Genomic DNA, 72,089 nt, shown 5'->3' on the forward strand with positions numbered 1-72,089 from the left:
CGAGTCAGAACCATAAATGTCATTTATATCACGTTAACTGCAACACCCCCTCTGGCATTGCCATTTCATGGATTTCGATTGGCCAAACGATTGCTTTCCAAGAATCTAGTGTGAGGATGTAGTGTGCTATCGTTATTTTTTGTTTAACTACTATAATGTGCCAGTATTTAGGTTACATTTTAGAAAAACAACTATTGAATTCTAAAATTATTATAAATACATTTAGTATTTGCTTTGATATCTTCAAGTAAGACTGAGGAATTGATGTTAGATATCAGTTAGTCTTAATAAATCGGCAGTGTACTATTATAATCAAAAAGGACATTTTAAAATAATCATAATTTACTAAAGAATATAGGAAATGTATTTTACAAATTATTAAACTTAATATTCCATTAAAACATAGTGCACCACACTTTAAAGAGTAGCGAGATTATCTCAGTTTCTGAAAATACCGAATAACTTATGTAATCAAATTTCCCTTAGGGACGCGCGCACATAGCTTCATAGACACACTAATGGGCTTGTTCGCATTTTGTCCAATAAAGACATATCTCACTCTACTGGAAAGATAAACGTTTGTTTTATGGTTGATCAGAAAAGAGAAGTTGGGATTTCTCGGGATAGCTATATTAAGCCTTCCATAATCATATCTTCCTATACTGTATTACAGAATAAGCCATCAGTTATACAAAGGTTGTAACAACTTCAAACCTATATTCAATTATGTTCTTTGCTTATTCATGGGTTAAGTTCATAAAAAATGAGATTTCTCAGGACATTAGCCTCCTATTCCAAGACTGTTATATGTAATGTATAAAGGCAATTAATTTCTTTCTTTGTGGAATCCCACCTAAGTGAATTGTTTTGTTGTGTCAATGTAATTATTATTTAGTTGTAAATCGTTTAAATCGTAATTAATCAAAATAAGCCACGCACAGTGTAGAATTAAATCTTAAAATCGGATGTTTCTGTTAGGTTGGGTGATTAATGTATATATGTTTATGAATTTTGACTTCAAGAAATGACAAGTTTTTAAACCAAATATTAATTGAAGAATCCTAATTTATTTATATATTACAAATCAGTTATTCTATGCAGCCATCTTTCATATAGTGTAGCCTGCATATAACCAAAGTATAACGTTATTGTCTTCAGCCATTTTTGTGGGCCGGGGTTCAAGATCCACCCAAACTACATTGACATGTTCAATGCGGCCCATTGTCTGGACGTGGAGCGAGCCTCGCTAAAACCGCGTGCCACTGAACAGACAATGTGTAACAAAAGTAAATAACAGGATTTAGTTTTTTCGTCTGGTATTTAACTTGTAATTAATTCTTATGCCCTTTCTTACCATGTTTCCAGTTGTCACTGTCCTTGATGTTTCTAGGCGTGTCTAATGAAGCAAACCTCACACTGTAACTTTTATATAAATAACCCTTTCTTGTAATTATTGTCTGAATCGAAACTAAGTAAAATCCATTGTTCACAAACAGCTTTAGAAAATGAAAAGCGTATAATCTATGACCCTGTTTTTTCTTCAAAGGTTGAGTAATTAAACAGCTGTTATGAAACGTGATTGTTTACCAATAATCACGTCTAGCGGATCGAGGTGAGCCAGACCGTTCCGGAACTGGAACCGTTCTGACCTTAACGTTCCAGGCTCGGAACTAGTTCCGCGAAATAGTTCCAGTTCCACGCGTTCCGTTCCGACACTACTTTAAGTTTCTGGCCGATTTCGCTCCGGCACAATAATACTTACGTTCCAATATTTGAATATTAGAAACAAAGTCTATCTGCTCACCTGTTGTTTTCGTGCATTATAGATACATAGTTCTATACAAATTAAACCTTTTGAATGTGAATTCCTAAATATCAATTTAAATTCTAAATTCACTCATAACTAAATCTACCTACAATGTCAGTATAGGTGATCAAAGTGAACTAAACAATTTTATTCAAACAACAACAAACACAATAAGAAATATTTCTGAAATAAAATGAGATTCACATATTGTAAAATAATGATATAAAATGCAATGAATGGAATTGAAATATATATGCTTAGAAGGTTATCTTGAAAACTTCAATAAATATATCTGTTAAAAGAAATTCCATTATTTCAATACTAAAACTTTGCTACTCAATTACTATTGTTGCTCCCAAATTAAAACAGTTTGAAATTAAAGATATATATATATATATATATATATATATATATATATATATATATATATATATATATATATATATATATATATATATATATATATATATATATATATATATTTATATATATATATATTTATTTATTTATATTTATATATATAAATGCAATATTGCTAGAGAGAAAAACTAGAGCTTTGCGAAAATGTAATGTGGTAATGTTCATTCGTTAATTTTACGGACACTAAAAGTTATAAATGAATTATTAGTTGTAAAATTATAAATTAACAATGATTTGAATATATCAATAAAAATAATCAAGTACAGGTTGCCACATGAAATTATTGTGGAATCCAGAGCGGAACTAGAACATTTACCATCCTAATCGTTCTGCTTAACATTGTATTGTGTTATTCAAATATTATTAATTATTATTGTAAAAATGGTGGATACCGTTGATGAATAAATAAATAAATAACAGATCCAGAACGCCCGGAACTTCTAGGGGGTCCGTTCCGGTTCCGGAACGTTCCGATGGAACTGTTCTAGTTCTTTTGGCACATCTCTACAGCGGATAATGTAAATTTTGAACAGGTTCTATTAACAGTTTTGATAGATTAACATAATGAGTATATCAAGCAATTCTATTATTTCAGAAGCAGATGCTAAGCGAGCTGAATCAGTAAAGGAGGAAGCTAACGTTTATTTCAAAAGTAAGTATACTTTGAAATAGTAAATTTGGGTTCATTTAGGTTATATTGGCTACGAACGCCTACATGTGATTTGCAGTTAAGCCTATTGTGCTATTTTTTATTTTTTCGTTGATGACAATATTTTTAAAGCTTTTAGTTTAATTGTGAATTAAAATTGCTTATGGTTAATGATGTTGGCAATATTTTTGAAAGTGCAGTAAAATTAAATTAAATGAATAAATAAATAGGACTCACATTTCTCATAAAAAAAACCATAGACTAGGCCTCTATATATATATATATATATATATATATATATATATATATATATATATATATATATCCTTGGTTGTAATTACTTTACCTTGGTGGCTGCAGTATAATAAGTGCCCACCACGACAATGGAATCATCAATATTCATTAGTATCGAATCCTCGATATTCATGGTTATCTAAAACTACTGTAACCAAAATGTTGAGCCAAATTACATTATGGGTATTTCAAATTTCAGCATAGTTCAGCTGTTAATATTTTAAAAATTAATAATTTATTGATGAACAAATATCTATCTAGGCTAGCCTATGTATTTTTTTATAAAATGTAACAAACAAAATGGTATAATACAGGGGCCACTAAGATATCCCTGTCTACTACTTGTTATTACGTAATATAAGACGGTAAGTGACAGTTTGTACATACATAGATATTATAAATATAAAAATTGAAAGTTAACCTTTATTAGTGTTTACGTGATGTGAGCTTGATTTAGGTATTATCTCGAGGGATATTTTTCTTATTCTACTGGAAAAGGGGGGGGAAGCACGCACTGAATGGCCAGGGCATTTCTATTGGTACTTTTCCAACATTAGATCACGTTGGACTATCTGGCGCGTGGTCTAAGGTCAGGAAAATACCGATTGGAAATGCCCCTAACCTTTAGTGGCTTCTTCGGCACATCCCCACACTTAATAAAGAAAAACATCCCATGAGGATAACTTTTAACTTTGGTATTTGGTAATGTAAATTATTTTATTTTGTTTTAAATAGTGTAATTTTAGATAATATTGTTATTCCGTAAAATATAAACAGTTTTCAATTATTTATTTTGAATATCTATAGCCTAGGTCAAATGTTTTTACATTTGATAGATTATATATTTTTAATTGATAGTTGATTCAATTGTCGTGGTGGTCGCTTATTATACTACAGCTACATTGGTTATGTAATATTTAAGCTGTATAAGCATAGGTCTTATTATACAGTTACAGTTTGATAAACACTTAGGAGTTAAATAGACAATAGACAAACTTCTTTATTTACATTTTTTTTAGAACAAAAGTGTTTATCAAAAGTTGGAATTAGAGTTGAACTATGAATAGTTGGAATTAGAGTTGAACTATGAATGTAGTACTATATTGAATACTATTTAATTAAAGTATTAAAATTTAAGAAATTAATAGGCCAACTGGTATAGTAATGTTAAATCTAACAGAAGAGTAACCATTAACTTAACTTAACTTAATTTAACTTAATTTAACTATTAAGTTTGTGCATGGAGTTCCAACAATTGTACAGAAAAATAAAAAAAAAACTAGGAACCTTTCAACGGTCAGAGGCCTCTTTGTATGTTGTATCAGAATGTGAATGGTCTTAGATATAAACTGTCAAGTCTTAAAGTTTTAGCTCCTTTGTGGGCTTACGATGTACTTGTTTTTTTGTTGAAAACTAATCTTAATGAAGACATCAGGAACGAGGAATTGGGTCTGAACAATTATAATATTTATCGAAAGGATAGGAATGAAGAAACCAGCTCCAAGCTGAGCGGTGGGGGTGTTTTTTGGTGGCAGTGTGCAAGGAGTTGAAATCATGGTCAGTCCATACCTCCGCACCTGAAATTGAATCTTTGTTTGTAGCAGTCGGTTGTTTGAATTTTTGCGTTGTGGTGGGTGGGGTTTATATTCCACCAAATCATCCCCCCGGTGCCTATGCTGCCTATTGTGAGTCAGTTGAAGAAGCTTTTACTGAGCGTTCGAAGTATAGTGACATTATCATAGTGGGGGACTTCAATCTTCCAATGATCGACTGGCGCAATATTGAAGATGGGTAACAATTTTAATTTAAGTGCCCAATACATTTTTTGACATGGCCACAACATTAGATCTTCAACAATATAACAGTACTCTGAACGAGAGGGGAGTCATCTTGGACTTGATCTTAGCCTCAATGAAGTGTACCTCGGTGAGCCCTGCCGTTGACCACAGTATTGCAGCAGGACAGACATCATCCTGCCCTGGAAATTAACTTCGGAGTTTCTTCCTCTATACAACGGGATCCTAAGCGATTTCAAAAGGACTTAAATAGGTGCAATATGGATAACGTCTTCTCATGGATTCAGGATACTCCCTACCCTGTTCATTGTGATGATGTGGAGACTGCGTTCATGGGCTTTTGCCAACATAACTGGGACAAGTCATCGTTGAAAATTCCCCCATAAGATATATTGGAAGTAAAACGTTTCCACGCTGGTTTCTCGAAGGAGAATTGGTGAGTTTTGGTTACCAGGAAGAAGATTGCTCATAAGACTTTTAAATCCACTCTTAGAGATGAGGACTACTGGCGTTTTTGGTGGATTGAGAAGGTCATGCAGTGTTCTCGCTAGGGTGTGTTACGATTCATATATTCAGAGGTTGAATTCGGCAATCCGGAAAACGTCAAGGCTTTTTGGGCGCATGTGAACTGTCAAAGAAAAAACCTGGGGATACCATCAAGATTGATTTACAATGACGTTAGTACGCAAGATCCTTCAATAATGTGTGACTTTTTTTCCAGATTCTTTGCATCTGTGTACCGGTTGCCAAGAAGTAATCCCTCTACATACCCTCCTCAGTCAAATGCAAGTTGTCATCGTGCTTTGTTGATTGTACGATATGGAAAAAAGGCTTGAAGCTCTGGACCCCTACAAGGGTTCTGGCCCTGACTGTATACCACCCAGAGTCATAAAATATTGCTCTAGTGCAATTGCCCCCCACCTCACTATTTTTTTTTAATCTTTTGATGAGTAAAGGAGTTTTTCCCCCCAGAATCTTAAGTCTGGTTATGTTACTCCAATTCACAAATCTGGTGACTTGGGGAATGTTCAAAACTACAGACCTGTAGTTATACAGTCGTGCCTGGCCAAGATATTGAAAGCATCGTTTTGGATTTCATTTCTTTTTCTTTGAGGAGCTTTATTTGTCCCCGAACAGCATGGGTTCTTTGCGGGTCGCTCCAACGTCAACTAATTTGGCTGTTTTTCATAACACTGTAATCCGGTCCTTCTCTAGGGACACTCAGATCGACACAGTCTACCTGGATTTCTCTAAGGCTTTTGATCGCATTAGCCACGTCCACCTGATCAAAAAACTTGAGGCCTTTGGGATCCATGGTGTTTTGCTTGACTGGTTTGAGTCCTACCTTAATAATAGACATCTACAAGTGCGGTTTGGGGAGCAGTTTCTGAACCGATACCCGTTCTGTCAGGCGTACCTCAGGGCTCACTCCTGGGACCCATTTTGTTCAGCCTGTTTATTAATGATGTGGGCGACAGGCTTTCAACTAATTTCTTGTTGTTTGCAGATGATGCTAAGGTCTTTGTTTGAGATAACTGGTCCTGATGATTGCCGTAGATTGCAAAGTAACTTGGATGGTCTTGTAGAATGGTTGGTGTGTGTTGAATGACATGGACTTGAATCCGGACAAATGTTTTGTGATGACATTTGCACGTTCTCGGTCAGCTCTTGAGTATGGTTATACTATTGGAGGTGCCCATCTGAAGCGAGTGGAGAGTGCAAAGGACCTTGGAATAATAATGGTACCTAATCTTGACCCTCGGGAGCACTTGCAACATATTTCTAAAAAAGCCAACGCTTCCCTTGGATTTGTCATAAGAGCCTCACGTGATGGTCTTTCTGTTCCCTCATTGAGACATCTCTTCATCTCGCTGGTCAGACCACATCTGGAGTATGCGTCCGTGGTGTGGGCTCCTTTCCAGAAAAACCATTGTGACCTACTGGAAAGAATTCAGATAAGATTTTTGAAGACAGTTGGAGTCCGGCTGGGATTTAACTATAGGGAGGTTCCGGTGACAACGCTAAGGGATGCTCTTGGACTGCCCCTGCTGGAGTCAAGAAGAAAGGTATCTGGACCTGATGTTCCTGCACAGACTGCTAAATGGTAGTATCGACTGCCCCGATCTCCTCGGCATGGTAGATCTGCGTGTTCCAGTCGGAGGCAACCAGGTCGAGAGACCTCTTTGGAAAGACACATCAGCTAACCAGCTACGGCTACCACAGTATCATCCCTCGTTTACTGAGACATGGGAACTCTGTTTCAGCACGGGCCGACTTTCTTTGGCTCTTCACCCACTACCTTCAGGGAAAACATATTGCACTCGTGATTATTCAGGAAATTTTATACTTATTCTTTTTCTAGTCTTATCTTCTTTTTGTTCTTAGGCATAGCATTTTAAAATGTATTTGAATCAAATTGCTAGTTGGTCCCATTGTAGTTAATAGCATTTTATATACCTACATATCAGTATTGTTCTTGGGTTGGTTGAAGTCAATTGTTGTTAGAGAGTATTTATTGATTGTTTGCTTAGTTTATACTCTTTGTTGTTACTATTTGTGTATTTAAAATAATTATTTGTTGGAAATTATTTATATACATCTTGAAGCTATCTAGTAAATATTGTTGTTAACTTATGTTGTAATTTGTACTTTTGTATGTACTAGTTGCTTGTTTGTACATTTGTGTAAATGGCACTGACCGTTGATAAATAAATAAATAAATAAAACCAAAAATGAACATAAAAACTCTTTACTAGTCTCAGTAATACTTTCATCGACAACTAAACGCTGTGCTGGAACTCAGGTAGTAAGTAGACAAAAGGGCTACAGTTCCGTATTGGACCACCAAAACAATTAAAGTAAGGAAACTACCAATAATCAGTATTAAACTTAAATTGTTTTTATATGTTTGTATCAACAATGATTAATAACAATATCAATGTATTGTTAAATTATTATAGGTTAATGTTAATTATACTGAACAAAACATCCAAATATGAATTAAACAAATTAAAATTCCTTTTTTGTTTCCCTTTCAAAAAAATTTTTTTTGTTAATTGTAAATATTTCTTTTAGCTTAAATGAATAAAAAACCGTGGGTTTATGCGATAACATTCTTTACAGACATTCAACAACTACTTAGTCTGAAAGTTAGATGTTATCCACTGTTTAGAGTCTGGGGATTCTGTTTTCTTATATTTAAATAGCACCTTGTTTTCATTTTTTATTCTTAACTGTATCCTCCTTCCATACATCACATTTTTGTACTTTGGACCCAAAGCTTGTAGTTTCAATATCTTTTAAAATAAGTTAATAAATATAACAATATATATATATCAAATTTTTACCATTGTATTACATATTTAGTGGCATTCATAACTTATTTGAAAATATGTACATCAAATTTTAAAATAGAGTACCTATCTGCTAATAAATATGCAATCATGCTAATTTTGTCTATAAGTCTAATTGTTTTAGTTTAAAAAGGTGTGTTAGGTACTTGATAAAGGACAGACTATTACAAATCAAATTTTTGAACCAAACTTAAATAACATACCAAAATTTTCCGTTTGACAACCACAGAGCTCTGAGACATCTGGGCTCTTAGGATTTGCCCGCTTTGGGCTCCTTACAATATTGTGTGAGAAGTGCCAGAAACCCAATATGGACTTTATGTGGCTTTTATTTATTACAGAAAGTTTAGAATTATCAGGTCATTACAACAATGTTTTACATGTTTTTTTATGGATAGTGATAGTGTATGAATTTTGTAAATGAAGATACATATTTTTTTATTTTGTGTTTAATACTAAGTATTTAATTTTTCAGAGGGAGACTTCAATAAAGCAATAGAACTGTATTCTGCTGCCATAGAAGTTAATCCCAATGTTGCTGTGTATTATGGCAACCGAAGCATAGCTTACCTGAAAACTGAGTGCTACGGCTATGCGTTAAGTGATGCAACCAAAGCTATAGACATTGACAAGAATTACATTAAGGGTTATTATAGGAGAGCAGCGGCACATATGTGTCTCGGAAAATTCAAACAGGCCCTAAGAGATTTCGAAGCTGTAAGTATAGAATTATGTAATTTAGTTTACTAAAACTTCAACATACTACAGTTAGTAATTTTGTATGTGTTTTGCATATTTCTCTGCAGAATAATTGATATCTTACAAAATACACAGAAATCAGAAAACTCTGTAACATATTCCAAATCTAATTCGGCTTAAATGAAAACTTTCTATTGAAAAATATAATAACTGTCTGAAGTGTTTTTCAAAATACATAAATGAGAATTTTATTTTCATAATTTATTGCTTGTGGTGTACAGTACAGTAATGCTAACTATTGGCTGGTTTGTATTTGGGCTGGAACCTAGGTACATACTGTTCCTTTATTCATTTTTGATCATTAATGCTGTACATTAATGATCAAAAATGATCATTGTATGTACATCTATTTCAAAAGTTTTTTATTGTTACGTTTTCAAAAAACTAACGTTAACAGTATCATAACAAATTATGCTTGTTGATTGATGGAATGTTAGTTCTGTTACTCAACTAGGACATCGTTTTATAATGTTCTAAGTTCATCGAAAAAAAGTTTAAGCGTTGGGGGCATATACGGATTCAGACCCCATTAACAATAATTGATAATCGTTGTAAGTTGGTAATTGTGTAATTAAAGAGTTGTTTTTACGTTCTATCATGTTTGTTTCTATAAATTTATATTTTTGTGTTCTTCATACTGGTGTGGTCAGTATAGGCCTAATCCCAAAGTACCATTTTTGCTAACCCTCTGACCGATAATAAGAAACTCCCAGAATGATACATTGGTTTTTGTCTTTACACAGCATATTTTTCAAACATAAAAAAATATATGCTAAGTAATAAGTATTTTATATATATAATTTTTTGAGAAACCAGAGAGAAATGTGAAATAATAAAAATAGCAATTACTTGTGGGGTCATTCCATTTTCAATTCAACCAGGTCATTTCACCAAATACCTCAGATTTTTTATGAAACTTGGTACATTTGTTCTATATATAGAGATTAATAACACCACCAAATTTTAAATTTTTATCTCACATACTTTTTTAGTTATGGCACTTTAAAGTTTGGTCGTTTCTCAGTTTCCGAGCATTGGATAGTGCCAGTAAAACGTGTTATTAGGATAGAAAAAAAAATTCTCATTCACTTATTTGGCACCCAATCTTGGTGAAATTTTTAAGGTAGGTTTATATAAGTATAAGGAAGTTAAAAAAATATATAACATAACCCTAAGCTAAGCATAAAATATTATAAAAAAAATATTTTTTGAACTTTTTACAATTTAAAAAACGGGAACATGGCTCAGCGTAAAATTAAATATCTCAAAAAGGGAATGAGATAATCAAGAATTTTTTCCCCCCTAAATTATCTATATGAATATGGGCTTTAATTTAATAAAATAAAAGTTTTGTGTATTTTCTTCCTTCTATTTATTGATACCATTGAAAGTGACATTATATTACTTACGAGCAATGTGAAGTTCGCCCTGGTTTCAATAAATGGGTATAGCTTGTTAAACAAGGAAAATTACATTTTTATGTTTGGAAATCATAATTCAACCCTTTCACTGTACTTATTTTTTAAGGCTTTGAAAGTTAATGAAACCATTAGCTTTTCAATTAATTTTATGCACTCTGGTGAGAATTGATTATGTTCTTCCAGTCGAGGTGTGTGGAGGCTCAACCACTGCAAGGATGTGTGGAATCGGCACATCACATATATCATCTCGTTTTGGCCAGTAAAATGAGGGGGATGGTCCTCTGCTGGATGAAGAAATTTTACTGTAGCGTCTCCATCTTCCTTGGCAACATTTGTTATTATCCCAAAGAACCAAAGATTGTCGTATTTACAAGCAATGTAGCGTGAGGGGTACAAATCTTCTTCTCTTACATTTAAGGCCAACCCTCTCCTTAAATTGTACGTTAGGCTAGGATGTTTCATCAGTACTAATTCGCCTTGCTTCTAATGTTCCTGAAGAGTCCAAGGGTCTAAAGTTAGTGAAAACTTCTGGTACCTGGAAGAGTATTAAGGTTTTCCAAAACGTGGTTTCAAGCTGTCGGCGAACATCATCTGCTGATTCTTTTGAAATGAAATGGAAAATTTATTTTGGATATGTTTGATTTACAAAACTCGTTAAAAGGTAGCTGCTGTTAGTATTTGATCTTGAAGAGGCCTTTGAAGACTTGCTTTTCTCGCCAACCTTTTAACAGTTTCCCCAATACCGTCACATTCAGTTTTGCCGTGCTTGTAGCAAAGAAAGACCATTGGCCTTTAATTTTGAAGTCTTGTTCATGAAGTGAAAGGTTCATGAAGTTGTATTTGTTCTTGTACTGTCCGGCGCAACCGTCACTGTAATAGTGAAACATCCGTGACATTGGGATAATTTTTCCTTGACATACTCTAACAGGGTTTCTTGTATTTTATAAACCATACAAACATCATGATTTAAGTCATCGGAGATTACACAATGTGATGAGACTATTTTTTTTCCTCGTCAACACACATGTTAATAATTACTGGATGAACAGTACAGGAGTCTGAGGTCCAATGATAACCCTGCACCTCATCTTGAATCACAAATGAGAAAATTCTCACTAAAAGTCCATTGATATAATGGCTTCGTTTGGCGCACAGTTATCCTTTAAGCTTTTAAAATAGCTGGACTGGCTTTTTGCAATATAAGAATGAGGGATCAGTTTTTCTATTTTTGTTGCCAACTCGTCAACAAATTCATCAATAGTTGAAGTTTTGTGTTATCATCTGTGTCCTGTCTGTAGCTACCCACTGTTTGAATTCTATTCTATCATCTTCTTCATAGTTTTCAAACTTTGCTTGTAAAGAATGTTGTCAGATTGTCTTTTGAGGGACATGTTTCACATCGCCTTAACATGCAGTTTTGAGTTGGATTTTCACATAAAAGAAGATTTTGTAGATCTTTGTGACTCTCTTCCAGTTGTGCTGCATGTATTAAGAGCAACACATTTTGATGAATAGTACACACACAAACAGAGAGTGTGTTCCACTAGCACCAGCCAGAACACACCATTTGGGACGAAGAGTACAAAACTTGGAGAACCCTATTTTTATGTCAGGATGTTCCCTTTTGAAGTTTGCAAATATTTCATTGAGGTTACTTAAAAATTAATCTTTTCTTCTCATATTTTTTCTTTCCCAGGCTTACTACATCTTTTCATACCTGGCAAAACTCTTGATTGCTCGTCGCTTTGATAAAAATTTGTGACCAACTCCACAACTTCAGGACTGAGTTTCTTTCCTCTTCTTGGTTCAGGTTCAGCCAAAAGTCCTTTTTCTTTGTACAATTTTTTGTGCCTGTCTAGCAGAATAATCAGACACTTCAAAGGCATCTTTGATTTTTGTTCTCGACCAATTCAGTGATGCTGGAATCGTTAATAGTTGTATTTTCTTTTTTGATGAAAGTTTTATTTACTTCACTTTTTATATTCTCAACAAGCAGGTCCATTTCATCTGCTTTTTGTTCAGCTGTTTTTTGCAATTTAGGTATTTTTGGTGGCAACTGAACATCTAAAACTGTTTCAATTTTCTTTTTTTACATTTTGATGCAGTTTTTCTAATTTATTTTGTGCATAACCAATTTTGGAGTTTTCATTCAACGCATGTAATTTAAGAGGTGAACAACCAATATCCGTTAAAGAGGAATTTAGAGAATCAATAGCCTCTTCTTTTTGTAACTGAGTTTCAGTTCAGTTTCAGTCGGCAGTGTAAAAAGATCATCATCATGTGATTCTTCTTCACAGTCATTTGGAGTAGAGAATATATTTTTTAGAGCAATTGGTGCACAACTTTTCCCCTGGTTTTACCTTAAAACCTTTTGTGATACAGGCCTGACTTTGCTGAATACTTACAAACTCTTAAGCCATTTTTAATGGGTTTCTTATGTTTTTTAAAAGGATCACAACAGACTTTTTGGAGGAATTCCGTACATTGGTCAAAAATAAACTCTTATGATGCAAACAAATGTTAATTATTTCCTTATCATCTAATTCACTTCTTATTTTAATCAAGTTGAGATTTTCTTCAGACAAATCACTAACATTTTTCTAGCCCTTTTTTTGTAACATAAGTTAATTTGTGGCATTCTGTCAGTTTTAATAGCCCTATACTAACACTTATTGTCCATTTCTAATTGATTTAAAAGCAGGTTAAATTTCTCTTCTTTACAAATGCATCATAAAACAACGAAAATTTCAAAAATTAAGTTCAAAAATTTGATCTATACAAGTATATGGAATATCATTAATCTTTGTATTAATATTAGGTTTTTTAAAGATTGGCAACCTTAGTTAAAACTCAATTCAACACTCAGACACACACACTAACACAATATCATAAATCCAAAGAAAGGTAAACACCACTTTTATAACCACCACAGCTTATAACACTGTTACCTCTTGGGACACTAGTAACAGGCTGGCTCATAACTGTCAGATACACTGCCTAGAAAAGCAGCCTGTCATGACATGAAAAAACCTCGTGTTGCAACTTGCCCAGATTAGGAGGTAGAATATCTGCCTGTTTATTTCTGTAGTCTAATCTATTTAAACATGAATGTTGACATTGAACTTAGGTACAGTACTGTGTTAAACTAAGCTTCTATATAAATATTATAATAATTATAATGTTTATATAGAACATTATAAATTATTAAAATGTTAAATTTAAAATTATTAAAAATTTTATTTAATTTTCATTAACAATCTGTAGCCATTGAGACTGGTACAAACCTCGCTTTGATTGTAATTAATATATTGTAACTTGCAATGGCCTTAGTTAATAGAAGGAAGAAAATACACAAAACTTTTATTTTTTTAAATTAAAGCCCACTTCATAAAGATAATTTAGGGGGGGAAAAAATTCTTGATTATCTCATTCCCTTTTTGAGATATTTAATTTTACGCTGAGCATGTTCCCGTTTTTTAAATTGTAAAAAGTTCAAAAAAATATTTTTTTATAATATTTATGCTTAGCTTAGGGTTATGTTATATATTTTTTTAAACTTTCCTTATACTTATATAAAACCTACCTTGAAAATTTCACCAAGATTGGGTGCCAAAATAAGTGAATGAGAATTTTTTTTCTATCCTAATACACACGTTTTACTGGGCACTATCCAATGCTCGGAAACTGAGAAACGACCAAACTTTAAAGTGTCATAACTAAAAATGTATGTGAGATAAAAAATTTAAAATTTGGTGGTGTTATTAATCTCTATATATAGAACAAATGTACCAAGTTTCATAAAAATCTGAGGTGTTTGGTGAAAAAATTATTTTTTTTCTGGTTGAATTGATGTGGAATGACCCTGTGGTTTTTTATTTGTATATAAATTGAAAAATGCATATTATAAATATTTTGTTTCCTAAGTTTCACTTCATGTAACTTTCACGTGACTTGAGTTAGTAAGTTACTTTAAATGTACAAAGTATGCACAGTTTTGTAGTGAACAAGAAGATTATAACATATATACCTTTATTTACCAATGTAAAAATGTACAGTATGTACTACTTTTTTTGGTAGTGTGTGTAACCATATTGTTGTTTGATGAATTCTTTGGGCAAGAGGAATATCAGATAATGATGAATTGTTGTCACTGTCACTATCAAATCGTTCACAACCCTACTCACATTCCACTGATTCATAATCATCCAGACCACCCGACAACAAATCTAACAAAGAAATATTATCATGCACTTCATTTGTCAATATATCACTTTTATCATCAGAACTATTATTTTCATCATCCAATAGTTCATGTAATATATCATTTGAACAACAAGGATCGCCCATTGCACTTCACAACAATCAATCATAAACAACTAGGCTACATAATAACCCAGCAACAAAGAAAGTCAAGGCCTTGCAACGCGTGACTAGCTGCATAGTCCGCCAGCTGTATACCGTGAGGCATTTCTATCGATATCATCTGACAACAAGTTATATTACAAATATAAATTATATAAAATAAATTGGTATTTATGAGTAGATGATTTGAATGTTGCAAGTTATGTCTTTATAACTTACATGGTTTCCGCGTAATAATAGCAGAAAGTTGATGAATGTCTATGCTGTCGGTCATCAGCCGGAGGGTTGAACGATAGTTGATTTGAACTTCATCATCTTGTCTGAAGAACCCAAAAACAGCCCTCAAAAAAATATCAACAATTGAAAACAGAATCCATTACAACAGATTGCTCTGTCGCTTCTTACCTGCCACTTCAAAACTTTCAAACTCCACTTACATGTTCCTAAAGTGTAAAGCATCAGATAGCCATATTGATTATGAAGTTTATTATGTCTACTTCCTGAAGACACTAACTCCAGATATTATGAAGATGCCTGACTAAAACTGTACAGTAAATCCTGTGAGATCAGAAGTCAAATCCTAGAATGGGTTCAGATGTTTAATAATAAAAAAAGTAACGCTAACCCTGGTATGTAATAAAAGTCATGAATTATGTTGAATAAAAGACTGTAACAGATGCTAGAAATGCATACACTAGGGATAATGAATTCAATTCCAGAAACGGAGAAGAGAATGGTCTTAATGGTGAAAGCTTCCTTACAGTTCACTGGAGGAAAGACATACCACATTTATATATTACACCCATGAACTTGCTGGAACAGGTGTTTGGCCTTTAAATGGGCCCCAGTATTTACAAGAGGAATTTTCATGTTCCTGATCATCCAAAAATCACATTTCTCATAGTTCTGTTCATATCACTTTCATAACAAGCATGTTTCTCATAGTTTTGCTCATACCACTTTCATAATAACCATGTTTCTCATAGCTCTGCTCATACCACTTTCATAACAACCATGTTTGTCATAGCTCTGCTCATACCACTTTCATAACAACCATGATTCTAATAGCTCTGCTCATACCACTTTCATAACAACCATGTTTCTAATAGCTCTGCCATAGCTCTCACTTTCATAACAAGAATGTTTGTCATAGCTCTGCTCATACCACTTTCTTAACAAGAATGTTTTTCATAGCTCTGCTCATACACTTTTATAACAACCATGTTTTCATAGCTGTGCTCATACCATTTCCATGTACTTATAAGTATGCATAGTAGAAGTCCAATTATTTGAGCCGTCTGGTAAACCAAGGCTGTTTTTAAAAATTATCATCAATAATCTTTTTTAATAACACAATTAACTTGAAGATATCAGGTCTGTTTTTCATATGTGGGTTTACTGAACACTGAGGCACTATGTTTTCATGGCTCTACTGGCTCTTGTTCAAACATTAACAGAGTTTTAGGTTAAACATAGAGTATGTGTGTGCCAATTAAAGGTCTGGTAATTGTAGTGGTAGTCAATAAGCTCTTTGTCAATGAAAGGAAGGCGGAGATTATTGTGTTACCACACACTGGTGCTGAACACTCAAAATGTAAACCGGGGGAATTTATTCTAAGTTATTTTGTATAATACATAAAAGTACCAATACATTTGTAATGGCATTAATTAACGTTTTATTTGTTTAATGATATGATATTAATAATGATGCATCTAGTATGTTTCAGGTTGTAAAGGCAAGGCCACAGGACACTGATGCTAGGTTAAAGTTTCAAGAATGCAGAAAAATAGTCAAAAAATTGGCTTTTGAAAAAGCAATTGCTGTTGATGATACAAAAAAAATCAATAGCAGACTCCATAGACTTTGAAAGCATGGGTAAGTTTGTTAATATGATAGTTTTGGTTTATGGTACTCGTTTAAAAGGTTTAGCATGTTTTTTATTCTAATAGTCATTTTTATATGTGCACTCTTTTTCCATTTATTATTGTACAATTATGTTAATTTCTCTCGATGGTTTTGGTAACAGTGGAAAATGAAATCCTAAGCAAGAGTTATCTATACACAAATTCTAATCTGTCTTTGTAATGTCAAGAGACTCAGTATCGGTTTTAAATATGTGTCATCCATTTTGAGAAGAGCCCGCCAAGTCCTTCTTAAAATTTTGTCGTTTGTCTCTCCGTTCATCCGTGTGATAATTCTAGATACATATAAAAAATCCTAGACACGAAACTTGGGTGCATAGATTTTTTTTATCCAAGGAAGACCTCAAATGGTAAGGTGAATACTTGTTACTTTCTGTCAGGTCCTTCAACATTTGTATTTGTTTATTTTATTTTATTAATTTATTAATGGCAGTGCTATTTTCACAAATAAAACTAACTAAGACGCTGATGCCAAGTCCTGGAAAAGTGCATTATCCACCTCAATATGTAATGTATAGAATGGGTGAAAGTGCCCTGTCTAGTCTGTCAGTATACAATATCAACTGATCCTAAATATAATCATTAACAGTCCAATAATAAAGAAAAGTATGAAGGGACCAAGAGTTTATCGTACATTCTAAACAACATAGCAAATGTGTAGTAATTCATATATCTGATATAAGTGAATTAATATCAACTTTTTTATTTCTATTACATTGTGCACTCTTAATATTTTCTCCTAATTGTTAGGATATGATTATGCAAGTGACAATGACTTGCCGTCTATTTTTTCTATATTTAGTGCCTTTTTGTATTTTTGTTCACAACTTGTGATGGACTTTACATAAACAAAATGTCTATAAAGTGCATAAGATTTTCAAAATTGGCTAAAAATAGTATTTAGTAGTATAAATTTTATTTTATTAAACATTTGTTTAAAATTAAATAGCACTTACTTGGTACTCAGGTATACCTACAGAAAAATATATCATTGTTTTTATAGTTAGAATTACACATCCTACGTTTGTTATCATCAAATATAATTTCTTTCATGTTTTATTATTAACCAATTCAATTAATATCCCAAATGTATGGTTTTGCTGAGCTTCTCATACGTCGGATGACATCTCATAAAGTAATGAGATCAATTAAAGTTTATTTTTTATGTTTCTGAATGGTGCTGTTGTCAGTGTCTCATGAACTAGTAATTAACTGCTGTGCAACAATGTTCATCCTGTGTATTGTTTGGTACTCTGCTGTGTATTCAGACTATTATTTATTTGTTTTCAATACTAGAGAATTATTTGGATAATAATGAATCTAGCAATGAAAAACTACACAACAAGTCATAGTGAATGTGTACTACCAAAATTAAAATTATCAGTGAAACATGTAGGTCCAGGCCTAACTGCAAACATTGATCCTCATTCTGTTTTTAGAGATATGCCATTTTAAAATACAACACTTTTAAACTATTTAACTTATACCTTAACCCTCTTAGCAGTCACTAAATTTTCTATTTAAGAAAGGAAAATATAAAATTTATTTATGAAATATGTATGTTAAAGTTATTGTGATTAATCAATATATAGTGTCTGGTTAATATGCATAATAACCAAATTCATTAGTCAAAGTAATGAATTAATCACTTTAACCAGTCATTATAAAGTAATAGATAAAGCATGATTAATCACTTTGACCCACTTCTGTCGGATAATATGTATTATGGCTTAATAAAGTGACAAAAGAAGAATAATATTTGTCACTTTCTTCAATCCACTAGCCATTATATATACCAACTGGAGATATATTTGTATTAGCTTATTTATGAATTTTGCTGGAGAAAAAACTAAAATCTTTTTACAGAAATTGCAACACAATTTACTACTTAAGAAGCATGGATCTAAGTGTTGCAAAAATTGTAAGTTATGGACCACAAATATACTGAGAATATATTACATTTTATATACCACTAAGTATAAGAGAATGTGTTAAACTCAATCGAAATTGAAGTAGACTAGCAAAAATAAATACTTTTACCGGTTTTACAACAATCAATCAGGTCTCAATTGATTCACCTGAATTAATTGATTCTCTTTTAATTAGTTAGCACAATTAGCCTTAACAAAGGTGACCTTGGGATCAAATTGTTGGTGTTTGAATTTCTTTGGTCTCCAATCCAAGACTACACAGAACATCAGTGGCCTAAGCATATTTTAATGCTTTAGGGCTTTTAAACACTTGAAAAAGAGGATGGATTCCAATCGTCAAAACTATTTCTGTTCTATTTCTAAACTAGTTATAATTCCGTTAACAATGACTGATGTCTGAAAGCCATGTAACCTTTTTGACGTTTAGTGCTTCAATAAAACTATCATTGTAAAGATAAACAAATGTTTTTATTTGAATTTTGTTTTCAGCTATCGAAGATGAGTACAACGGACCTGCTTTAGAAGATGGAAAAGTAACGTTAAAATTTATGACTGATCTATTAGAAACATACAAAAATCAAGGAAAACTACATAGGAAATATGCCTACAAGGTAAAGTGTAATGTCAGAATTTATTTTGTTACTTTTTAGGGTGATTCACTAAAAAGCATTAAAAAATCTTGTTATTAAAATATGTTTTCATAAGGACAGATAAACCTTTAAAATTTTGATTTAGAGCTATAGTTGTAATTTACAGTTTTCATATCAAGTAAAGTTAAAAAAGTTTCATTTAAAAATATTTGTTGAGTATAATCATGTATCATTCGTATAATTTCGTTACATTTACAATATTGGCTGGATTTACGTATTGGTCTAATATTGTTTAAAAATATTTACAAATAAGTCAGAAGAAGTAAAATTTTCAGCTGATAAAGGACCATCATGTACAGAACCCCCACCCTATGGAGTAAATTAGGACTATTACTTATTATCACATATTTGTATCTGTGCTTCTTGAAATCTTTGTCCAAGATGAGATCAAATCTGGGATTATTTCCACCCACAAGGTGGGTACTCTGCACCACTGGTTGAGAGTTTGAGAGTACACTAGTAGCTAGGTAAAACTCTCTGAATCCAGATTATTGGGGTTGGCTCAGAAAGTCACGATTCTTGTGAAGCTTATAAAAAAACAAGACACCCATAACTCATGGCAGTATCTGTTCAACATTCTGGTTGAGGTGAAGTTTATGGGTGTTGCAAAAAAAGTGCTACTGGACAACTATTGGGTTGTTCAAAAATAAGTGAAACCCTTAGCTTAGGTTTTACTATACAGGTATAAACCAGATATAAAATGCACTCTTTTGGGATACCATAATTTTTAACCTGTTCAATATTTTCCAAAGTACTTTGTGATTTTCCACCCCATTCCATTCTAAAAGTGAACTGTTTTTGCCATAGATCCTGCTGGATGTGAAACAGCTGTTCATGAGTCTGCCGTCATTGGTGGAGGTGGTAATCGGCGATAATGACAAATTCACGGTCTGCGGTGACATTCATGGACAGTTCTACGATTTGATGAATATTTTTGATACTCAACGGTCTGCCGTCAGAAACAAACCCCTATGTATCCTTTCTCAAGCTTAATATTTTTATTGTGGCTGTGAAGTATAACTTGGTTTAGTATCCACACCACCTTTAACCTTTAGCTAAGATTTGTTATATCTATTCAACTACAAGGGTCATTTTAAAACTAAGAACTGTTCGCGATGCATGATGATATTCATGCATGGTTAGTCACTTTAGGCTAGTTCCCCATTTGGGAGTGCAGATGGCCGAGCGGCCTGACATTGGACTTTTGAGTCTTAGTTAGAGATAGCTACAAGGATCATGTTAAAACTAAGAACTGTTCGCATGCATGATGATATTCATGCAAGGTTAGCCACTTTAGGAGCTAGTTCCCATTTTGGGAGTGCGGATGGCCGAGTGGCCTAAGACGTTGGACTTTTGAGTCTGAGTTAGAGATAGCGCAGGTTCAAATCCTGTCTATGACTGTAGCACTTATCAGTACCATAGATTCCTCGCACAGGCCAGTGGTCCATGAAAACTGGCATAATAAGGCTCAAAAGGGGATTGGCCTCTTCTTAAAAAAAAACTCCCATCATTACATTTCATATCTCTGCTGGTGTTAGTTGTGTGCTTATACTGCTTTGTTTGTCCTAGTGGCAATCAATAATTCTGCCATGTGTGAGGTGTGCTCTGATATTACAGTTTTTAATACCAAAACAATTTTGTTCTGCTAAATTTCACCTGGCATTTGTTAAAATTGTAATGAGTGATGGAAATGTGTGTAAATGATGTAGATTTTTTTAGTGATGAAGAACAAATTTTCATGATGAAGACAGATCTTACTGGGCTACTGACATTGCCCAACTATATTGTTGCAAGACCCAGATACAACATGGCAACTTTTATTGAGAATTACTTAATCTTCCACCACACACAGCCGTGACTCGGTGCCATTAGACTTACATTTTTTTCACAAACTTAATAAATTTCTTGGTGGAAAGCAATTTAAAAAGCGATGACATTTTGAAAGATAGTTATTAACTAGGTGGTAGAGTTATTTGATGAAGGGTTCCAAAGTTGATACGAGTTAAGAAATGTTTAACCTCTGACACAGTTGTTTTTAAAGAGTGTACAGTGGCCCTACAGCATGTTGTTTTAAAACATAGAGGTTTAAGTATTTTACCTAATTTTAAATAGTCGTAACAAATCCCACAATATATTTATAAATATATAATTATTTTGTTAATTATAAGTATTGATTACTGTCCGACAACAATGAAACATATTCCATCCAGCGATTGATTTTGCTGTTCTAAGCTGTCATTTTTACAACATATTACAGCTTTGAGAAAACACATCACAACCTCAAACACAGTTTTTATAGAACATTGAATACCCACAAAGACATCCCAGTAAACAAGTCTTGCTGCTTTGTTTATTCACACAGCTATAACCGCAATCAGCTGACTTTTTGAGTATTATCAATATTCAGCAAATTAAAACAATTAGAACAAAATACAATACAAAAATGTGTTTCTTGTTTTTTCTACAGTGTTCTCTAATGTCACTTGGTTGCAATTTCAAGAATTAGTCACAATTTAAAAATACATGACATGCTGATAACACATAATATTATACAAATATCTAACCGCATAATGCGGTCATAGATCACCCCCATCCATATAACAACAAACTGTAATTATGGGTTAATAGTGACCAAGTTGAAAATTAAAAAACGTAATTATATATTTGTTTCTGATCCTTTTTTATTTTTATAAATAATGTTTATTTTACTTCGTTATAACAACTTTTTAAATTACTCTCATATATGCAGCCAGCTTATCAATGTAAATGGATATAAACATATAGTGAATAAAAATATTTATCAAGATAAAGTTTTACCATTATATGTAAAGAGAATTCTGTATTGAAGTTGTCAGGGAAATTAAAGAACTTTACCACTTTATATATATGTATGTATAAAACTTAACAGATCTGCAGCTTTTTAATGGAGACTTCGTTGACAGAGGTTCTTTTTCTGTGGAATGTATCTTTGTTCTGTTCGGATTCAAGCTTTTGTATCCAGATACATTTTATATGGCAAGAGGTGAGTAAAATATGGCTCTTAAGATTTTTATTTTAAGTTTTTGTTTAGTTGTCATGTAACAATTAGAATTTTTCATCTAATTTTAACCCCTTTGAGTGCCGCGGCGCTTTGCTATATGGTATGCATAAAATGCCGAGTAAAAAATGCCTGATTCTGCAAGGGTCTGTTTAAAAATTCATAACAAAATTATTTATTGGTATAATGTCCTGGTTTTTTGTTGTTGTTTAAATAAATATATTTTTTTATAAATATAATACACTTATCTCTTATTTAACGTTTTGATGCCAATAAAAAAAAAACATTATGAGCAAAAACTTTTTATTTTGACACAACTTTGTGTTATTGAAATATTTTATTTTTTCACTTGTAGTTATTCTATCTTATACTCCATTTACTTCTCTACAAAAAGACATATAAAATCTTTTTTTTTATATTTATAAATAAAGTTTGGAAAATAAATATGAAAATATGAACCACTACAAAACTAGAAATGTTCTAACCTAACCTAACACTCTGTGTATTATTATCTACACTGCTAATGCTTAAATCTAATGCCTGCAATACTAGATCTTCATTATCAGCAATGTTTTTATGACTCATTGTTAACCCATTAGCCTTGTATCACGGAACGGTTCCGTGACAAGTACAGCGCCATCTAAATAATTTTTTTTAACCCTTTTTTCAACCAAATGTTAGTATAAATTAGACTAATATTGTTATAACACATAAGAAAACTGCAATACTACAATTAATTGAAATTTAAATGAATAATAAGTTACTATAAGAATATAAGTGTACTACAAGAGAAAAAATCAATATTCTTGGAATTTTCAGTATTAAGAAAAAACATTTTATTCTGACAAACTATGCATATATATATATATATATATATATATATATATATATATATATATATATATATATATATATATATATATACACACACACACATATTCTAGTATTGCTAGGTAGATAAATACATTTCAAATACAACAAAAGCAACAAATGGGGTATTTTATTTTATATTATTTGAGTAAAAAAACTTTTTTCATTTAAAAAATTCCAAAACTTTTAGTTTAAAACAGCATTATTATTTTTAAAATATGACCAAATATATCACTATCTATTTATTATTAAAGCCCATTTCATGTTAATCCAAAAAGATATAAAATATAACCAAATAACTTGAAAAATAAATTTTTTATAAACATATAAAAAAAACTCGTTTTTAGCATTTTTAATAGGATAACTCCAGTTGAGCTGATAGTAAAAATATGTATAAGCCAATGGGTTAATAAATATCACTGAACAAACACAAAAACTATACAAATATATTTAGTAAAGTACTAGCTGCTTATGATCACCGTAACTCACGGCCAAGTCATTGTTCTACTTACACACAGACTAGAACAACATACATAAACGAAATAATTTGAAGATAACACTACAAACTCATTTACACTTAAAAACTTTCAATATTTACAATCATTTGTGAAATAAAACACCAGCACAAACAAAACATGTGATCCTCGTCTGCATAGCAGTAGATTCTAAACTCGACTGACACCCTCACTTTACAACCGCCATAAATATCAGTATCTAACCAGAATGCAACAAAACCTACATCAAAAGTTACATTGAAGCCTTAGGAATGCGTATGTATAGTCATTGAGCCAATTTTATATAAATACTATGTAAAATATAAGCGTTACTGCAGAAGTCGCAAATAGCAATTCTGGCATTTCTTGCATATAATGCAGGATCACAAATAGCGATGCTCCGGCACTCAAAGGGTTAATCTAATATGATAAACAAAAATCAGTCACAATTTTGTAAACATTTTGAAACAAAACTTAATGTAACTCAAAATAACCTGTAAATGACAATCTTAAATTAAATACTGTTTTTGTGTGGGAACAGGAAACCATGAAAGTCAGACAATGAACCAGATGTATGGGTTTGAAGGCGAAGTGAAAGCCAAGTACACCTCGCAGATGGCTGAATTGTTCACAGAGGTGTACAACTGGTTGCCCCTCACACACTGTCTCAACAACAGGGTTCTGGTGAGTTCTCGTGTAATGGAAGTTGTGCTGTTCTGTAGGTTGAGTTTTTAGCAACTGTATCCATTATGTCTTTTAATCCTAGAACTGGCCATTTATTGTTTTCAGTGCAGACATCTATTTTGGCTGATTTTTATTTGTACTCTTTCTAGATACGTTGATGTTACCCAAAAGTTTACTTGCCAGTTTACAAATAATTGTTTCACATTTCAACTATTACAATTGAACAATTTATCACTGTTTCTTCTTCCTCTTTTAACGGCTCCCTCGCTGTGTGGAACACTCCACTACTAAACTGTTCACTCACAGTGTGAGCCCTCCTGGGGATTATATAACCGTAGTGTAACAATTAATTAAATGTTGATCTGTGATATAAAAATTAATAATGTAACGTTAAATTGTACAAGTGTTACTACGTGCACCACTGCTGCTTATGTATGTGCATAAAAGACAACGTTACAAACATTTTTACATTTTCTTGTGGGAATCTGTTGTAGCAGAGTTGTAAAACTAAAGAATTGTGATATAAATCAGGCAATTTAAATTTCCAGGAGACTACTACTAGACATGATAAAGAGAAAGGGTCAATAAACGCATTGCAATAAATGGTGTTGAGTAGACGGTAAAATACCTGTTAGCTGGACTCCAGTTCCACTTGCCACAGTCACCCGCCCAAATAACATGTCAACAACTGGCAAACTTATAAATAAATCTTTAGACTCATTGTTTTTTAATATTGCCAAATAATCCCCTTCCTAATACCAAAAGTGTGGTTTATGCTGTAATAGTAAATATAAATGAATAATACTGTAGTAGTGTAAAACATCACCTCTGAATGTAAAAGTTCATTTTTCTACAATTTTATTTTATCTAATCTATTTTATCTTCTTATTCCAGGTAATGCATGGTGGCCTATTCTCTAAAGACGGAGTAACACTGGATGATCTTCGTAAAATTGACAGGAACAGGCAACCTCCTGAAGAAGGTCAGTATTAGTATACCCCTTGTATTTATTTTAAGAATATTTTTTGTGAAAAATATATTGTTAGCAAACCAGTGGTTATACATGTGTATACAGTAATATAATATTATGACAGTTTAGTATATTTTTTATTTATTGTTTCAAGTATAGAAAAATGATACTTAACACTAATAACTTATGTATTTTACCAGGGTTTGATACCTTTCAAATCATTCTGCAGGACGAAGACCAGAACTTTTTGAACAGATTTTTCAATCAGTAAAATGTTTCCCTAACAACTCGTATATTGGACCACGTAAGGGAAAGTTTTTACTAATGCCAAAACTTGCTTCAAAAAATTCTGGTCTTCATTCTGCAAAATGTTGGATATTTTGCTGTTCCATCTGTATGTTGGACGGCTTCCCAGATTGTAAGTACTTTACTTTTACTTCATTCTTAGCCGGTCTACGGTGTTTCTTATTGGTCCTGTGATCGCACCATTCTTAGAAACTAATACATTACAGCTGCAGACGGATTATTGTCTGCTGGTTTTTGTTGTTGTCCGTTTCCTAGCCTATTTTCAGATGCGTTCACATCAAACACCTAATATATTGATAACCGAATTTTTTCTTACCGATTTATAAGTTACAGCTGAATTAGAGAATGACAATGATTTTAATACCGACAAAAATATACAAAGTTATGTTGTCCAACACTAGAAAAATGTAACAGACAATGACAGTGATGATAGCCTAAACTTAGGCTTAGGCTCAACAGCAAATGGTGGTGATGAATTGCACAACAGTTGGCTTGTTTATGAAGGACCTCATTTTCTTTACACATTGTTAGGTAGGAAATTACCTATTACATGTGAACGCATTAATTATTAGTTCCTTTGAATCCTGTGCGATCACAGCATAAACCGAAAACATCACAGATCAGCTGAAAATTATGTGACATTATTGCAAAGTTGGATGCTGTCTGACATATGAGTGGTAGCTGTAAAATCGCAATGGGGGGACATCTGACATACGTGATGTGTGGGTTAATTGAATTGAAAAGAGTACTTTTTCTTCCAAGGGTTGGTAGACAAAAATAAAACTCTGTGCTCATTGTAAATTTATAACTGGAAGCACTTTCATTTGCAATTTGTGAAAACGTGTACTGGATATCACGTCCCTAAAAACCCAATTGATACATCTAGTTTTAAAGCCAATAACACTAAGGGACCCCCCACCCTCCCTAGTCACATGATCCTCCACAGAGAATTGAACCTATAGTCTTAAGTTGTCCGGTTTATCACTATCTCTCAACATATGAGGTTAGTAAGATCTTTGGCTGTCCAGATATAAGCAACAATATTAGTCATGCATACAGTGTATTGGCAAGTATAAATCGATAAAAAAGAAACTCCGTGTAGGATAATGGGTAAAGAATAAAGATTGATGTTAAAGAATTGTAATTTTTGCATCAGTGTCTATTTTATTTGTTAATAACTGTAGACTAACAACGAATAAAGATGTTTTCTGGTTTAAAATTGAAAGCTGTCCAATAGAAATAAAAACTGTATTTGTTGTTGATGACTACAGAGTTTTATGAGACCTCATTTTGAAGAATATAACATATCTTAAGACATCTATTGATATAGCTCAATATATAGGACATGTTTTTATACTATAACAATATTAAAATTAGTTGTATGAATAATTTCCATATGATTTATAGAGTCGTAGTGAAAATGCCTTTAAGCATCTTTTAAATGTTAAGCTTTATCTCACGGTCTAGTACTCATTTAAAATCTGAACTTTCATAAAACAGTGTTAGAAAAATTATGCGTAAATGAGCTTGTCAACAAAGGTTTCAACAGTGTTGACAATAAACAACAAACAGGTGATAATGAACAAAGTCAGCAGTGACAGAGTGCCTATTACATAATCTTATGGTAGTACGTCAAACAATATTTTACATTGCTGTGATTATTATTTTATTCTGCAATCCAATAAGCTTAAACATTAAATTGAATTCTTATAAGTTACTTTGATATTAAAAATATACAATTTCTAAATTTTTACAGATATTTTGTTAATTTTCAAATATTTATGTTAAAAATTTGTAAGTAAAAATATAGGAAGCTGAATAGAGAGGAATTTGGAAATGAAATTCAGTAGATGTTTTCTTTTAAATTACATATAGAATCTGAAATTTTCATCTACTGTGTCATCCTATGTATTAATTACTATAGTCACATTTGTTTTCTATACTTATGCACCAAGAATTTGACTATTGTCTAAGTTTTCCAGTTCACACTATGTTTAAAAAAACTCCTAACACAATTAAAATCTTGAGATATATCTAATTTACTGTGGAGATCTATTTTATGTTAACAGATGTTTAACCGTAATTGATGGTGCTCAAAGATCTGTACTTGTCTCCTAATTTTTACTCTAAATTAATTGTGAAAGCATCCTCAGAGGGTTCACTTTCTGGCTGATTTATACCTTCTAGTTGAACCCACACTGTGTACAGCAAAAACTGATGTATCACTTAAATCTGGGCATTCTTATGGATGTCCAGGAGCGGCAAATTACTAACTGCAAATGTTGAGATTCTGGGGCGCAAGGGAAATTTGATATGTGTAGTCTACTGCGGGAGATGACTGCTGGAGTTGGTAGGGCTTGTTCTCTAAGAGTCAAAGTTCTTGCCAACCTAGACATAAGCGTGTGCCACCCCACTGCCTGCTTTGACTGGAGAGGCTGGTTCATAGCTGGCTTTCCCTTCACATGAGGAGGCACTAGAGATTAGTGCCCTAAATTTTTCCTCATGAATCTCAACAGGAAGCAACCCCTACCCCCAACCTTACCCATCCAGAATATCCTGTCACTCTGGAAGCAGCACAAAGGTCTTAATAGGACTAGGTGGAATTTTCTAATCTTCTTGTCCTAAGAGAACCAAAAAAATTGTGAAAGCACAGCAATATAAAATAACAATGAAACTTAAGACTTCTATTTCAGAAAAAAATACGCAACAATGGCTTTTACTGTGTTTTTAAACAACATTTCCACACTATCTTTTATCAACCTTGGTTTTATTATCAACAGTAAGGTAAGTACAGTCATCATGTTTTCTACCAAATCAAATCAAATTATTCTTTTATTTTCAAGTATACAATAATTACAATTTCAAGTTTACTATTATGAAAATACCCGCCACATGGGCCAAGGAACCACAGGCAACCCTTGGAGGTGACTGTACTCACTGCATTTTTGTAAAAATTTCTGTTGTTATTTATTACTGACACTAACATTAGTATGATGTTGCAGGGACTGATGTGTGAGTTGCTGTGGTCGGATCCGCAGCCTACGTATGGACGTGCTACCAGCAAAAGAGGGGTGGGTTGTTCAGTTTCGGTTCCTGATGTCACAAGTAACTTCCTCAAGACCAACAAACTTGACTACATCATACGCAGTCATGAAGTCCAAGAACGATGGTTTACGAGGTCGCTCATGATGGAAAGTGCATCACTGTTTTCTCAGCTCCTAACTACTGGTAAGCCCCCTTACTAAGCTCGTATTGTTATCTGTCCCAATCTTTTAATAGAAAGGCCAAGGTTCACGGAAGAACTTTACTGATTTTTTGGCCGAAATGTCAAGGAACAGCAAGGTTGTTTTTACAGTTAGTTTGTTAAAGACTTTATTGCGTTCTGTCTAGTCCATATTCCGTTGTATCAGCTTATTGTTCTATACAAATGTAAGGTATGTATATTTGTGTTGGCTCAGGTATAACTTACTGTAATGTTACTTCTTTGTAATTTTTCAGTGATTCCATGGGCAACAAGGGAGCATTTATCACATTGAAAGGCAAGGATATGAAGCCGCAATTCACAACTTTTGAAGCCGTGGTAAGTACTTATTTATCTCTCTTTAATCTCTGTTATTATAACATAATACTCAGAACCTTTGTTTATTTTAATCTATTCTGTTTTTATGTTGTTAACCTTTTCAACTTTAAATTTCAGATGTCAACCAACATTAATTTTCTGCATTTTAATGTTTATTTCTAGCAGTATCATTTTTCAGCAAATAGTTTTTTTTGTTGATATAGATGTTGAATAGCAACATATATTTTGTCTATATTGTTTTAATCCATTTATAACAATTTTTTGTAATTAATGTAGCAGTTGAGACACCATGTTGTAAACATACAAGAATGGTCTGAAAAGTTTCCGACCTCAACATCAAGATGGCAGCACTCGTAAATAAAAGCTACTGGATATTGTTGATCCTTCTATTGACAGTTTTCATCAAATTTTCAGCCATTTTTGATGCACAGTTTTTATTTAACAGTCGTTTGAGTGAGTTGTAAGGTTTTTGTGTGAAAATGGACAAAATCGAGTATTGAGCTGTCATTAAATAATTGTTTTTGAAAGGCAATACACCTTTACAAAAATTCAAAGAAGAGTTGAATTCTGCATGTGGGGACTACATACCACCACCATAATTTTACCACTGTGAACTATTGGGCTGCTGAATTTAAACGTGGCTGTAAGAGCTTGGGAGATGAACGTTCAGGACGTCCAATTACTGCAACTACCAACAAAAAATATTGCCAAATTTAAAAAAATAGTGCTAGACAACCGCCGAATTAAAGTGGGAAAGTTATCAGAGGCTATGAACATGTCCAAACAACGTGTTTGTCACATATTAGATCAACATTTAGGCATGAGAAAGCTGTCCATGGTGTGCGTTGGGGTGCCGTGTTTGCTCACGTTAGACCAAAGAAGTGTTCGAATGAACATTTCCAACACTGTTTTTGGCGCAGTTTAGGCAAAATAAATCCAAGTTTTTGCCCTGTTTAATTACTGTAGATGGAACTTGGATACACCGTTATATGCCCAAAACAACAAATTCAGTCCAAACAGTGGACTGCAGTGTGAGAACCGCAGAAAAAGTAAAAGCTGTTTTTTTCAGCTTGGAAAGTGATGGTAACTTTTTTTTGGGATAGTCATGGAATTATTTTTATACATTATCTTTAAAAAGGAAAAACATTACAGGAGCATACTATGCATCATTACTTGACAAGCTGAAGGCAGAACTTACGGAAAAAACAGCCACATTTGCGGAAACAGAAAATCCTGTTTCATCAAAACAATGCACCATCTCACTCAGCGTCGGGTTGCCGTGGCGAAAATCCACAAATTACGGTTTGAAGTCTTGTCCATCCCACTTTACTCACCAGATCTAGTCCCAAGTTACTTTTTTTTGTCCCCTCATCTAAATATTGCGCTCGGACAACAAAGATTTTTGTCAAATAAATCATCTTTGTTTTTCTGCAGAGAAAAATGCAGAGTACTATTTGGATGGTTTACAGAGATGGGAGCAATGCTGGGAAAAGTCTGTAGAGTTACAAGGAGACTATGTAAAAATATAAAAGAATTTCAGACAAAATTTCTTGTATCTTTGTTAGGTCGGAAACTTTTCAGGCCATCCTTGCATTTGTATTGTTGTACTAGTGTTTTTTACATTACTATTATTATTTGAAAGTTTTTATTTAATTTTAGTGATAGATAAATAATTGATAGATGCTATATAAATATTGTATCTACAACTTATTGAACTTAATACTCAGTAATAAAAGTAATTGTTGTAGGAATGTTTATAAAGTAAATGTTCTATAAAGGTTGAATAGAAGGAACTACAAATAGTTTTAATATTGCTTTATGCTACAACCTAAATACTAGTATATTGTTTTATTAATATTATAATATTCTTGGTAGTACAAAATTCTAACACTATTTTCTCTCTGTTTCAGCCTCATCCTAATGTAAAGCCCATGGCGTACGCTAACGCATTACTTAATCTACCATTCTTAATGTGATAGTGGTACATGAACTTGTACATTGTTGTTACCAATAGTTCAATTTTCAGTGACAGTTTTAGTTTTCATCATATTTTGTTCATATGTTCAACACAGGTGGTTAAAAACTAAATTAGATTGAGTAATCTTCCAATTGTTTCTTTATTTTTATTTTTGTACTGAGTACAAACAAGTTTCTTGTTAAGTTAATGGTGTAAAAAGACTAATATACGTTCAGTATAAAAGTCTTGAAAAATACATAAATTGGCAATTGTTCACCTTTTGTATCGTCTTTAATCGGAATGCCAGCTTGTTATTTTATCATAATATATTAGTCTATTAAATTTTATATAAAAACAAAATAAAATTGTAAAAAACATTGTAGCAGTAAATCACAGCTAGAAACAAATGTTTTGTACACTTAAAAGTGAAGTTTTAATTACAGAAAACGAATAAAGAGCATACTGTTTTAGTCCTATATTTATTCCTCAAAATATTATATATAAACCCCTTCAATGTGGGGATTTCCAAGACCTCTAGTTTGTTTATGTGAGTTTTATTTGCTAATGAGCGTATAATGACATGTTTATGCTATATTTAAATTAAGTATAAATAGTGCAGAAATGTTGAAAAGTCAGAAATAATGAAACCCCAAACATTTTTTCACATTATGCAAAAAACAACTAACTTTCACAGATAGACCTAGGCCCTACAACACTCACAAACATACACCCACTAAATCAATTTTGTTTATTTTTTGCACTTACTGGACATTAGTATAGTATTTAGACCAAAACTAAATAACCTGTACTTTTGTCAGAAATCAGAAATTTATTGTCATGTAACATTACACAATTATTGTAGTAGATAAAATCTACAATGAACAGGTGACTCGTCAATATAAATTTAAAATATACTTATCCTTTAAAATAATGTATAAACATAATTAATCATTCATTCATGAATAATCGTTATTTAATCACACAAACAGTGATCCAGTATGTTTATTAGATATATATATATATATATATATATATATATAATATATATATATATATACATTAAAAAGTTTTTAAAATGTTGGAGAATAATTATTCAATGAAGGTTGCATCAATTAGAAAATCATTTTCCTGAATAATATTCTTTCTCTATTAAAGATATTTTGTAATTTTATAGAGAACTTTCCTAGAGCCAAAAGGATAGAGATATTGGAATTTTTGTTGTAAAATTTTAGTCCTTTGTAATAAGGGGCATTTCAAATAATTTAGTTCTATGGATTGGGTATGTAAGTTTGTCTCTCTGTCTTGTAGTGTAATCATGATCTTTTGTGGTGATATTATTAGGTAAGTTTTTTATGGGTATACATTAAGACCTCATATATATAAAGTGATGGAACGGTCAACAAATTTAGAGTTTTTAACTGTAAACCTACATGATGATCTAAAATTCAATTTTTCTATATTCTCAAAGCGCTCTTTTTTGCAATTTAAAAATATAAAATTGCTTTGGAGGAAGAACTCCATGCCCAATATGCCATATATTTCATGTGAGGAAAGAAATAACCATAATAAACTGTCATCATCAACTTGAAAACTAACAATATTTTGTAAAACTTAAGGCAAAACACGCAGAACTCGGCTTACTTTCTAATTTTTCTATGATGTTTTCATCAATGTATAATCCTAAAAACTTTACTGTATTAGAAACACCTACCGAATGCTCTTTATCGTCAGCATACAATATTAAACCTTCCTCTGTTACTCCCTGTAGGGTCATTTATATAAATTTAGAAATAATGTTGGACCTAAAATGGATCCCTGAGGCAACCCCCTTACTTACAGACTTCCATTCAGATTCATATTTTATGCTTCCAATTTTAATCAAGGGTTTTTTTTGTTTCCTAGATTGGAAATAAGACTTAAACCAGTTTTAATTCTTTTACACCATAAAATTACAATTCTTTAATAAGAATGTTATGCATAACACAATCAAAAGCGTTAGATAAAATCGCAGAATACACTGGTAGTGGGCCCGTGACTCATCCAGGGCTTGAGAAAACCTCATTTACCAAATGAGCCAGGGCCCCTTCAGTGCCATGACCTCTCCTAAAGGCCAAATTGGTTCTTATGAAATAAGTCATATTGTTCCAAATATCCAGTCATCTTTGTTACTGACTAGAAACTTATTACAAAACAATTATTATTTTACAACTCGTGAAACACATTGTAAAACACAAACTGATCTGTAATAAACAAAAGTGCAGAGCAGACGTCATGTTGCAAACACAGCCAAATTGAGCCATCTGTTTGGTTTCTATAAACAGCTGATAAAGAAGAAAACAATTTTTTGTGAAGAGACGAAAATACAGAATGCAATGTCCTGTTTGTAACAATGCAAAATATTGCTGGAAGTAGTTCCAAACTGATGCCGCTAGATCACATATGTTTATGGTCTGCACTAAACCTTCACATTCACGTGATACCATTGCAGTCGGCCTCGTTCATCGGCCATAAACTGTCCTCGTTAAACCATGTTGAAGGGCTAAAGAGATCAAACGTTCTTATTAGGGGATGTGAGCTGTACTTCTTTTTAAGGGCTGTGAGCTTTTTAAGTGAAATTGTGCCTTGGGGATATTATTCTGATAATTTATGTTGCCTTTTATGTATTTTTATTTCTTTTGTTTATATGTCAAATATGAGGTAAATTTATAAGTGAAGTTGGTCTAATACAGTTCTGTCTATATCTATCTCATATTGACTGATATTTAGTAATAATCACTAAAAATGAAGTAAATATCAATTAAAGGAAACCATCAAGACTCAACAACTGGAGAGTCACCGATAAAATAAATATTACCCAAAGTAGTAATAAATAATGTGTAAAAATACAGGTATTTTAATATCACTGCCGAAAATCAGTAATTAAAAATTAAACCATAAATAGAATTATTTTGTTGTGGAATAGTTTAAGGTAAACGTTATTTATTTTATTATTCCAATAGTACTAAGAAAAAGTTATTTGCAATGCAGAAAAAGATCTGGGCAAAAATAAAGGAATCTAGCAGTATTTGGCTGTGAACGTTAGAGAAGCTTATCACTCAGAAGGCTTGTATAATTTCTCTTGTGTCTATCTGTCCGCACAATATATTGATGATGAATTGATATATAGATTTCATATTTTTCTATGAAGCTTCACTTCCATAAAGAACATCAAGTCCAATGATGGTGCATGTCTATCCATGGAATTTGGCTGAGTGTTAGCAAAACATAACGTTTGGCAGGACATCTAAACGAATTGAGCTATCAACTTAAAATTTTGTATATATCGAGATATTATTAAGAGGGTTATCACCATTCCTCTTCTGTCTTGTCTGTCTTTTTTCCAAAGAATATCTCAAGAATTAATAACTTGTAACTTTAACTAAGCAACATCGAGTTTGTCTGAACAACGTGAGTGTAAGGGTAGTCTAACTGCTCACAGAATATCTCGAGAACGATGTGACCCATAGTCTTTAAATTTTATATATGAAACTTAATTTCTTCATAAAAAATATCAATGTGCTATGAAAGAATGAGTATATCTTAAGAACTAATTAAAGTTATGGACTTTGCATGTATCTTCATTTCTACTTACATAACATAGAGTTTGGTGATGGTGCAGGTCCCTCAATGGGTTTTGGTAAATTTGCGTATCTGCAGTATATATCCTGAGAACGAGTTCATCTGCACATTTTATATTTTGCGTGAAAGTCTTTATAGACAGGATTGAGTTCAATGATGGTGCTTGTCCCTCCGTGAATTTTGGCAGTACATCTCAAGAATAATTTCATCTGTAGATTGTAAATTTTGCATGAAACTTATTCTTTATAGACAGGATTGAGTTTCAATGATGGTGCATGTCCCAATGAGGGGATTTGGCTGAGTGTTATAAAAATCTATTTTTGATACCTATGGTGTACTCGTACCTTGTAAGGGATGTTAACAGTTTTACAAAGTTAATTGATTTTTTGCATATATTTGTCAAAAGTTGTCTCAACAATAACTATTGTTTCAGATTAGTAGCGAGTCTTACCAAATCTAATTTACACTTACAATTACTATTCATCCATTTACAGATTTTTTTATTGTTAGTTGAGGAAAAGAAAATTATCTTAATTTTTTGTACTAAACAGGGCAGTTATATCAAAAAGTTATAAAAATCTGGTCTTATAAAATTACGAAATGTCATATATATGTATATATTATATAATATTTATATATATATATATATATAACATATTTATACATGATACACATATTATGTACTTGTTTTCATGAAATCCATAGTTGCCCTCACTTCCAATTGTCTTTGTGGAAACTTTTGGGACAGTTTGTTTCATGCTGTTGTCTATAATCTATATTTTGAAGTATTCATGTGAAATAGACAAGCTATATTTGCATATGCACTAACTGTAAGTGCATCTACATTCTAAAAAACTATTTTATATATTTTTTGCTTTGTTACTCTAAAGATTCTATACTAGAAACAAGAAGCAAACTAGAAATTTATTTTAGAAACTATGGAACAAAATCTATTATTCTTTTTTTTAACTTACAATTTTTTTGTAAATTTAAAATGATATATTTGTCTCTCTCTCTATTAATATTAAGAATTATACAATTCAATTCATATAGGATAGTTTCATTAAACATTCCCACAAAAATTTCAGTGTTTGGGGTTTGATTCAGCCTTTAAGGGTTATTCCAAAAGTTTTGAGGTATGACTAGAGCTTTAGTGGAAAATTATCTTCTATAATATAAACAATTTTTTTTTTTTAATTAACACATTTTTAATGCTCACGCTAATGTGTTTCCATATAATTCAAAGTGACAAAAAAATTGTTTTTCTAAATTTTCATTGTTTAAGTTTCATTGATTTTTCTTGAAAAATATGTTTTTTTTCCATGCGTATTGAGGTGTTCATCACGTTTTTGGTATGCACATGACAGTCTTACATTCTTTGTTTTACTGTAACATTTAATGTTTTGTTCACATTGCCAGCAACAATGGATGGAATCAGAAGAGGAAGTATGATGTTCATCTTTAAGTGCATTTCTTATTCTAAGGGGTGGCCTACCACCAAGTACTGAGACCTCAAGGGTCCTGTTGTGTATGGATTGTGCAATCATGATGTGTACTATGAAAACTAACAATTTACAATTTTAGCAATCCTACAAAAAATTAAAACAACCGATCAGGTCTTCCTGGAAAATTTAATGTTACACTTACTAAATATATTTACAAATTTATATATTTACCAGTGACCTACTCCAGCTAGTAGTTTTAGGATTGGCAGGAGCCTTTCCAAAGCACCCCTACTGCAACCTGATCCACAGTCTCGTGGGTTCAAATTTTAGTATTCAACAATTTTATTTTAATATTTAAAATTACTTTCTACTTTTGTAAGTCTGATAGACAATAAAATTAAGCAAATATTTGTTTCTCATGCTATAATTATGCATATCCTGCCTAAAAGTGTAATTCTGCAGCTCCTCCTCTTTTATATTTACTAATCATAAACAAACAAGGATGGGTCATAATTTGAAGCCTCTTAAATAGTGGTAAACAGGTTTGTCTTTTATGAGGTATTTAAGAAAATGTTTAAGTAAGCGCTCATCTTTTACATTTTAGTATTGGTTTTCTGAATTGACTTGCAGTCCAGCATTTTGGAATTGTAGATTGGTCCAGTAAGTACTTGACATTGTGCAGCAATCTGCAACTCTGTTAGTTATCTCATTTCATTTTCTCAAGTATCACTGCATCAGACAACACAGATTCTTTTAACCAATTGAGATACGAGAGCCAATCTACTCTTGAAACGTGAGATCAATTTTTGTATTACTGGGAATTTTTATATATGGAGGAAATTTTTAATGCATTTATAAAAAGTACCTCAATCTGTTAAACTGTTTATTCTTCACTACTATACAGTACAATTACCATCTGGCGAAATGACGAAACAATCATCGTTGTGATTCATGCTATCATTGTGACAAATGATAGCGTTATAAGGGGCAACAAAGAGACAGATTTCAATATTTGACAAGCCTAAAGCGGATGGCAGTAAGTACACAAAATCCTGCCGCAGAACTTCTGTCAAATTGTGTTTAAAGATATACATCATGTCTATTTTTGTTTTGAATGTATTTTTATATCCAGTATATTTTTTTTTTTTAAAGGGTTCTGTCTAGGCTAGTGGGTATTTTTAATAAGTTGTACTGGACATATTTAAAAGAAAACTGTACAAATCCATTTAAAAATTTGTACCCTTTATAGGTCAGAGATCTGTAAACAATTCCTCTTCGCTATAAGAAAGGTCAAATAATACTATTACAACATTTGTTAATTCTGGTATTTCACATATATCATCATTTTCAAAACTACTTGTTAAAAACATACTTTGTGCAAAATCTTACACTAAAGATATAAATACAGTTATCAATTGCATGCCTGTACTTAACTCTTGTCCCAGTTTGGAAAAGTTAAAACTACCAAGACAGGTACATTCACCTTGGGACAAGGCTTGTTATTTACCAGATGATAATGTTAGTGGTTGACATAGGTACGTTATTATTTTAGGATAACATCCCAAACTTAGTGTTTTTAATGTGTAATTCAGTAACCCCTGTTTCTAGAACGAATCAAGATAGGTATAAAAAACAGCTGAGCGTATGTTAGCAATTCTTGCGATTGCAATCTTTTGAAATGTTTGTGATTTGTTTCGAAGTTGTATTGAATAATTGTCATTACCAATTGATATTCTGGTTTTAAAGTCTTATTGTAGACGTTTCTAGAAAATCCTCAAAAAAAAGCTTTAGTACTGCTGCAAAAACTCACATTAATGAGCATGCCAGCCCTTGTAAGCAGCAAAGTTTGATTTTGAATTTTGCCTTGTTCTGCGTTTGTCCACCAGACTAAAGGAGTTTTAGATTATTTTTGGGTACGGTATAATAGCTAAAGGCCGTGTGTTTTATTTTTGCCTCAGTTTATGCCAAGAAAGCATCTGTATGTCATGTACCACGAAGCAGATAATTTAGATTACACCAAATAAAACAGCACATTTCAAGGTCTGTAATCTTATTTCTTTCTCAGATGAATAATGAACCTAACACATCTATAACTGATGTTAAACATAACCAAAGCATTGAGAGACAATGTCAGAAAATGCAACAAACGTTTTTTTTACTGCATGCATACTTAAAAAATATGCACATAAACACCTAAATTATAATAAAACTGAATTAAATACTGTAGTACAGGTCCACAATACCATCTGCTCTTTTGCAAATCTGTACTGACTAAAGCCAGAGAGGAGACATATATTCCACTCTGATATAGCATGGAAAAGTATAGAAACCATTTTGAATAGCCCACGCATGACATGTTTGTTTGGCTGTTCATGTATTTCCACACAATCCAGTCGGAAACATTCAGCATTGCATGTTAAAAGTTGTGCATTCTTTGTAAAAATCAATTTATTAAATAACTTGCCTAAAGATTAGGTGAATATTTGCCTGGTATTTCCAATACATAAAGCACATTGATTTGCACTTCTTCAACAATAACTTATTTTGTTCGTATTTGGATTATATTAACTCTTCATGTAACATCAGGACTAATAAAAACCATAAACATATTTTGTATAAAACTACATAATAATTAAATTACAGACTTAAATTTTGTATTTGTTTTATACACACAATTAATTTTTTTTTAAATTCTTTTTAACTTATTGCCAATTTGTAGTGAGTAAAATAATTATTACAAAATAATACCACTTTTTTATTTAAAGTAGAAATCTCACAGAAGCAACTTTAGTGCTGACGGTCAGCTCTAATATTACCAATATCTAGATAGAAGTACTATAGCAAACTTCATCTACTAGTCTCTTTAGTTTAACAGCCTTGGTGGGATTGTAGAGATAAATTCAGTCATAAATTTATAAAAGTCTTTTAAGATTCATTTGTAAAGCGTAATAAAGAAATATTTTTTTAAATGACTCATTAGAAACTTTATTATTATTTCTATTTAAATTGTAGGTTTGTATTAATTTTTTATTACAATTATGGAAGAAAAAACAGTAAAAATTAGTTGTTTATTGATGAGGTGGAGAAACAGCTACTTGTTTTTCCTTAAGCCGACATAGGGAACTCTGTCACCACAAATTTCTTGATTCTATTTTTGTTACGTGACATATAGAGACAACATAGTAATTTTTTTACACTAGATCAAGTTCATATAAATTTTAAACCGCAGCAGCAGTGCCTAAAACAAACTTCTAATTCCTAATTTTTTGTTCTAATATTGCCCTAGATGTTTTTTCTGTCAGCTATCAATAAACTGATGAATTTTTGTTGGAAAGGTCACTCATTTAGTTGCTTTATATCACAGGGTAGATGTTGTATTGTGATATTTAGTGTAATATAATTTAATTTTAGTTTATAGACAGAATAATGGATCAATTGTTTGGGAGCAGTGAAGTCGATACTTTTTATATGCTTCCTCAGAATCGATAAACCAATACAATGGTAGTATCGAAGGACCCAACAGAACATAACGAAAGTCTTACTAATAAAGTAACTTCAATACATGTGTCAATTGGTAAAATGTCAAATTTAATATGATTATAATCAGTTGGTTTATTTTGTGATTTTCTCGTTGCCATCATGGTTTACCCATGGGACAAATGCAAATTTTATTTTTAATCTTTAAATTTTCACAATAGATTATTTCTTAGGGTCAAGAGGAATATATGTTTTCCCAACGTTTTAAGTCTCTAGTACATTTCTATCAGACATTTTCGCATGGACAGACAATGACTCAATTTTTTAGAACGTCCTGGTGTCATTGTGGTTTAAAAAGATTTTTAACTCTTATAAGCTATTATTACGGTCATAATTGAACCGTAAAAACAATCGTGACAAACCGTGTTTTTTTTTTTCGTGTGTGTGGGTATGTGGTGGTGTTTTTATAAAATGCTTCGTAAAACATAAAAATGACAAAAAGCAAGAGGTTTTGTTTTAATAGTTTAAAGACAAAAAGCAAAACTGTAGGGTCTGGTACACTTATATAAGAAATACTCTGATTCCGTCAACTTCTAAGCCAATCACTGATAATTTAAGGTGGACCCTCCCACCAGCTTTACCACAGACCAATGAGTCATAAATGTATACTAGACCACAAAAAGGACGTGGAAAATTAAACATGCTAACTCCCGCATTTACCGACCACCATTAGACCACACACCCATCCTGGACTTGATGTCTTGAAAATATGCAGATCATAGAATAGCTCACAATATATGACATAAGAGTTGTAATAAAAACGCTTATTTAAATGTTATTTTTTGTGTCTAGGTTAGGGCCATAAAATCAGAATTGTTAAGGATTTAAGTCTCCCAGTTTGTTTTAATTAATTATATTTACTTAATTTTTATTTTTAAATAAATTTTATTAAATTGATTCTCATAGAGGCCCACCACAATGTATTTTGTTAAGAGTAAAAGAAAAACCATTGAATTTCAAAAGCTAGTATATTCTAAAATGATTCCTTCCAAATTGGAGTACAACTGTTCTGCTACCAGAAAAGAATAAAAATGTTTACCACAAAACAGCAAGTTAAAAAATATTCTGTTTGAAGAGGAACTTTATTGTATGTCAGACTTTAAAAAACACAAACTTATGGATAAATATTGACAACCCAAAACCAATTTTCAGACTTTAATAATCAACTAATTATTTCAAAGTGTATTGACGATTGTACTGCCTTTGGCTTATTCAATGAAAAACTATTCTATTCTATTCCTAAGTTGTGGGCTTAAAAGTGATTTTTTATTGTTACTTGACTTCCGCTTAAATTACCTGTCTCTTATCAAGCTATAATTAATTTATTTTTATTATTACAGTACTAATATATCAGTGGAATGGCTCAGGTTTGTCAAGCTACTCCCTATTTTAGTATTAACTTAAATTATTATTATTGAAAAAATGGTCCTCAATTATCAGGTATATTTAGCAAATACTCGTAAATTTCGTTTTATTATATAAAGTATTTAATTTTTATTTAGATATTAAAAGCTACTTCTAAATGTAACTCTGGTGAATTACTATGAAAAAGCCTTTTTGAGGTCCTCCTGTATCTAATTATATTTGTAGTATTATTTAGTTTTATACAGTGATATCTACATTAATATACTATTCACGAAGAGTGCCCTGTTATAGTATTTTACACCAAATTTAAATGTAAGGTTTAAATCTCACGTTTTTGTAAAATAACAACTGTTTTTATAGTAAACTCATTTAATTTATTGCCCTTTAAGTTGATAATATGTTAACAAGAAAACATGTATACTTTGCTCACATAAAAGTTTATAAATAAACAATTTTTAAAGCCTTACGTAGTTTTTTAATGTACATGCTATTTGATAGAAATTTAAGTATAAGTTAGATTTTCTGTATAGGCACCATGTTCTTGGATCAACCAATAAGCTGTGTTCTACAAAGCATAGCTATGGTGGGAAGGGTTGATCCAGTGTTAATGTTTTAGTTTCCGGTTTTACCTTCCTCTTAATAGAGCGTCCTTGAATCTGACGCTGTCTCAGAACTTGACTCCTTTTTGAACTTCTTCGTCACCATGCCTGTGAAAGTTGGCACATAATTGTTTAGGTTGTTTTCTATTCTTTAAATTATTTGAAAGTCTTAATTTTGTGGGTTACTTTACAAGTAGCCCACCCACCATTTAACTTTGAGAAAAATTGCATGCCTGTCAATAGTTTTTCATTAGTTTACGTTGGTTTTTTGTCATTCCCCGACATTTGTTTAGGACGTTTTTCTACTTTTTAAAATTACTATTTGAAGTCATGATATCTGTGAAGTTAAGCCTCTCAAAATAGCCCACCTACTTAGAATTCATTAGAATCGTTTAATTTTTGTTAGTTTTAAATTATTTTTTTTCATTCTCGACATTTGTTTAGATTGTATTCTATTTTTTTTGTTTTTTTTTTTTTTTTTTTTTTTTTTTTTGAAGGTCTTGATCTTCTGGTGGGTTGGCACTAACTTCCACAAAATTAAGACTTTCAAATAATTAAAATAAAATAGAAAAACATTCTAAACGTTTGAGTTTGACAAAACTAACAATTCCCACCAGTATTAAGTTGGTGGACTTTGGTAGCCCACTCATGAAATGAATGACTTTCAAATAATTTTAAAGATTAGAAAAACAACCTAAACAAATGTTCTTGAATGACAAAACTGAAGGTAATCTAATGAAAAACTAATCATTTCAACCTGTTTTTAAATGGGTGAGCCAACTTCAGGCAACCCTCCCACAAAATGAAGACTTTCAAACTTGTATTGCTAAAGAATCCAAATTTTGTTTTAGGACGTTTTCTACTTTTTAAAAATTTACTATTTGAAGTCATGATATCTGTGAAGTTAAGCCTCTCAAAATAGCCCACCTACTTAGAATTCATTAGAATCGTTAATTTTTTGTTAGTTTTAAATTATTTTTTTTCATTCTCGACATTTGTTTAGATTGTATTCTATTTTTTTTGTTTTTTTTTTTTTTTTTTTTTGAAGGTCTTGATCTTCTGGTGGGTTGGCACTTCCACAAAATTAAGACTTTCAAATAATTAAAATAAAATAGAAAACATTCTAAACGTTGAGTTTGACAAAACTAACAATTCCCACCAGTATTAAGTTGGTGGACTTTGGTAGCCCACTCATGAAATGATGACTTTCAAATAATTTTAAAGATTAGAAAACAACCTAAACAAATGTCTTGAATGACAAAACTGAGGTAATCTAATGAAAAAACTAATCATTTCAACCTGTTTTTTAAATGGGTGAGCCAACTTCAGGCAACCCTCCCACAAAATGAAGACTTTTCAACTTGTATTGCTAAAGAATCCAAATTATTTGTGTCAGCCAACTTCACAATAGTCCACCTAAAAAGTGAAGACTCAAATAATTTTTTTAAAATTAGAAAACAATCTAAATAAACATTGGGAAGGAAAAATCTAAAAAAATACTAATGATTCCAACCAGTTATAAAGTGGGTGGGCTATTTTGGATGAGCCAACTTCCACAGCCATGTGAAATGAAGACTTTCAAATAATTTATAAAACAAGCATAAAACAAATGTTGGGAATGACAAAACTAATATAAACTTATGAAAAGCTTTCAACTTGTATGAATTTTGTCTCGAAGATACATGGAGTGGGTGGGATAATGTGAAGTTGGCCCACCCATATTGTTATAATCAAAAACTAATGGAAAGAGATCAAAACAAACCATTAAAAATGTCTAAAAAAAAAAAGTAAACTAACGATTACAACCAGTTTCAAGTCGGTGGGGGCCAACTTTACAGATGTTTCTTCATTGACAACTTTTTCGGATCTCTTCAGATGAACATGACTCCAGAGTCCAGGAGTCCTAAATTTGATGAAGCATCAGATTCCAGATGCTATCCAACATTCAAATTGAATCAACCCCCCTCCACATAGCTATGTTACATGTAAAAAAAACTTGGTTTACTCCATTGCGCTTAAAAAGCCGTGTCTGTAATATCATAGTGTACTTAATTGTGCACCTAATGAGATGATGAGAATACCTCTTCACCTAGATTACACTATATGTTGTAGTCCAGATGTCTCTTGATGTCTAAATGATTATAGAGTTCATTTTGAAGCTTCTTTGTCAACAAGTTTTTTAGATCTCTTCAGACAAGCAATGACTCCAGAATTTCAGGGGTCAGATTGGAGACAGCATTACATTCCAGATGCTAACAGTGAGGGGAAGATAAACTGGAGCTAAACTTAACATTCACAAGCATCTTTGTTGTTACAGATGTTCCCTAGCTTTGACTGTGCCCTGGCCAATACCATGGCGTATAAGTACCAAAAAAGAGGATTACATTTGGGCAATGCTTTGATGTCTATTTGAAAGCAGTGAACAATTGCTACTTTTTATGCCTGTTTGAATACCATATGTCAATAAGTCTCTTTGTTAAGTATGCACATCAGGTAAGAAGAAATCTCTGGTTTAATTCACGAAATCAGAAACATTCTTAAAATGTTTTAACATGTATCATAATAAAGGGTTTATATTATGCAATTTTAACAACCAATTTTTGTATTGTTTTATAAATGAACTGCATCATTTTGGATTAATTTATGGTAATAGAACTGGTTTACTTTTATACTGTACAGTACACGTTTCCAGATTAATTGGAACTGGAACGTGATCCGAATAAACTGGGAATATAATAAAACCTACAATAGATTACATAAAATAGGTGATTTTATGTTATTACATATAACAGTAAAAGAGGGCCAATTTATTATTTTGTCTTACAGAGATTATTTGTTATAGATGAAAATAAAATAAATAAAAAGAATTATTGTTTTACTAGTTTGTAAAAAACTCAGTCCAAGTCTCTTTTGTTTTACTATGGCACGCTACTTCTAGAAGTACAATCACACATACATCTAAGCCATCATTTCTGCTAAGTATCAGACTGTCTATAAAAGAACCATTTCGGTGGTTCTGCACTGTCACATAAGTCATTGATACCTTCCAGTTTTTCACTTCCAGATGTATTTTAACTAACTCTCTGTTATCGTGTGAGAACATGTACCAAATTTACAGCAATTATCAATCCCTCAAAGGCTTAAATTAGCAATCGTTAATTTGTTTACTATTATACTGAACACTGAACATGTGTTAATAAAAATACAGATTAAACTGAACATATGTTATTCATTAAAAAGTTTTACACACTCCACTGAGTAAAACCAATCCAGATAACATGGAGATCTGGGTAAATGAGGTTTGAATAAAAAGGGCTGTACTGTATCTATAATGAATGAACTGAGCATGATATTGTTTACTTCTTAATACAGTGCTTTTTTGACCCTGGATTTGCCTGTTGAAATTCCAGGAAATTGTTAGACACTATTTTGCTAGTTTTACACATCATCATTCAAACCTATGCCATAAAGTTTATTATTGAAGTAAAGTATATACTATTGTATATTTTCTTTTTCAGTACATTGTAAGGATCATTTATCTACAGTTTTGATCTATTTTTTATATTTTAATTTAGGATTTTGTTGGCAATACAAATGTATAAAAGGAAAGTAAGCGAAAAATTCAAAAGTACAACCTTATAAAAATATAACACTTTTTTGTATTTTTCTCAAAATACATAAAATGTCCCTCAAAAGGTTTTTTATACAACACATAAAAGAAATTCAACTTGCTATAAACTATGTAATTTTTTTTTAGAAAATAGTAAAATTTTGCATTATTACAAATCACATATTTACATTAAAACATTTCTATACGTTTTCAAAATGGTTATTAATTTCAAAAACTTTCGCTATAATATACCATTTGATTCAATCACAAATTTATAATAAAATGAAAATAACTAAATATTAGCGATTAGTCAAATCTAGTAGCTTGTCATTATAGAAAGTGCCGCTACTTGTGTTTGCAATGGATGTCTTTCTTTGAACCAAACAGTAATAAACAGATGTTTGAAAATGATGCTCATGTCCAAGAAGAAATTCTGAACACAATGATGTAACCAACCTTTTCTCTGAACAAAACTTTCCACATCAAAAGTAGAAGAAAAATCCCGTTATTTTACATTTTATTGAAGTGGGCAAGCAGAAATGGCAAACCAATGTTTTTTATTGCAACTGTATAATTTTGGTGGATACTTGGTATGGATTACTACTCAATAAATAATGCATCAAATTAAACTGTGAAACATCCCAAATATTCTGATATACAACTTGTTCTAGATACTTAAATCTGATTTTCAATAACAAGTTTTGGTTAAAAAGATTACTGCAATTCTAAAGATGAGTTTAAGAGACTACTTGTTTGACAGATCTAGAGTTAAGTAAATTATATGTTATTTTTATTTTCAGTTGGAAGTTTGAAAAAGTGTTTGAAGTGGATAAACCAAGGCAAAAGGTTTCCTGGTGAAACATACAATTCTGAAAATTTTAATAAGGAAGAGGATATTTCATTATTAGTACAAAAAGTGGTCTTTACCTGTACAATCTTGTTTTCTGTGCGAGATAACAGCTGAGCGTAAAATAATAATAATGAAACAAGTATAAATTTTATTTATAAACATTATGTAATTGAAACACTATAACAATGTAGGTAATTTAACAACAAATTAATGACAACAATAATGTTTATTGTTTCTATTTTTGTACTGCTAAATAAATTAGTAGAAACAGCTTACATTACCAATCCAATAACACCAAGAAATGGATTCATATCAAAGCTTAAGTTGTTTTTCATTGTAGAAGTCTCTCGGAAACTCAGCCAAGGTATACACTGAATTGTCCAAAAGATATTTTTTGGTAGTTTTTTCCTTGAGGATTTTTCTGTCAAACCTTAGATTAAGTGGTGTTCTTCAGATCACGCTCGATATACAAGGGAGTTTTCTTGGAGGGGGTGTTGGAGGAGAATGTATCTTGTATTGCAATTCTATTCTAAGTGTGAACATCCTGTGAACCTGATCGATGTAGAGGCTAGTAACTGTCAAAATGACAAGTGTTTTGAACGTCTGTTTACAACTACAAGTATTTCAAATACTACTGGTAACCGGCAACAAATTACTAAATAATTCTGGTGTTATAATACATAACTACTGAGACAACGGAAGAATCTCCATCTCTTCCCTATTTAAGCTGAGAAAATGATGGTACTCACAACTGATATAAAAAGAAAATTACTCAAGATTGTTAACAATCTTTACGTGTTTGATGATACTGGTTTCGATTTGTATTCAATCATCTTTAACATGGGGGCATAAAGGAAGACATGTTATTTATCACCTAATTTAAGATTGTTGGTTATTTAAAGTCAAAATCAGATCATCTTTATTTTACATAAACTTCAAGTTTAGTAATTGCATCATAAAATACAATACTTAAACCTTTCATCTTAGTTGTCTTGTGTCTTCCATTTATAAAATGCTTTCAGTGAGTAGAATCTTTGGTTCTGTACCCCAATTTTAGAGACAGTTTCCAAAATGGCTCTTGACCAAAGTGGTCAAATACATTTAAAAAAAAACATGTAAACATCTACAAACTTTAGAAAAACAAAAAATTACTAAATTTACTAATAATAATAAATACTAAATTTAAACTAGTATCATCTTATTTTATAGTATTATATCTGGTAGATTTCCAGAAAATTTTTAAGTTTCAAAAAACAAGACTAATGCTTACAAATTAAAAACGGGAATGAAAATACAGTAAATATTAAGAATTACATATCAAAGCTCTTTTACTTACAGAATCATTAATTCATAAGAATATGCATATATTCAACTCACTCAATAATTAGAAATTAATAATATCCTGAATAACAGCCAACAGGAAAGTCAGTCTCAACTGTTACAATTGATTTTATTGAATAGAATTATTACTTTATTAGGTCTTATGAAAACATTTGATTCCATTTGGCATAATTTACTATTGTCAAAATTATATAAATCAGGAATAGACAATTTACCCATAAAACTGATCAGATCCTATCTATTCAAAGTTTGTTGAAGTGTGAAACAATGTTGGCGTCACCACTGTTTCTGTTCATGCAACGCAAAATCAACTGTTTCTTTTTCTTCTACTACTTATTGTTTAGTATCCTAATTTCAAATCAAAATGAGGCTTGTATTATAGACCTAATAAAAAGATCCATTGAAGTATTATAAGTTGAAAATGGATAGTGAAGTTAGTGGCAAACAAAGAAAAATTAAAGAAAATTATATTTTTTATATGGCTTAACAATTTATAACATGATTGTTTACGAAAGTAAGAAAAAGATTTATTCATGTGCATGCATACACCATCTAACAATATGTAATATAAGCCTTTATTTAATCTAATAATCTATCATTGGATAATTGTGCATATTCCTGAGACTTCTTTTACTTTTCATTAGAAGAGCAAATAACAGAAGTTTTTGTTCAACATCACATTGTCATAATTTAGGTTACTCTATGAGTGATGTGACCAGTGATGGAGAATAATTTTGCTGCAGTAACTAGTGACGTTACTATAACTCCTCTAGTTACATCACACTTTACCCTCAGTTAATAGTAGCCTAATACTCATGTTAAATAAAATTTATATAAGTACCTTGTGGTCTGTCAGCAGTAAGAAAAATGCAAAAATTTTCCTTGATCTTAAAGCTTTAAAATGTATTCATTTTGCATATAACCACTCTATTATAGCATTTAGTATCTATCTCTTTATATAGTGCCACTTCAAATTCTGTTTTAAGTGCTCAAAAAAGCCACCAGAAAAATATTAAAACTTGAACCACAAAACCGCGGTTAAGGATCGACCACTTTATACAGTATAATTATGAAGGAAACAGGATTTTTCCGGACATTTGCCATCGTTCAGTGAAACAAGAAATCAGTAACACTACGTTTTCGAGATCTGCAATCTGATCTCTTCTTCAGGTAAAGAACTAACCTAGTACATAATTACAAACTAGGTTAAAATAAACAAATCTTACCAAATCGTTGTGGGCACGCCTAGGTCAGGAATCACAACCACCATGTTGTTTGTCAACTTTATAACCATGCAACTTAATAAAAAACTATACAAAACACTAATCATTATAACTGAACTGAACTACGGAATACAGGTCACAATACGTCTTCATTCGTCTACTGACCACCTACGACTGACCAGAGGGCGCTAGCCAATGGTAATCGTCACGGCAGACCAAAACAAGATGGCGGAAATAAAAGGAAGGGGGACAGGAATGGGCCCTTTCGTTATTGGTTCATGCCAGATGAACTTCTTAAAACCATATTGTGACTCCACAATGATTTATTACAAATATCTGGTCCGTTTGATACTTTTGGTTTTCTCTTTAGTTCATTTTTTATAATTGGCAACCAAAGCGGCCTAATCTCAACTGATGGTTGACTGATTGGTTGGTCTGCCAATTAATTGTATGTTGCCTCAATTACTTTCCTTCTGAAGAAATGTGGTTCCCGATGTATTATGTTGGCTTCATCCCAATTAATATGATGGTCTTTGGACCAACAATGGAGTGCAATTTTTGACTTTTCTGTGAGACCCTTTCTCGTGTTTTCTTTGTGCTCTTTGATCCTTACGTTTAATGGTCTTTTTGTCTCGCCTATGTATTCACTATTGCAACTACGTTTTATACTGTAAACACAGTTTTTGGAATCCTGTGTGCCATTTTTTGGTTTTGTTTTTACAAGACTTTGTCTAAGAGTGTTGTGTGTGTTTTAAACGCGGTTCTAATGTTGTACTTTCTACCTACTCTTTCTAATTTTCCCCCGATAATCCCGGGCACATAAGGGATTGACATAAACGCAAATTTATCACAATTCTGTTTTTCTGACTCAGGAATGATTCTTCTGGTTCGTTTGCACTTATTTATTATTAATTGAGGGTATCCATTGCTTCTGAGATCCGATTCAACTTTCTTAAATTCCTCTTTTAATCCATCTTTATCTGAGCACAAGTTCTTTGCTCTATTAAACAACGAGCAGGCTACTCCTTCTTTGACAGATTTGTTATGGTTGGAGTGATAATTTTAAATATTTTCCTGTGTGTATCTTTCGAAAAACAGTTGTCTTAAGGACATCCCTATCTCTTAATACACACACATCCAAAAAAGGAAGCTTGTTTTTGGACTTCCACTTCCATTGTGAGGCGGATGGAAGGAGAAATACTATTAATGTGATTCAAAAAATTATTTAATTCAATGTCTCCATGAGAAAAATAATAAAGGTATCATCCACATACCTCCACCAAATCTTCGGTTTGAACTGAGCTGAAGCCAAAGCTTTTCGCTCAAATTCCTCCATAAAGATATTGGCGAAAATAGGAGACAGTGGAGAGCCCATTGCCATCCCCTCATAAAAACTTACCAGTTTGTCAGTTTCCTTCACAACCCTTCCATCGTCAAAAATAACCTTCAAACAGTATAATTAGGTATACTAACTATTTATGGAATGTATATATTCATGTACATACATATAGTTTTCATATAACTATAGTAAATGTCAAGCAAAATTTCAACAATCTAAAATTATTAGGAGATTTCCATAATTATAACACCACATGTCACAGTGAGGTGGCTTTCCCTGCCTACAATCAGTAAATTTATTCAACAAACCAAAATACTCCGGATCTAAATGTTGTATATTTCTATCACAAAATATTAAAGCAGACCAAGACATAAATACTTTTATAAGGATACTCAAGGAATATCTAGTTAATAAAATCTTGTATTCTTTGTTTATCTATAGCAAACAGTCTTAAATAAGAAAAAATATATATAAAAGTTATAATAACATTTAATGTGTAATCTATATTTAGTACTATGACACAATTCATTGAACTGAATCAAACACCACAAATAAGGATTGTAAAGGCAGTAATCATTTATTTATTATTAACAAATCAGTCCAGAGGCTTTCATTATACATAATTTGAAGTACTATGAAAAATATATACTTTGATATAGTGTGATTTAAAAAGATATTCCTTAAAAAAATGAAATTATTCTGATTTCTTAGACTGTCTGGTTACAACAGGCAAACTAGGCAGTCGCCTAAGGCGGCAGAGCTTTATGGGGAGACAAAAAGATGAATTATTTATATACATTACTGTTCTTTCACTGAGCAAAATATGGTTATACGAAATGTGCTTAATATGGAAGCTAGAAATGTTCTGTTTTTTGTTGTAGCGTTTCTGTATGAAGGATCTGGAAAACGGAAAAGTGCTGTTTTTGTTTAGTGTTTCTGTGTGAGGGGGGAAGAAGGGAGCGATCTAGTTGCTGGAGTAGGTAGCAAAAAGGTATACTGTCTAGGTCACAGAATAGCTTGTGCCGGCCTTGGGTAACAACGTCACACTACATTCTGGAATGCTGATGTATATAGACTTTTAATTAAATTTTAAATTAGTGAGGTGTTAAGCAATTATGCTTAAATTCCTTAAATTATATCTTATACACTGGTAATATTATTCTATACCAAGCATTATTTAGATGCTGCACCATAATGCGTGCTTCTTAATGTCTAGGATGATTAATAAATCAGCACTGAAGTTGTGAAAATTAATTATAATATTGTAAAGAAAGCTGTTTTCAATTATATAAGTTTCAACGTCAGCTGGCCATTTGATTTTAAGCACCTAATAACAATACTAAAAACTCATATACTGTTACACCCTATTTTACATCCTACAATTACGGAAGATGTCTCACTTCAAAGATATTTATGTACCCAAACACTTTTTAGTTCTTTTTTTATTTATTATTCAGAAAAACATTCAAACCATCATTTGAATATTCAAAAAGTGAACAAGAAAAACTAAAAAGTGATTGGATGTGTATAATGTGTTTAAAATGAAACATTTTCCATAATTCTATGAACACGAATAAGGCCATAAAATTGTATTTAAGTTTAAAATTGTACTCATGGGCTCTTAAAGTTAGTACAGTTACTTCTGTGGTATAAAGAAATATTTACAATGTTTACTGAAAAAAATTTATTAATAATTAAATCACTTTACAAAATTCTCATGATGTGGAATTATCCATTAATTGCATCAACAATCATTTTAGTTAACTGAGGGTTCCAGAGTATCTCGGTTGTTTTCCATTGACCTAAAAATACACAAACTTTTTAAATAATATTTTCACATTAAATGAACTAAAAAAAACACTTACACTGTATCAATACTGTATAAAAGTGAAAATAAAAAATTACGAGGGTCATCTAGAAAGTAAGGTCCATTTCACAGTAACTATTCGAGTGATAAGCGAACAGCGCAATGCACATACACGTCATCTCCCAGCAAACTTTGTGTATGAAATGATACCATTTGCAGTGAAATTTGTAGAATGCTGTTTACTGTGCGAATTTAAGATGTTTCAAAACAATTTATCAACCCGCCGATAATACGATCAGTTATCCAGTTTTTGACAGTCAGGAATGTTCCAGCAGCCGATATTCATAGACAGGTAGTGAAATGTACGGCCATAATGCGATGAATGACAGTAAAGTGCAGAAGTGTGAGAGAGCTTTCAAAGATAGGCAGGAACATGTCCATGATGAACCACAATCTTGCCAACCATCAGTGATCACGGTTGGTCAATGTGGTTGATGTAAAGATTCGTGAAGGTTGGCGATTTACAATTTCATTATTAGCCGTAAGTAAAACGATATTGCACAAAACTGTCTCTGAACATTTTCAAATTTTGAAAATTGTGCCAAGGTTAAGTTCCCAGGCTACTTACTGAGGAACTAAGAAAAATGGGTTGTGCTCTAGAGTTTTTTATCTGATGTCATGAGGTGGGTGATACACTTTTAGAGAACATTGTCACAGGTGATGAGCCGTAGGTTTCTCACATAACCCTAAAAACAGAACACCTGTCAATGGAATGGCATCACACGATTTCACCAATTAAAGTCAAGGCCAAACAAACAATCTCAACACGCAAGGTTATGGTGACTATGTTTTGGTATAGACATGGAATATTGTTAATCGAGTTTATGGAAGAACAATAAATGCAGCTGCTAATTGTGATACTCATCAGAGAACAAGAGCCCTCAAATCTGATTGGTTTTTGCAAAAAAGCCTCGGACTTTGAGGGCACAAAATTAAAGTAAGGGAGGCGTAAAGGTCCTTTTAGGACTAAGCGCGGGGACAAACTGTCCTTTTTCCCTCAGGAAAGGAAAAAAAATTGCAATACTCTGACAACTTCGATGTGCAATACAGAATAAGCTATGTGGTCTATTGGCATTTTGAGTTCTCTTTTTGCACAACGCCAGAACCCCACTCTGCCATCTAAACCCAAAATCTTATAAGGTTATTTGGTTGGGAACAGATTAACCACCCGCCGTACTGCCCACTCTTGGTGCTGAGCAACTTCACCTCTCTCGCTACCTAAAGGAGTTTTTTCGGCGATAAGTCCTTCAACACTGACGATGAAAATGAAAGAAGCAGTTAAAAGATTGGTTATCCTCACAGGTGGCAGACTTATCATAAGCTCATAAGGTGGCACATTGGCATTCAAAGCTCATAAGGTGGCACATTGGCATTCAAAGCTCATAGAGTGTTATGACAAAAATGGAAAGTATGTTGAAAAATTATGAAAGATGTCACGAATACAATAAAACAGTTTTTTAATTCTGTTGTTATTTATTTTTATAAGAAATCGGACTTTACTTTCCGGATTATTCTCGTAATGCAAGCCATGTGGTTGGTTAAAATAAACTTATTACATTTGACATCATTATATTCCATCAAATGCTCAGATTAAAACACTTTTCAAACTGGATGGAGTCTTTCTATATAGATTCTTTATATATGATTTAAATACATTGCAATAACCACACTTAGAGGATTGTTTAAGATAAGTAAATATTCAGAGGCTTTTCAATTATGAGAAAGAAAATGTAATAAAAACAAAACACATCTAGATTGAAACATCATTATTAACACGTTCAATGCGGTTTGCGGTAGATCTACTGCACGGCTGCCTCGCGCCAGGCGCGCATGACGTAGATCTACTGCACAGCGCCATTGTTTAGAAACCCAGTCAGTGTGCTCTCAGCACTCGTCGTGTATGGTTGTCCGTTTTGCCGCTCGTGGGGATATACTTTTCCCGCGTTTTTGTGGTCGCCGTTCTCAGTTAGCGTTTTGTGGTTAGTTTTTTAGACTACTTCAAATTTTTAAAACCGTTTTTTGTTGTGTGTTTAGTGTTATTCTTAATAATACAATAGACATGGATTTGCCTCCTGGAACTAGTGGAATCCAGAATAGACGTCAGTTTGTGGCTAATAGTGATTCTGATTATGAAGACGACCCTGGTGTCCCTGGTTATGCTCCGGACCTCGACGATGAACAATACGAGACTGATGAGTCAGAGGTCGAAGACCCAGACTATGACGTAAGACCACCACAATGGAGTCCTCAAACTATAGGTATGAAAGATGTACCGTTTACAAAAGAGGAAAAGTTTTTAGTCCCTTTGCCTAATGAGATTACCCCAATCAATTTTTTCTTGTTGCTGGTGGATGTGATTTTTTTGGAGGGCATTGTGGCTACTACGAATAGATACGCGTTGGAGTTATTCTGTGGACCTACTACAACCCCAGGCTCACGAATCCATAAATGGAAAGACATTACCGTGGAGGATCTCAAATGTTTTATTGGCCTATTGCTGCACATGGGAATATTACAATTACCCCGAATACAAGACTATTGGAAAACTTGTAAGCTGTTTTCAACGTGCTTCCCCAAATTCATGGCCAGGGACAAATTCATGCTTATTTTGCGATGCATTAATTTTGAAAGGTACCCTAACCCAAACAACAGAGCTTTCTAAAGTACAGTTTCTAATTGACTACTTCAACAATAAAATGGACTCAATTTATTATCCTCAAAAAAAGTTGTGCATTGACGAGGGAATGGTTTTATGGAGGGGACGGTTGTACTTTAGGCAATATATAAAAGGGAAACGCCATAAGTACGGCATCAAACTGTACAGTTTTGTGTGACCCCCATGGCCTAATACTTCGTTTTTTTATGTATTGCGGAGTTTTAGATGATTACGGTGGTAAGGGGCATGCAGCCAATGTTGTATTGAAGCTGATGCAAGGGAAACTCAATTGTGGCCACAGTTTATTTATGGATAATTATTATAATAGTTTTACTCCTTGCCTCAAGCCTGCTCCGTAGGAATACATATTGCACTGGAACTCTTCGGCTGGACAGAAAATACGTATCTCCTGAAGTCAAATCGGCAACCCTGAAAAAGGGTGAAACCATCGCCCGCTACGCCGAAAGTGTTGTTGTCGCCAAATGGAAAGACAAACGCGTTGTCTCTTACATATCCACTGAATTTGAAAATGACATGGTGAATTCAATTAATCGAGGTGGTTTGGAGAGACTAAAACCACTACCAATTGTTTCAATACAACCATTTTATGAAAGGCGTGGACCGCAGTGACCAAATGATGTCATAATTATCCTTGCGAAAGGAAAACACTGCGGTGGTATAAAAAGATTTTTGTCCACGTAATTCAGATGATGTTAGTGAATGCACACTATCTCTATAACGAAGTTCGCACATCAAGTGGAGAAAACAAAATGCCTTTGTAACGACTTCCGTCTGGAGGTTATTGACAAGCTACTCCCGGACGTTCCCGAGCCTCCTCGACCTCTGAAGCGCCGCCGCGTTCCCCCATGTACCCTCACGGATTACAGAAAAAGTGGCTTGTGGAAAGAGAAGTAAACAAAAGAGGTGCAGAGTTTGCTATGCAAATGGCAGAAAGAAATACGTGATGTGGCAGTGTTTAGAATGTGATGGACAGCCTGGGTTGTGTGTCCCACATTGTTTTGACCAATTCCATGACTAATGAAGCGTACCTTGGGGAGGATGGTTGGGTTGTAAATAGTAGTTTTTAGTGTTTTTTATCAATATATTTTTAGTTATACTAAGTGATTTGTTCCCAGTATTATTATAAAACAATCGTTAGTGGTCTGTTTTTTCAAAAACAATAAGGAAAACGGTGCGCGCGCTTCGAAGAGAGACTGGCCCCAGGAGCGTGTGCGGTAGATCTACTGCACATTTTCAAAATGGCGAAATTCGGCTCTTTTGGTGTTTGATGACCTTTCTGTACCAACCCGTGTCACAACAACTAAATTGGTAAAGTGAATACTAATAAAAAAAAATTAGCCTCTAGCAACATACATTACTTAATTTTTAGCAGCGAACGTGTTAATGCATTGTACTATCTAAAGTACTGGGTAAAAATCAAGCAATAAAACAACTAAATCGATTTTGTACTAAATTCATACCAAGCCAAATATGCTGTTACACAATAATAAATTATTGTGTTGGGCCAACTTAAGAAGATGTAAAATTACAATAATCTTGTTTTCATTATCTGTTAAAATCTTGCATACTCAATAGAGCTCAGGCCTATTGTACAATGTCGTTGTAAAAAAACCTGTTGCTAGTCACTTGTTTATTATCTGCCACACAACCAACCACATCTTTAAAATGGTGGTATACTGAATTAAATTTAAAATATATTTATTCATCAAAGTGCATCTATTATGTATTGAATCTTGTCATCTTCTTTGGTTAAAGGTTAGTTAAAAAAAAATTATAATACATATATGTGGGTGTTAATAAAGTCCCACATGGGCTTGATAATTCCCAAACGATTACAAGTTAAGCAATAAAAACTTGCTACATTATTACTGCACCTATAAATCTGCTTTTTGAAATAGCTTTATTTTTTGTCATGTCAGAGAGGTGGCCCACAATGAGTCAGAAGAAAATTTTAAATAAGATCATAGGTCGAAATAGTACATCAAATTAAAGGTTTTTATTACTAGAGTACAATGTCACAAACACAAACTCAAAAGGTTCAACCTTTAAAAAATTGCCCTGGCTTTAAAGTTTGAAACATTTACAATGTAGATCCTGTTCTAGGTGGTTTAATACTCTTGTCTAGGTTCAAGTTGTGAAATTTAAGTTTAGTAAATAAATACTGGACTTAAGAAATAGTTTTAAGGTAGTTAGTGACAGTTCACATTCAATGGATGGTCTACAAGGAGTTCGGAAGAAAGTTACCGTAACATAATCGTATTCATTAAAACTTAAAAAATCTGTCATTTTGTTCTGGATTAACCTTTTGAAGTGCTGTTTACTGTATTCATCTCTGCTATCAACCCCTTTGAAATGATGTACATCTTGAACTATACTTATGTTAATGTATGTTTGTTTACCATACACTTTTTACATTCTTAGCCTTTCAATGTTAAAATCTAAAAGTACATGTTTCTGTGATATTTCTGTAATTAGCAGTCATGTTGTTGTGTGTTTGAATAAATTTACATATTATAATGTAGTTTTTGTAATTTCACATAACTCATTATTGTATTTAACATTTTTACTTATGTACTATATTACCGTATATAAATTTAAACATGTGTTTAATTTTATTTTGTTTAGGATAAAGTTTGGAAGTATGAAACTCTAAACTATTTGTCAAACTGGTTTATTACTAAAGCGATTTATAATGTATGTAATAACTTTTTTATTGTTCAATTTTGATTTTTATAAAAATTTTTTTAAACTATAATAGTTTGGTTGTGCCCTTCTTAAATTCCAGGTAAAATTAAAAGCCTTTTAAATTAGCTTTACAAGTTTTGGAATGTAGAGCTTATTTACACAAAGTTTGTAGAGAAGTCGTGCTATTTTAAATTGTCACTTGTCATAAAGAGTTAAAAGTCTCCTAAGATTCAAATCACTGAAAATTTCCACATCAAGTTTATGGCTTCAATAGAAGTTAAGTAACATAATCTTACCTCAATGACAACTGCAGAGGGATGTTCTGATTTCAACCGATCGACATAAGGTAAAGGTCTGACTGGTATTGTTACAAGTAGCACTCTGTTCTCACAGAAAATCTGTTTAACTTTTATTACTGAAGTCTTTACTGAATAATTCCATTTTTCCAATTTCATCAATGATTCCAACTCCAGTTTCCTGAAAGAAGTTTAAAAAGTGCTGAAACATGTACACCATTTTGCATCTTTGCTCCTGCAAACATTCAAATGTTCTGCCATACTTTTCCAGATTCTGACCATTACATAAAAACCAAAAAGCAATTTGTTTGGAAGCTTGCATTGATTCTTTTCCTCTAGATGTAAAAGTTACATTTTTGCATATATAATTATATGTTTGTGTAGCTAAACAGACAATATGAAGTAATGTTAAAATCTGAATTAGTGGTGAATCCATTGGAGAAAATATATAATAGGTATGTAACCATTTGGATGTCAACATAACCTCTTTCATTGTATAAACAAGGTTCCTTGTGCGCCAAAGACTTAGACTTAATTTGTAGTTCAAAACAAAATTCCCAACTCGATAAAATTTGGTGTACCCCAGAAAATCCATTCTTGAGCCCACTATATTTTGATTGTGATTTAAATAAAATTTACTTAAAACTGACAATCAATACAATACGTAAACGATTTTATAATCTATTTGTGTCCAAAAACAACTACACAGTAAGAAATTGAATGTTACTAAACCTGTTAGTAACTCCAACCAGTTTTTTTAACCAAAAATCTCTCACTTTGAGTCTCATACGTCAACGGTTTGTTTAATGTACATAACTACTGTTTCTCTGTTTCGTGGATATCCAGCCGTGCTAATGAGAGTGAGAGATAACTGTCTCTCCTTGTTGTTTTAACAATAGCAGTTAAAAAGTGTGACAAAATTGAAAATCACAAGTTGTCAGTGTAGTCAGTAATATGGTTGTAATTGGCTAAGCACAATAAAACCAATTGAAGAATTATCGCCAACTCTGTGAAGTTTATGGGAACAATGTGATTACTGAAGGTGGAGTGTGGTCGGTTTAAAAATGGCTGAACTAATGTGCATGATGACGAACAAAGTGGATGGCCAAGCATTGTGACTGATGAAATTGTCTCTAAAGTCGAATGAGAAGATTAAAGAAAACCGCCGATTCACAATAAACAGAACTCTCGCTTAGTTTTCCTCAAACTTCAAGGAGTTTCTTACACAAAATTGTTACACAGAAGTTAGGTTCCCACAATTTTTCTGCAAGATAGGTACCAAAAATCTTAACAGAAGCCCAATAAAAATCAGCATATGGCTGTTTCATTGACATTTTCGGGACACTTACGAAAAAGATGGTGACTCAATTACAGGAGACGAGACTTGGGTAAAACACGTGAATTTGTGAAACCAAATTAGTCTATGAAGTGGAGGCACACACACGATTGTGGAACTGCGGGGGGATGTGACTATCTGGTTTAAAAGTCTCAGACGGCAAAACTTTATAACGCTGGAATTTTCAAAACTAGTTCACCGCTACGATAAGTGCCTAAATGTGTATGGTGACTATGTTGAAAAATAGTAGTTTAGGGTCACTTTTAAATGTATATAATACAATCTTTTCTTGTACTTCGTTTTTTGTTTGTATCCAAACGTGATCTACTTTCTGGTTAGTCCTATCAATGAAAGATTTTTCATACTTTTTATTGTCGAGAAACTTAAAACATATATTGCTCTACAAACTAAATCATAGACACCTTAAAAGACTTGATTGGGTATTTTATAAGCACAAAAAAGTTAGAATTGTATTTTCTACAAAATTTGGTAGTTATGTTTTTTTACATTATCCAGCTTTGTTCAGTTACCCTATATATTCTTGAAAGGATCATCTGTTTAAAAATCTGTACAGATGTTCAGGTCATTAGTGTTAACTTTTATATGTCACAATTGTCCAAGAATTAAGAGATGAATTGTTACTGCCACATTGACAGCTTCACTACCAGCTAGGATTTCACTTGGATTGTAACACTGATTGTTTCTGTATTGTTCTTATATGTACTCACAGACTTGGCCAACAAGGGCAACACTGCTTGCTCAAAGGATGGTATATTCACTGCATACTGACCCACTATTGGTCCATTATGTCGTACTCCTGGTTCACTGGAAAATGAAATCACATTTCAATTTTACAAATGGGAATTTTGTTTAATACAGAGCCAATGTATTTTATTGAGGTACGAAATTAAATATATTCTTTATTGAGACAAAAAATTACCCTTAGTTAAAAAAAATCAATTTATATGTTCCAACCAAGAAGTAAAAAATCTCAACGTGATATTTATAATAAATAAGAAGATGAGGTCTTGTATTATAAAGATGAATCTAGTTAACAGAAAATTATTAAGATCTTAAAAACAAGGTAAAAATTTAGACAAATCCCGGAGTAAAGTCAGACATTCCTAACCTTTTTATTTTGATGACTTATTTGAAACAAATGATTCCCGTACATTTTTAAGAGAAAAATATCAAAAATGTGACCCAAAAGTAAATTAATACACTTGGCACATTACTTAAAACATCGCACACTAGCACTATGTTCACTTTGGACTCTTTTAAACATCAAAGATGTGTATAATATTTCGAACGTGTATACTTGAAAACGTTCACGTTTGAAACGTTCGTTGTATACGTGTTCAGTAGGTAAATATCAATTAATTGTGTTTACTAAAATTAATATATTAAATTAGATTTTTAACAGACTAACAGTTTTTTGGTCAAATCAAAAGTAGGACATTTTAAACACAAATTAAAATTGATATGAGTGAGGTACAAAATTTAAAGGTATTATTAATGTAATTGAAGTTATATTATTAATAACTTACAACAGTTTTTTTATTTATATGTTTTTAAGATAAAATAACACATACAGACAGATAAACACATATTACAGACTCATAGTTACATTTAGACTTCCCTTCTTTTTGTCTAGGAAATTATTGTGAAGTTTATGGAAAAAGTTAATAAACTTCCTGTTTATATACAACATTTTCTCCTTACTGAATTCTTGCTAGCACAGCTCACTGTCCGTCCGAGCGTAACTACAGGAAATTATTGTGAAGTTTTATGAAAAAAGATAAAAACTTCCTGATTATATAGAACATTTCTCCTTACAGAATTCTTGCTAGCACAGCTCGCTGTCCGTCGAGCGTAACAACATCAAATCCCTGACGTCTTCCTCTCACTCTCAACTCTTCAGTGTAGAATCCATAGACTGGAATATTCAGTTTCCTTCAAAGATCCACAAACCTTTTCCACCAGTGTGGTTTTTCCACAACCTAAAAGAGTAAAGTAATATATATAAGTAAAGTAATATTAAGATAGATTTTACCAATACAGTACAAAATAATACATTGTTGGATATATCAGTATAAAGTCTGAGAAAAACCTTAAGAACTTGAGATAATCATATGTGAGTTACAATTTTTGTTAATTTGAAAGACTAATCATAGTGTTTTTTCATAGCAGCATATGTGAAATTCAGTTTAATGTTTTTAATTACTTTGATAATGACAGATCAATATTTATGTCTTACTTAGATCCATTAATTGAGACTTGTGAATCACTACTAACTGAGTAACATGAATCATTCCAATACTGGTTTAATGTCACGCAAGTTTTGTGACACATGCATATAGTAAAATATATTTATTCTTTAGAGTCTTTTCTTGATAATCCGTCAATTTAAATTTGACACAATTTCAGGGATAGTTCACAGGGGAGCTGTCAAAATCGCAGGAATTAGGACACAGGGTCTTTGCTTGATATGAAAATTTATGCTTAGATTCACACACACTTTTAAACACCTTTGTACTTGCAGGTAATGTTTGATGTCTTGCCATACAATGTGGTTCATGAACAATAATGGTTATAAATTTAATTAAATCAACTTCTCTTAAAAACCATGCTTTTTATATTTTAAACAGATGAAAGATTGTATAATTTTAAATCAGAAATATTGTTTTAACTTTTAAGGATTGTGTCATGACAAAGAATACTTTTAGTTGAAAGTTAATAAATGACAATTAATATTTGTTCAGGAATCAAGAATCAAGAATCAAGAATTTTATTTTTCCATTAAGTAAACAAGTCACAATAGGCATCGTCAAGAAGTTATAAACAAAATTAAGGTGTCAAATCCAACATATCACAGTTCATATACTCTTCTGCAGTATAAAATGCTTTCTTCTTAGAGCCACTTAGCAATAGTACAACTAAATTTATTACAAGGAAGTGACCTGATGGACATCGGCAGTTTATTGTATAACAAGATTTGTTGATACTTAAAACTATCTAAACACTTATTAAGCCTAACATTAGGTTTAACAAGATCTTTCTTTTGTCTAGTATTGTAATCATGTATTGAACTTGCTTGATTAAAATTACTAATGTTTTTCTTAACATAAATCAGGTTACAGCTAATGTAGATACATGCAAGAGTCATAATATTAAGTTGTTGAAAAGTGTTTCTACATGAAGCCGACATGGCTAGTCCGTTTATTATTCTAAGAGCCTTCTTCTGCCAAATAAGGCTGTTTTTGCTGAACTAGAACCACCCCAAAGACGTATACCAATAGCTCAGATGTGCATGAAAAAGGCCAAAGTATATCAATGACAAGAACATCCAGATTCACGCAATCCTTCAACTTTCTTAAAAGATAAGTAACTCTGGACAGTTTTTTACAGAGATGATTAACATGTTCGTCCCAACAGAGTTTGCTGTCTAAATGAATACCAAGCAATTTTACAGGTTTGGACAAGTCATAGATCTACATCCGATAAATGGTTCTTTAAAGTAAATATTATTTGTTTCAGTCTTAGTATCATTTATTAACAGATCATTAGCAAGAAACCATTGTTTTGCTTGTTTTAATGAATGTTTAAGTTGAATTTTCACATCTAAAATATCCAAACCAGAGTTAGTAATGGTTGTATCATCTGCATATAGAACAGAAAAAGATGAAACATTATAACTAAAAATCATTAACAAAAATTTAAAAAAAGAAAGGGTCCCAGTACTGAACCTTGTGGTACCCCTGCTGAAACATTTAAAAATTGAGAATCTTTGTCTTGTATACAAACCATTTGTTTTCTATCTGTAAGGTAACTACTCAACAATTGCAGCTCTTTGTCCAAAATTCCATAATATTTTAGCTTTTTTGACAATAAGCCATGTGAAACCGTATCAAACGCCTTACTTAAATCAATCATACTTGCTCCTACTACCAGTTTATTTTCAAAACCATTGAGAACAAAGTTTACTATTGCTTCTACTGCATCACTAGTTGAATGGTTAGGTCTAAAACCCAAATTGATAGGTGTATAGCAAATTATTATTTACAAAATATTCATAGAGTTGAGCTACAAGACATGACTCAATAATTTTACTTATAATGGGTACAATTGTAATGGGACGATAATTGTCTGGATTTTTTACATCTCCTTTCTTATGAATAGGTGTAATTTTAGATACTTTAAGACAATTTGGGTAAATCCTTGAGATAAAATTAAATTAATTACATAGGTAAAGTGGTACTAACAATTACATCAATAATATTTTTTAAAACATAATTTGAAAGGCCATACATATTCTCACAACGGGAATTACTCATTTTATTTACAACAGATTTAACAAAAGTTTCATCAATCAGTTTTCCATTGAAAACTGCTAGTTGGTTGTGGCTGAGGGGAGTTTGCTAAAAAATCAGAGCAGAGGTTATTATTTGTATTTACTGCCACATTCACAAAAAAATCATTTAAAATATCAGGGCTAATAGGTATTGGTGGCTGTGACATCGGATTCAGATTACATTCAGTTTTTGCAACTTTCCATGCAGCTTTACAACGATTTTTTGAGTTTGAAATCATCTTGCTATTGGCTGCAATTTTGGCTTTTGTAATATCTTGTCTGTAATTTTTTTGAAAATTCTTAAAACGTGCCTTATCTACTAAACTTGAAGTATCCTTCCATTTGGAAGTTTTGTATGGGAAATCTAGATTAAGTATTGAGGATCTCAAGATATTTTCAAAACTAAAATCTACAATTTAGTTGGATACTGTAAACTGGGCTCTAATAATTTTGTTTCTCTGCCATTATCTTCGTTTCCATATTTATGATCACTATTCATTAGTATACTTTCTGTCAATTGTATGGCTATCTAATAGGACACAATCTTAAATTTTTACATCAATAATCCTAAATCTTGGACTGTATTATTCCATTTATTGACATAGATTTATAATAAGTATATATCTAACTAGTTATCATTTTTTTTTCTCATATAAAAATTGAAAAAAACTCTATTAAAAACTTAATTGAAACACACAATTCTTAAACTTTTGAGTACAAGATAAAAATGTATAAATTTTAAAATTAATTAGATGCATATGAATGATATGGTATTTTATGAATGATATAAAATTTTACAACCCAAAAATAAATTAAGTTTTTTGGCAAAGTTTACTATTTTCCCCCACCCCCCCCCCCCCCCACCCCCCCCCCCCCCCACCCCCCCCCCCCCCCACCCCCCCCCCCCCCCACCCCCCCCCCCCCCCACCCCCCCCCCCCCAAAAATGAGATTTCTCAGGACATTAGCCTCCTATTCCAAGACTGTTATATGTAATGTATAAAGGCAATTAATTTCTTTCTTTGTGGAATCCCACCTAAGTGAATTGTTTTGTTGTGTCAATGTAATTATTATTTAGTTGTAAATCGTTTAAATCGTAATTAATCAAAATAAGCCACGCACAGTGTAGAATTAAATCTTAAAATCGGATGTTTCTGTTAGGTTGGGTGATTAATGTATATATGTTTATGAATTTTGACTTCAAGAAATGACAAGTTTTTAAACCAAATATTAATTGAAGAATCCTAATTTATTTATATATTACAAATCAGTTATTCTATGCAGCCATCTTTCATATAGTGTAGCCTGCATATAACCAAAGTATAACGTTATTGTCTTCAGCCATTTTTGTGGGCCGGGGTTCAAGATCCACCCAAACTACATTGACATGTTCAATGCGGCCCATTGTCTGGACGTGGAGCGAGCCTCGCTAAAACCGCGTGCCACTGAACAGACAATGTGTAACAAAAGTAAATAACAGGATTTAGTTTTTTCGTCTGGTATTTAACTTGTAATTAATGCTTATGCCCTTTCTTACCATGTTTCCAGTTGTCACTGTCCTTGATGTTTCTAGGCGTGTCTAATGAAGCAAACCTCACACTGTAACTTTTATATAAATAACCCTTTCTTGTAATTATTGTCTGAATCGAAACTAAGTAAAATCCATTGTTCACAAACAGCTTTAGAAAATGAAAAGCGTATAATCTATGACCCTGTTTTTTCTTCAAAGGTTGAGTAATTAAACAGCTGTTATGAAACGTGATTGTTTACCAATAATCACGTCTAGCGGATCGAGGTGAGCCAGACCGTTCCGGAACTGGAACCGTTCTGACCTTAACGTTCCAGGCTCGGAACTAGTTCCGCGAAATAGTTCCAGTTCCACGCGTTCCGTTCCGACACTACTTTAAGTTTCTGGCCGATTTCGCTCCGGCACAATAATACTTACGTTCCAATATTTGAATATTAGAAACAAAGTCTATCTGCTCACCTGTTGTTTTCGTGCATTATAGATACATAGTTCTATACAAATTAAACCTTTTGAATGTGAATTCCTAAATATCAATTTAAATTCTAAATTCACTCATAACTAAATCTACCTACAATGTCAGTATAGGTGATCAAAGTGAACTAAACAATTTTATTCAAACAACAACAAACACAATAAGAAATATTTCTGAAATAAAATGAGATTCACATATTGTAAAATAATGATATAAAATGCAATGAATGGAATTGAAATATATATGCTTAGAAGGTTATCTTGAAAACTTCAATAAATATATCTGTTAAAAGAAATTCCATTATTTCAATACTAAAACTTTGCTACTCAATTACTATTGTTGCTCCCAAATTAAAACAGTTTGAAATTAAAGATATATATATATATATATATTTATATTTATTTATTTATTTATTTATTTCTATTTATATATATAAATGCAATATTGCTAGAGAGAAAAACTAGAGCTTTGCGAAAATGTAATGTGGTAATGTTCATTCGTTAATTTTACGGACACTAAAAGTTATAAATGAATTATTAGTTGTAAAATTATAAATTAACAATGATTTGAATATATCAATAAAAATAATCAAGTACAGGTTGCCACATGAAATTATTGTGGAATCCAGAGCGGAACTAGAACATTTACCATCCTAATCGTTCTGCTTAACATTGTATTGTGTTATTCAAATATTATTAATTATTATTGTAAAAATGGTGGATACCGTTGATGAATAAATAAATAAATAACAGATCCAGAACGCCCGGAACTTCTAGGGGGTCCGTTCCGGTTCCGGAACGTTCCGATGGAACTGTTCTAGTTCTTTTGGCACATCTCTACAGCGGATAATGTAAATTTTGAACAGGTTCTATTAACAGTTTTGATAGATTAACATAATGAGTATATCAAGCAATTCTATTATTTCAGAAGCAGATGCTAAGCGAGCTGAATCAGTAAAGGAGGAAGCTAACGTTTATTTCAAAAGTAAGTATACTTTGAAATAGTAAATTTGGGTTCATTTAGGTTATATTGGCTACGAACGCCTACATGTGATTTGCAGTTAAGCCTATTGTGCTATTTTTTATTTTTTCGTTGATGACAATATTTTTAAAGCTTTTAGTTTAATTATGAATTAAAATTGCTTATGGTTAATGATGTTGGCAATATTTTTGAAAGTGCAGTAAAATTAAATTAAATGAATAAATAAATAGGACTCACATTTCTCATAAAAAAAACCATAGACTAGGCCTCTATATATATATATATATATATATATATATATATATATATATATATATATATCCTTGGTTGTAATTACTTTACCTTGGTGGCTGCAGTATAATAAGTGCCCACCACGACAATGGAATCATCAATATTCATTAGTATCGAATCCTCGATATTCATGGTTATCTAAAACTACTGTAACCAAAATGTTGAGCCAAATTACATTATGGGTATTTCAAATTTCAGCATAGTTCAGCTGTTAATATTTTAAAAATTAATAATTTATTGATGAACAAATATCTATCTAGGCTAGCCTATGTATTTTTTTATAAAATGTAACAAACAAAATGGTATAATACAGGGGCCACTAAGATATCCCTGTCTACTACTTGTTATTACGTAATATAAGACGGTAAGTGACAGTTTGTACATACATAGATATTATAAATATAAGAATTGAAAGTTAACCTTTATTAGTGTTTACGTGATGTGAGCTTGATTTAGGTATTATCTCGAGGGATATTTTTCTTATTCTACTGGAAAAGGGGGGGGAAGCACGCACTGAATGGCCAGGGCATTTCTATTGGTACTTTTCCAACATTAGATCACGTTGGACTATCTGGCGCGTGGTCTAAGGTCAGGAAAATACCGATTGGAAATGCCCCTAACCTTTAGTGGCTTCTTCGGCACATCCCCACACTTAATAAAGAAAAACATCCCATGAGGATAACTTTTAACTTTGGTATTTGGTAATGTAAATTATTTTATTTTGTTTTAAATAGTGTAATTTTAGATAATATTGTTATTCCGTAAAATATAAACAGTTTTCAATTATTTATTTTGAATATCTATAGCCTAGTTCAAATGTTTTTACATTTGATAGATTATATATTTTTAATTGATAGTTGATTCAATTGTCGTGGTGGTCGCTTATTATACTACAGCTACATTGGTTATGTAATATTTAAGCTGTATAAGCATAGGTCTTATTATACAGTTACAGTTTGATAAACACTTAGGAGTTAAATAGACAATAGACAAACTTCTTTATTTACATTTTTTTTAGAACAAAAGTGTTTATCAAAAGTTGGAATTAGAGTTGAACTATGAATAGTTGGAATTAGAGTTGAACTATGAATGTAGTACTATATTGAATACTATTTAATTAAAGTATTAAAATTTAAGAAATTAATAGGCCAACTGGTATAGTAATGTTAAATCTAACAGAAGAGTAACCAAAAATGAACATAAAAACTCTTTACTAGTCTCAGTAATACTTTCATCGACAACTAAACGCTGTGCTGGAACTCAGGTAGTAAGTAGACAAAAGGGCTACAGTTCCGTATTGGACCACCAAAACAATTAAAGTAAGGAAACTACCAATAATCAGTATTAAACTTAAATTGTTTTTATATGTTTGTATCAACAATGATTAATAACAATATCAATGTATTTTTAAATTATTATAGGTTAATGTTAATTATACTGAACAAAACATCCAAATATGAATTAAACAAATTAAAATTCCTTTTTTGTTTCCCTTTCAAATAATTTTTTGTTAATTGTAAATATTTCTTTTAGCTTAAATGAATAAAAAACCGTGGGTTTATGCGATAACATTCTTTACAGACATTCAACAACTACTTAGTCTGAAAGTTAGATGTTATCCACTGTTTAGAGTCTGGGGATTCTGTTTTCTTATATTTAAATAGCACCTTGTTTTCATTTTTGATTCTTAACTGTATCCTCCTTCCATACATCACATTTTTGTACTTTGGACCCAAAGCTTGTAGTTTCAATATCTTTTAAAATAAGTTAATAAATATAACAATATATATATATATATATATATATATATATATATATATATCAAATTTTTACCATTGTATTACATATTTAGTGGCATTCATAACTTATTTGAAAATATGTACATCAAATTTTAAAATAGAGTACCTATCTGCTAATAAATATGCAATCATGCTAATTTTGTCTATAAGTCTAATTGTTTTAGTTTAAAAAGGTGTGTTAGGTACTTGATAAAGGACAGACTATTACAAATCAAATTTTGGTACTTTGGGATTATACCGACCACACCCAGACATGAATCGTTATTTCACATTTCGTTTCTACTGATTACTAGATTAGCGTAGAACAATATTTCGTCAATATAAAACAGGAATTGTCTTATCGCAAACACCTCCCCATCCTCAGACAGAGGTCAAAGTCGAGCGTCTAGTAGATAACGTGATTGCAGAGTCTCGCCGCCCCGTTCAGCTGGTGCATCGCTTTGTTGTACTTCCGTGTTTTACCTCTACATTTCTCCAAACACAAAAATTCAACAAAAACAAACATTTACCAAACTAAACTTTTTATTAAAAAAACACTCAAAACTTGTTTTTATTCTTGATCACATTCCGCCACCCAAAATGCGAGTGCCTCCGGCCATCAGCGCGGGCTTCGACAGCACCTTCGGTGCTGCCCCGCGCTGATGTCGACGAAAGAAAAACATCCCTCGAGATAGTACCTATCAGTAAAATATCAAATTCTAGAGGGGCTAATCAGAAATATAAATTGAATTGTAATGGAAAGGCAATGATGTACCGTGCAAATCACGTGATGCCGCGCGCGGCCTGCCGTAATCAGGATTCTCGAGAAAGATAAGATAACAGCGACAACAATACCGATCACAATACCTGGAAATGCTTGTAAGTTTGTAATTTTGTAATTGAAGAGTTGTTTTTTTTTCGTTCTATCATGTTTGTTTCTATAAATTTCTATTTTTGTGTTCTTCATACTGGTGTGGTCGGTATAATCCCAAAGTACCCAAATTTTTGAACCAAACTTAAATAACATACCAAAATTTTCCGTTTGACAACCACAGAGCTCTGAGACATCTGGGCTCTTAGGATTTGCCCGCTTTGGGCTCCTTACAATATTGTGTGAGAAGTGCCAGAAACCCAATATGGACTTTATGTGGCTTTTATTTATTACAGAAAGTTTAGAATTATCAGGTCATTACAACAATGTTTTACATGTTTTTTTATGGATAGTGATAGTGTATGAATTTTGTAAATGAAGATACATATTTTTTTATTTTGTGTTTAATACTAAGTATATATTTAATTTTTCAGAGGGAGACTTCAATAAAGCAATAGAACTGTATTCTGCTGCCATAGAAGTTAATCCCAATGTTGCTGTGTATTATGGCAACCGAAGCATAGCTTACCTGAAAACTGAGTGCTACGGCTATGCGTTAAGTGATGCAACCAAAGCTATAGACATTGACAAGAATTACATTAAGGGTTATTATAGGAGAGCAGCGGCACATATGTGTCTCGGAAAATTCAAACAGGCCCTAAGAGATTTCGAAGCTGTAAGTATAGAATTATGTAATTTAGTTTACTAAAACTTCAACATACTACAGTTAGTAATTTTGTATGTGTTTTGCATATTTCTCTGCAGAATAATTGATATCTTACAAAATACACAGAAATCAGAAAACTCTGTAACATATTCCAAATCTAATTCGGCTTAAATGAAAACTTTCTATTGAAAAATATAATAACTGTCTGAAGTGTTTTTCAAAATACATAAATGAGAATTTTATTTTCATAATTTATTGCTTGTGGTGTACAGTAATGCTAACTATTGGCTGGTTTGTATTTGGGCTGGAACCTAGGTACATACTGTTCCTTTATTCATTTTTGATCATTAATGATGTACATTAATGATCAAAAATGATCATTGTATGTACATCTATTTCAAAAGTTTTTTATTGTTACGTTTTCAAAAAACTAACATTAACAGTATCATAACAAATTATGCTTGTTGATTGATGGAATGTTAGTTCTGTTACTCAACTAGGACATCGTTTTATAATGTTCTAAGTTCATCGAAAAAAGTTTAACCCTTTAAGCGTCATGAAACATTTGACCTGTTCTTTGATAAAGTTACAATTTTTTTAAATTTCCAATGTGTAAAGTTAAATTTATTTTCGCTTCTGTATGTCAAAATAGAGTTATTTAATGGTAAATAAAATTTGTTTAGCCCTTTTTGGATTTCCTAGGCTAATTTTTAACTTTTGAGATTATCGCATTGTAGTTGTCACTAATATTTTTATCATTTATTCAGTAGTATGGGAATGAAACACAGTTTTATATTTAAACATATACTATATTACAAACCAATAAAATTAGAAAAATACAAAAGTAGACAAAGAGTGTTTATTTGGTGGTGGGCTGTCACAACTGACATTCCACGCGTCTCCCGCAAGCCACTGTTATCGCGTGGACTTTGAACCTTCTTATCGCTCGGCAACCTGTAGGACAGCCTTGCAAGGCTTGAATTATGTTTCTTGCTTTCTGACAACATCCTTATGACCGCAGTAAAAATATTAAAAAGTTTGGGGTTGACCAAGTAATTGCTCAGAATTACCAAATCTTCAAATTCCGAATCGTCTGGATTCGCCATTCACACGAATAATGGTAAAAAAAAACACTACATAAATACTGGAAACTGCTGTATATAATATGAATAATTTACTTTAAAAAGAATAGGACACAACAGAAAATTATCGATAACCGAAATACATATGCGTGTACCGAACGCTTCTCACTAACTAACTGACTAGATGCCTTGACGGGAGCTCCCGTCAATGACTTTGTGAAAGGCGCGGGGCAACTCCCGCTAGACAGTGTTTGGCCAATTAGAAGCAGCTGCCACTCCCATTGTAACATAATTCGAGGCAGGGCAACCCGTCTGTATGTCGCATGACCACTAGAACCATCTAGCAGCAAAATATTCAACTAACATAGCAGTAAGAAAATAAAGAATGCAAAAACGCGGATCCACGGCAATAACGTTTTGAGCTTGTAGTGGCCCTCCGCGGATCCGCGTCAATAACGCTGGAAAGGTTAAGCGTTGGGGGCATATACAGATTCAGACCCCATTAACAATAATTGATAATCGTTGTAAGTTGGTAATTTTGTAATTAAAGAGTTGTTTTTACGTTCTATCATGTTTGTTTCTATAAATTTATATTTTTGTGTTCTTCATACTGGTGTGGTCAGTATAGGCCTAATCCCAAAGTACCATTTTTGCTAACCCTCTGACCGATAATAAGAAACTCCCAGAATGATACATTGGTTTTTGTCTTTACACAGCATATTTTTCAAACATAAAAAAATATATGCTAAGTAATAAGTATTTTATATATATAATTTTTTGAGAAACCAGAGAGAAATGTGAAATAATAAAAATAGCAATTACTTGTGGTTTTTTATTTGTATATAAATTGAAAAATGCATATTATAAATATTTTGTTTCCTAAGTTTCACTTCATGTAACTTTCACGTGACTTGAGTTAGTAAGTTACTTTAAATGTACAAAGTATGCACAGTTTTGTAGTGAACAAGAAGATTATAACATATATACCTTTATTTACCAATGTAAAAATGTACAGTATG

General features: G+C 32.1%; 2 protein-coding genes and 1 pseudogene across 2 annotated transcripts in view; 2 read left to right on the plus strand and 1 right to left on the minus strand.

Annotated features, from left to right (window-relative positions):
* Positions 1-2,692: 2,692 nt before the first annotated feature.
* LOC124352966 (serine/threonine-protein phosphatase 5-like) lies at positions 2,693-31,423 on the plus strand. Its single transcript, XM_046802725.1, is given in 14 exon segments — positions 2,693-2,879; positions 8,795-9,036; positions 16,589-16,696; positions 16,698-16,737; positions 19,205-19,326; positions 20,173-20,304; positions 20,306-20,338; positions 22,282-22,387; positions 24,308-24,450; positions 25,345-25,432; positions 28,730-28,896; positions 28,899-28,954; positions 29,225-29,306; positions 31,217-31,423. Coding segments are annotated over 14 exon segments (1,473 nt in total). The 5' UTR covers positions 2,693-2,791; the 3' UTR covers positions 31,283-31,423.
* Positions 31,424-52,695: 21,272 nt separating this feature from the next.
* On the minus strand, positions 52,696-62,259 carry LOC124354428 (annotated as a pseudogene).
* Positions 62,260-66,201: 3,942 nt separating this feature from the next.
* The window catches only part of LOC124352967 (serine/threonine-protein phosphatase 5-like), a 22,950-nt gene continuing 17,062 nt past the window's right edge, over positions 66,202-72,089 (plus strand). Inside the window, exons 1-2 of the mRNA XM_046802726.1 lie at positions 66,202-66,384; positions 69,756-69,997. Coding sequence (XP_046658682.1) covers positions 66,297-66,384; positions 69,756-69,997 — 330 coding nt within the window. The 5' untranslated portion in view covers positions 66,202-66,296. The remainder of the gene's footprint in view (positions 66,385-69,755; positions 69,998-72,089) is intronic.

The sequence above is a fragment of the Homalodisca vitripennis genome, chromosome 1 (assembly GCF_021130785.1).
Source record: "Homalodisca vitripennis isolate AUS2020 chromosome 1, UT_GWSS_2.1, whole genome shotgun sequence".
NCBI classification, from domain to species: Eukaryota; Metazoa; Arthropoda; class Insecta; order Hemiptera; family Cicadellidae; genus Homalodisca; species Homalodisca vitripennis.